This window comes from Carlito syrichta, unplaced genomic scaffold, assembly GCF_000164805.1.
Source record: "Carlito syrichta isolate Samal-C Ts95f unplaced genomic scaffold, Tarsius_syrichta-2.0.1 Scaffold239047, whole genome shotgun sequence".
In the NCBI taxonomy this organism is placed as follows: Eukaryota; Metazoa; Chordata; class Mammalia; order Primates; family Tarsiidae; genus Carlito; species Carlito syrichta.
In genome coordinates, this window is record NW_007183143.1 from 534607 (window position 1) to 597336 (window position 62730).

General features: G+C 50.4%; 1 protein-coding gene across 1 annotated transcript; it reads right to left on the reverse strand.

The window, feature by feature from the left end:
- Positions 1–39659: 39659 nt before the first annotated feature.
- Positions 39660–58426, reverse strand: SIRPA (signal regulatory protein alpha; the record flags this gene model as incomplete). The annotated part of the gene is made up of 6 exons (XM_008051860.1): positions 39660–42179; positions 44528–44567; positions 52078–52102; positions 55295–55405; positions 57227–57559; positions 58109–58426. Coding segments are annotated over 6 exons (1082 nt in total), but the record flags the coding sequence as incomplete, so codon positions are not given.
- Positions 58427–62730: the final 4304 nt, after the last annotated feature.

Here is a 62730-nt window from a genome sequence, read left to right on the forward strand (position 1 = left end):
GACCCTGGTACACAGTAAGTTGCTCAGTAAAGGAAGGTTTCCTTTCCAACATTGTTTGAAGGGATAGTGGCAAAGTCCCAGCAGTCAGCAACACAGTGGGACTAGGGGGAAGGTTGCAGGGGGAGTCTGCATCCCACGTAACCTCCAGGAGCTGTTTCCTCTGCTGGATGGCCAGGACAAGATGGACAGGGATGATCCTAGCTGTGGGTGTTAGGGTGGCAGGATGCTCTGGCCATGGCATAGTGTCCTTTACTAAAAGACGTTCTTCACCAAAGGGTGCAGAGGAGGCATCTATACAGGATGAATGTGAAAGAGTGTCGGTGGCTCTAATCCATGCATCCCACTGGGACACTGGCTTTCTGAGTGACGTCATAGTAAACACAGGGATGGGGGGGTCTCTTTCACTCAACAAATTATTACCTGAAGGTTAAGTGTGTGCAACATGCCTTTTTCTAGGTGCCGGAAGTACAGAAACATAAAATGGTCAAGTGTCTGCTCTTACAGAATGTACAATCTTATGGGGGAAACAAACAAGTCAACAGAAGTATAAACAAATCTAAAATGAAAACTAGTGGAGGCCGAGCTTGGAGACTCAGCCTGTAATCCCAGCACTTTGGGAAGCCAAGGCAAGTGGATCGCCTGAGCCTCTGGGTTCAAGACTCGCCCGGGCAACTTGGCGAGACCTTGTTCCCACCATATATAAAAAATTAGCTGGGTGTGGTAGCACGCACGTGTAATTCCAGCTACTTGGTGGCAGAGGTGGAGGGATCGCTGGAGCCCAGCAGGTCAACACTGGGGTGGCTTGTGAGTTTGCCACTGAACTCCATTCTGGGCAACAGAGTAAGACTCCAACTCAAAAAAAAAAGAAAAGAAAGAAAGAAAACTAGTGATAACTGTTGTGAAGGAAATAGCTGGGACATAGAGATGGGGAGAAATCTCCCTCAGGTATTTAGAAAATCCTTCTCTGAAGACTATATCTTTCTTGATATTCATAGGATCATCACATTGGAAAGAACCTGAGGTTTGGGTTCATCTTATCCAACTATCTACCTGGGCCAAGATTGACACATTGATAATAAACTTTAATCTGTTTGAATACTTGTACTGACTTGGATTTCACAATACATTTCTCCTCCTTAGCGATCTGATGTTGGAAAGTTCCATCTTTATATTAGGTTTAAATTTAGGTTTCTGCTATTTTCATCCATTGCATCTTGATCCTGTTGTTGTTAGTCTGGGAGCTTCTCTAGGGAAGACTTTTCTGTCACTTGAGAACAATGGCTCCTGACTATCTCAAATGAGTTAAACAAACAAACAAACAAACAAACAAACCCAGGAAATCTGTTGGCTCTCATACGTGAAAAATCCAGGGATATTTAGTTTCAGATATAGCTTGATCAAGGGACTCAATAAGAACATCAGGGCCTCCCCATCACTAGGCTCTTTTCTCCCCTGTGTTGGGTTCATCCTAAGACTCTATGTGGCTTTTAGGATGGCTGAGGGACCCTCCAGGCCATACCATGTGGGTTCAAGTTCTGAATGATATTTTCACAGCAACCCCAGTCAAAGTTTCGTGACATCTCATTGGTTCTGATTGGGTCACATGTCCCATCCTGAGCTCATGCTAACTAATGTGAATAGATCAATGCTATGCTCCATTTGTCAGTACTGGACCACATGGACACCACTGAGCCACGTGCTTTTAAGGGATGGGTTCAACCCCACTAGAAGTGGAGAAGGAAGGGGCTGGTTCTTGGGAGAAAGATCAAAGCATGGTTCCCAGTGGGAGGGTGAATGAATGCCAGACCACCCTGAAGTCAACAGTCGGTCACGCCCTTAGTGAGTAAAGAGAGTGGTTGGGGACTGAGGTGACCTGGGGAGCACATGCGGTTGAGACAGTGCCCCAGCAGGGTGATACCTTCTGATGTTCCAGAGACTTCAGACATCTGGGTCTGTGTATGGCATCTCAGTTTTTCTATGTAGGCAAGCAAGTTTTGGGAAGTGTGAAGTAAGACAAACGATAACATGCTTGGAATAAGACCCACCACTCTCTCACCACGACTCTGTGGGTTCTTTCTCAATTTTTTTTTTTTTACGAGAAACACTCCTTCTTTCTTTTTAAAACTTTCCCCGTGTGCCATAGATTACAGAATGAGGCTGCCCTGGCCCCCTTTTCTGGACCTATGTCATTTGGTCAAGGAGGCATGTTCACCCAGGGAGGAAGGAGCCTGGTAAACGTCCCTGGATTCAGTGATGCAAAGTGAACCCGATAACTGAGAGGTGGATGACACACATTGCTGCCCCTCTTGAAGGGTGGTGCCTCTGATTATGGTCTTCCCGACGTCACTTGGTGAGGCACACACCTGCTGAAGGGACAAAATGATGCTGATGGTAAGAAAAGATAAAATAAAAGGGATTTTTGAATCGAGCCGTAGCATCCATGCTGTAAAGTGTACTCAAGTGTGTCACTCAATGGACCCTTCCGAATGCATACACCTGTGTGACCCCCGCATTCTAGGATGTCTTCAGCAGCCGGGGGGCTCAAGGAGATGGTTTTGGTTTTTTTTGAGTTGGAGTCTCACTCTGTCACCCAAACTGGAGTGCAGTGGCTACTCCCGGCCACTGCAACTTCAACCTGCTGGGTTCTGGCAATCCCTCCGCCTCGGCCTTCCAAGTAGCTGGAACTACAGGCGCGCGCTACCACGCCCGGCTAATTTTTGACTTATTGTAGAGGTGAGGTCTCACCAAGTTGCCCAGGAGGGTCTCGAACCCTTGGGCTCAGGCAATCCACTCACCTCAGTCTCCCAAAGTGCTGGGGTTACAGGCTGAGCCACTGAGCCTGGCTAAGGAGATGGTTTTAATGAGCTGTTTGTGAGACTGTGGAGTGAGTTGGAATTAGACTTGGAATCAAAACATCGCCGGCCTCACAGAGTCCTGGTCCTTTGTCTATGCCACAAAGGCCATGGCGCAGCGACCACAGACCAGGCACCGGTTAAAGATGCCAACATCCTGGTAACCTTAAAAGAGCATGTTACTAATAAGCGCACAGTTTCCACGACAACATCGTATGCCACCACCAGCGAGGAAAGTCTTGTCATAATGATCACGACAATCATTATGATCCCTGGGATTTGGATTGCCTCCCCTGCCCCATGCTCCAAGCCCTTCACACAATTGAGCCCAGCCACTGGGCTTGTCTGTTAATTAAAGGCCTGGAAGTGAAGACAACAAAAATCCCCATGCCAGCTTCAGGGACAATGGTTCCCTGATAGATGTCATCTCGGCATTCTTGACTCACGTGCTGAGTCCATGTCACCTCCCATTAGATGTGGAGATTTATCATGGAGATTTATAATTACTCCTCTATATGTAAATCCACACAGTGCTGCACTCCCCTGCTGTTTGTCATGTCTCTGTCTCATTTAGGGCAAGCCCCATTATTCCATGTTCCCAAGGCTCCCCTCACCCTTTACCACCTGTGACATGAAGTTCTGAAAATGCGCACCTGTCTCACACCTAAATCCCTTGTGAGGACTGCTGAGCTCCTCAGGGTGGGAAATCCCAGAGGGCTTTCTGATAAGGTCTGTGCATTGTTTGGGTTTGAAGAAGCAGCCTTGGGCTGAGTGTCTGGGGCCTGGGAGCCTGTGGAGGGTCCTGGCTCTGCTGACCAGCTGTGGGAGGTGGCTGCACCTCCCCAGGACAATCTTCTCTTCTGTAAAATATGCTGATGATATCAGAACGTCCTGGCAGAAGTGGTCACACACCTGCTCTATCTCCATCAGTAAACACTGAACAAATCAACCGCATCTCACTTTCCACAGCCTGAAATGGGGATGATTGTTTCTACACTGGTGGGTAGAGAGAGGTCACAGGGGAAGACACGAGGACAACACCTGCCCCTAAGTTGTTGGGTAATCAGTGTTAATGCCCTCTGCCTCAGAACTCATCCAATCTTGGATGAACACTTATTGAGCATTTATTGTATACCTTGCACCAGGTGAGGGGCAGGGGATTCAGTGGTGATTAAGCAGAGTCCCTGCTTCCTGGGACTCACATTCCAGCGGGGAGACCGGTGGCCTCTCAGGGAACAAAGAGCTCCGTGTTTCAGGTGGTTTCGAGCGCTGTGAAGGAAAACACTGTGATATGAGTGGGGGGGTGGGCACTTGTGACTCAGAGAGGTCACAAAGGGCACTCTGAGGGATGATAACTGACCAGAGGTGTGTGGAAGGTGAGGGTGGGGCTGTGGGTGTCTGGGCAAGGGGGTGGGGGGAAGAGCCTTCCAGACAGAGGGAAGAACAAGTTCAAGAGCCCCGAGGAGGGATTGTGGCTGTTGGTGTACAGAAGAGTGAGGAAACTGAGGGAACCAGGAAAGCCGACGTGGATGGGGCTGGGCTCCTGAATCTCGCCTCGTCCCTGCGACTCTGTCACATGTGACTCTGAAGCCCCTCTTACTCCCTAAGCATCCTGGTTTGGATGAGTTATAACACTGTATTGTTGCCCAACTTATACGCCACAGAAAGGACCTTGGCTTTGGGCCCACAGAGACATGGGTCCACTGGAGGGTTTTAAGTACAGGAAGGCTGCTATCCCTTCTGGGTTTAAAGGGATGATGCTGGACATTGTGTTAAGAGCAGGCTGCACCATAAAGAAAGACGAAATTATGAACTTCGGCCAGGCTCAGTGGCTGAGCCTGTAATCCCAGCACTTTGGGAGGCTGAGGTGAGAGAACTGTCTGAACCCACGGGTTCGAGACCCACCTGGGCAACTTGGTGAGACTTCGTCTCTACAATAAAATAAAATTAAAAAAAAAATTAGCCAGATGTGGTAGCATACGCCTGTAGTTCCAGCTACTTGGAAGGCTGAGGTGGAAGGATCGCTGGAGCCAGTAGGTCGAGGCTGCGGTGGCTGGGAGCATGCCACTGCCCTCCAGCCCGGGTGACAGAGTGAGACTCCAACTCAAAAAAAAAAAAATTTATGAACTTCACAGCAACTTGGATGGACTCAGAATCTACATACTCAATGATCTATCACAGAAATAAAGAATTGAGTACCACATGTTCTCACCCATAAGCAGACCCTGAACACTTATCATAATACTATAAGAAAGGGATTGTCAGTAGTGGGAAACTGCCAGGGGAGGGGGGAGCATACCTCATCAGTAAGGGTGCCTGATCCCAACCCTGGCGAAGTACGGCCCAGACTTTACCTGTACAATGACCATTTGTATATCTCATCCTGATTTGTAACCCACATCTTTAAAATAAAAATTTAAAAAGCAACAAAAAGGACAGGCTGTGGGAGCATGAGGGAACATTCCATGGTCTTGCCTGCAAAGAATACCCTCCAGAGTGAAAGATGAAAGATGGGTATTGGGAATGACACGGGACTTGACTTTTCTTGAGTTGGAGTCTCACTCCATCGCCCAGACTGGAGTGTCGTGGCCGCTCCCGGTCACCGCAGCCTCGACCTGCTGGGCTCCGGTGATCCTTCCGTCTCAGCCCTCCAAGTAGCCGGAATTACAGGCATGCGCTACCACGCCCGGCTGATTTTTTGATTGATTGTAGAGATGAGTTCTCGCTGCCCAGGTGGGTCTCGAACCCGCAGGCTCAGGCAATCCACTCACCTCAGCCTCCCAAAGGCGCGGGATTACAGGCTGAGCCACCGAGCCCCACTGGACTTGACTTTCTTGAGATCAAAGCCCAGTCACAATGTTCTCTGCTTAATAGGCAGCCGTGGGCAACAGGACCGAGCCCCTGGCTAGGGCGAGCTCTCAGAACGCTACCAGTGTAGTGATGGGTTGCACTTAAGAAATGTGTGTACAGAGGCCAGCTCCAAGCCTTGCCTCCCACCCGGCTCAGCCTTGAGAAACAGCCTTGTGGTTTGAGCTTTAGGGGAGAAAGGTCTCCGAATTGGGACTTACTTTACATAAAAGATATAGCATTGGAAAGTGTATAAATCAAATTTTTGCAAATCAAATTATATTTCAATGTACTAGGGAGTATTGCTCTTCAGTGTCCTTGTTGATTTTACAGATTACAACAGTGTCTCTTGCTCATGTAGGAGTCATTTGAAAAACACAGAGAGCATCAAGAAGGCTCACATGGAATTAACCAACAGCCAGGGTTCAGATAACAAGCATTTCCTGAGCCCCTGCTTTGGGCCAAGGCCCAGTGAGGATGAATGCATTAAAGGGGATACCCTGGAAGTGCACGCGTGACCTCTGTGCTCAAGGAGTTTGCAGCTGGGTAGGAAAGATCCCAAAGAGCAAATAACTATGAAAAATAAACAAAGAATGACTTTGGGAAGAGTGACTAGTAAAGATCATTGCAGGTGTGGGGAGCAGAGTCCTGGCCTGTGGAAGGCTGAGGCTGGTGACTTCACGAGGAAGTGACTTTGGAGTTGAGACCTGAAGGGCAGCAAGAGAAAGCTAGCATGAATGGGAGTGAGTACAGGGAGGTTTGAGTGACTGTGCAAAGGCATAGAGAGGGAGCTTGATCATGCCAGACCTGTAAGCCATGTGGGCCTCATCTTAGGAACAAGAATTTCAAACAAAGATGTGACATAGCCATTGTGCTGAATCAGAGTTTTCTGGGCCAAGGTGAGACACAAATATTTAAACCTACACCTCTAACAAAGAAAAAAAAATCACCATTGATCTCACCTCTCAGAGATGACTATGATTAGTATTTTAACATATGTTCTCCCAAGGTGGTTCCTCTGCTTGTCTCTGAAGATTGGATAATATGCTTTTCTCATTTAATATTATAATGCTTATTTTCGTTTGTTTGTTTGAGTCAGGGTCTCACTCTGTCACCCAGGCTGGAGTGCAGTTACAGCCTCGACCTCCTGGGCTCAGGCTATCCTTCCACATCTGCCTTCCAAGTGGCTGGGACAACAGGTGCATGCCACCACACTTGGCTGATTTTTTACATTTTTTTTTTTTTGGTAGAGATGAGGTCTTGCTATGTTGGCAGGTCTTGAACTCCTGGGCTCAAGAGATCCTCCCACCTCGACCTCCTGAAGTATTGGGATTCAGGTGTGGGCCACCATGCCTGGCCAAATGTCTTAAGCATTTTTTACACATTCGTTATACGTGTCCATTATAAATCTACATAATCATAAGAGTTCACAAATTAAATATAACATCATTTACTGAAGGATTTCCTGTTGTACATTACAGTTTGTCTAGAATGTTCCCAGATGTCCTCTTTAAAGCACCTCTTTTACTTTTAGAAGAGTCCTAGATGAAAAATGAGATGGTCACTCTTCCTATGGGATAAACATTTGAGTTGCTTTCATTGTTGTTATTGCTGTTGTAAATAACCCTGCAACAAATGTATTTCAACCAATCAGCTTCAACACCACATAGTCACAGCTGGTTGGCTATAAAGGTCCTTAAAATTCACGTCGTGTTTCTTAAACTTCAGACATCCACATGTGATCTGCCACAGCCAAGCACTGCCGACACTATCTTTCAACATTCTTCTTTAATTCGACGTCCTTTAAAAAAAACCGTGAATGAGCTGATTTAAGTAGGAAGCTTAATGTTATTACCATGAATGGAAAGCCAGCATTATATTCCATTAATAGAAGTGGTATCACAATGGATTCACACAACGATTCAGGGAACAAAGCCACGAGGGAGCTGCTCCGAGCCACGCCTGATGGGGACCGGACAAAAGGAAGCTTTGCCGGCATGGGCACGGGAGGGGTGTTAAGACCCACCAGCCTCAGACAGAGCCTTTCTCTTCAGCAGAATGGGAATGTTTCAAGAGCATTAAAAACATCCTCCCTCTGGGTCTGCAGGTGGCAAAGCTGGGCCTCGCGATAGCCTCGGCTCACATGGGCTTCATGCTCCGTGGGCATGAACATGGCATGCTGAGCGTAAGAGCGGCATGGTTATGCCCCGTTACCATGTAATGAACACTGCTCTTTGTCAAGCCCTGTGCTCGCCACTGATTCATTGAGTCACTCATTCATTCATCTTAAAGACTCCTCAGTCAGCTGCCCGAGCTCCTGGAGTTTACTCTCTAGAGGATAAGTTGAGAAAAAACAAATAAAACTCCATCATCGCTACATATTTATTTATTTACTGAACCAAACTCTCACTTTGCCATCCAGGCTGGAGTGCAGTCAGCAATCACAGCTCAACTGCAGCCTCGATCTCCCAGGTTCAGGTGATCCTTCTGCCTCAGCCTCCCAAGTAGCTGGGACTACAGGCACACACCTCCATGCCTGGATAATTGTTTTGTTTTGTAGAGATGAGGTCTTGCTGTATTGCCCAGGCTGGTCTCAAACTCCTGGGCTCAATTAATTCGCCCACCTTGGCCTCCCAAAGTGCTAGGATTACAGGTGTGCCACTACACCGGGCTCCATTGTAACTTCATGTAAGTTAAGTGATATAGAAGCTTTAATTAAAAAAAAAATAGACTTTAATTTTTAGTCTTAGGTTTACAGAAAAACAGAGTGAAAGCACAGAATCCCCACATATCCCTTCACCTCCCCAGACCCAACCAGTTTCTGCTGTGAGGACGTCATGCATTGTGTGGAATGCTCGTCCCAGGGGATTAAACAGTACTGAGACATCACTAGGGGTCACTCAGTGCTGTACATTCTATGGGCCTTGACAAACGTAGAATGGCATGCATAGCACCACATGGAAATCAGAGTTCCCCTTCCCTGCATATCCTGTGTTCAGCATATTCTTTTTTTTAATTAAAAAATTTTTTTTTTATTTTAAAGATGCAGTACAATTCAGGGTTAGGTATACAAATGTTCATTATGCAGGTACCTTTGTTGATGAGGTGTGTTGCTCCCTCCCCTGGCAATTTCCCTCAGCTGCCAATCCCACCCTCCCTTCTCTAGCAATTTCCAACTACTGCCAATTCCTTTCTTTTTTTTTTTTTTTTGAGTTGGAGTCTCACTCTGTCACCCAGACTGGAGTGCAGTGGACGCTCCTGGCCACCACAGCCTCGACCTGCTGGGCTCCGGCGATCCTTTCACCTCAGCCTTCCAAGTAGCTGGAACCACAGGCGCGCGCTACCATGCCCGGCTAATTTTTGACTTATTGTAGAGATGAGGTCCCGCCAAGTTGCCCAGGGGATCTTGAACCCGCGGGCTGAGGCAATCCACTCACCTCAGCCTCCCAAGGCATGGGATTACAGGCTGAGCCACCCAGCCCGGCTGCCAATTCCTTTCTTGTAGTATTACGATAATTGTTCAAGGCTTATAAGTGAGAACATATGGTACTCTGTTCTTTGTTCCTGTGATAGATCGACTTCAAATTCATTCAAGTTGCTGTGAAGTCCATGTATTTGTCCTTCTTTATGGCTGCATAATATTCTATTGTGTATATTTACCACATTTTTAAAATCCAGTCTAGCTTCCATGGGCAGCATGGTTGATTCCATGTTTTTTGCTATTCTGAATAGAGCTGCAACAAACACACGTGTACAGATATCTTTTTTGTGGAATGATTTGAGTTCCTCCGGGTATATTCCCAGTAGGGGAATTGCTTGGTTATATAGAAGGTCAATTTCTAGTACTTTCAGAAATTGCCACACTGTCTTCCGACGAGGTTGCACTAGTTTGCATTCCCACCAGCAGTGTAGAAGTGTTCCTTTTTCTCCGCATCCTTGCCAGCATCTGTTGTTTGTTTTATTAATGATGGCCATTCTTACTGGGTTTAGGTGGTATCTCAATGTGGCTTTGATTTGCATTTCTCTGATGATAAGTGAGACTGAGTATCTTTTCACTTCTGTTGGCTGCCTGTATCTCTTCTTTTGAGAAGTGTCTATTCATGTCTTTTGCCCACTGTTTAATGGAGTTGTTTTTTTCCTTTTGGCATCTTTGAGTTCCTTGTAGATCCTAGATGTTAGGCCTTTGTCAGATATACAGTTGGCAAATGTTTTTTCTCAGTCTGTGGGCTGTCTCCCTGTTTTCTTGATGGATTCTTTTGCTTTGCAGAAGCTCATCAGTTTGATGAGGTCCCACTTGTCCATCTTATTTTTTACGGTATAGGCACTTAGGGTTCTGGTCAGGAATTGGTTGCCAGTTCCAATTTTCATAGGAATTTCCAATTTCTGGCATTTTCTAAGATTCTTACAGTTTGAAGTTTTATGTTTAGGTCTTTGATTCATTTCGAGTTAATTTTTGTGTGTGGTGATAGGTAGGGGTTTCAAACTTCTGCATGTGATCTATGCTCAGTGTATTCATCCTTCCTCTGGAAACCACTGGAAACCACTGATCTTTTGCTGACCCCATGGTTGTGCCTTTTCAAAATGGCATATAGGTGGAACCAAACAGTGTTGCCTTTTCAGACTGGCTTCTTTCACTTAGCAATATGCATTGACGTTTCTACCATGTCTTTTTTGCAGTTTGATAGTTCGTTTCTTTTTACTGCTGAATAATATTCCACTGGATGCATGTTGCTCAGCTTATCCATTCCCCTCCTGAAAGATGTCTTGGTTGCTTCCAAGTACTGGCAACTACAAATATAGCTGCTAAAAGCATCCATGTGCAGGTCTGTGTGGACGTAAGTTTTCAACTAAAAGCTTCCATTTTTATAAAAGTTAGAATGTAATTGCAGTGTTTTTATGTCCTTTGAAGGGATGGACTGGGTCTTTTGACAATATATGGTCAGGGAAGACTTCTCTGGGAAGATGACATTTAAAAGAAGACTTGAGGGGTGGGAAGGAGTCAGCTATGAACTAGCTGAGGAGAGGGCACCCTGGGCGGAGGGAACACGGCTGGCAAAGGCCCAGAGGCGGAAGCCCAAGGAGGGCTTGAGAAGCGTGAGAAGGCCTGGAAGGCTGGTGGGGACCAGAGGAAGTGAGAGCCAGGCAGGCCCTAAGGCCACAGCAAACATCTGAGACTTGAATTGCTGAACCTCTGGGAAGTCATGTGGGGCCTCCACAGGGACTGAAGGGACTGAGCACTGCAGGGTGTTTGTTGACAGAATCTCAGAGATCTCCCAACCACCCCACGAGGTCAGGATACAGTCTCCATCTAGCAGGTCTGGAAACTGAGGCTCAGAGCAGGAGAAGACTTGCATTCCCTGTATAACTTGACTTGAGGGACGCTATAGCTCAGAGCCTGGAAAGAGAGAGCGGTAGAATCCACAAGGAAGACTCTAGTATCTATCTGAGCTACGGCCTGAGCAGACAGCAAGGGCAAGAAACGGCTTCAGAATTCAATTAGGCAATAAGGAGATTAGCAAAGGAAGCCGGCTTTGACCTCCTGGCTTTGGGGGAGGGCAAGGCAAGGAGTAGCAGGGAGGGGGCTCTCATCTCAGATCAGACAGAGGAACTAGGTAATGGCATGGCCAGAATCTAATTGCCCACAAGACCAACCTCTTTAGAGGAAATGGAGTCCCTTGTTGTCATGGCAACCAATTAAAAAGGGCTCAGCATGTCCATCAGCAGCAAGAGAGAATCACCCTGGACACCGAGGCATCACATAAAAGCAAAAATCTCTGGACCAGAGGCACACAGGTGCACCAGGATTCAGTTCACTCAAGACCCCAAACCATCATGCCTTGTTTCTCTCATAAAAAAGTCAGAGGTGGGCAGCCTAGGGTCGTGTTTTATTTAGCTTTCACTAAACTAAGCGAAAATTCTCAAGCTTGGCAGCTGAAGACAACCATGCATCTCCTACTTCATGATCTGGTGAGGCACCCGCTACCCCGTGGTTCCACCCAGACTCCTACCTGTGCTGTGCCAGCTGAGGGTGACCAGGACTAGAAGGTTCCATAAGGCTCACCAGAGTGCTGGCAGCGGGAGCTCCTGGCTGGAGATTCTCATCCTCCAGGAGGCTTCACTGGCTTCCTCACATGGGCATCTTAAGCCTCGGAAGTCACCCCCTGCCCATTGTGCCGTGTGTTACAGGCAGAGTCACAGGACACATCCAGACTTGGGGGCAGATGGGCTTCCTCTCTGAGTGGGAATAAGGAAAAGTCACATTGCCAAGAAGCACCAGGAAGGGAAGATCTTTCCAGACAGCCTCTCACGGGCTGAAGTCGACATTCTGCTCCAGCCCTAGAGGGGCGCCTGGACATCCAGGTCCAAGATGGCACCTAGAGTCCAACCACTGTGCCTGCAGTCCAGGAGGCAAGATGGAGAAACAAAAAGAGGGGAAAGGATACACACACCAACTCTCTTTTCTGAGAGGTTTCTGGAAGTTGCCACATAACATTTCTGCTTATATCTCACTGGCCAGAACTGAGCCACGTGGCCATGCTTAGCTGCAAGGGAGGCTGGGACATCCTGTCTTTATTCTAAGGGCCCAAATTCCCACTTAGAATCTGAGGTTCTATTTCTAAAGAGGAAAGAGTATGGGTTTTGGGGACCCAGCAGATTCTCCACAGTTTGGAACTTTTGCCCCGAGATAGTACAATGTACTGAACAAGGTCATTCCAATTCCCTTGCAATGAGAACTTTGCCTCAATGGACAGATGGCGTTTAACCCTGCAAAGGTTTAGAAGTCAAACCCGTATTATTGTGTACTTGGTATTTAAAGTATTCATAACATTGAAGAGGTTTTTTTTTGCACATTAGAGTATGAACAAATTAGCCTTGTGACTCCAATTTAAAATATGTAATTGAGTTTAGACTTACGATTCTTCCATCAAGAAGCATACGAGACTTCTTAAACTAAATTTATAAATGACTCCAGAATGTATTAGAGATCTTATGATTCACTGTTGTATACGTTTTTAAATTAGATTTTCCAAAGTAGTTTAAGTACTTGGAAAGTTTTGCTTGTCAGGTCAGGCAATGGAAGTGTTTAAAAAAGAAAATTGAATATGTTAAATTAGTAAGTCCTGTGTAAAATGTTGAAGATAATTTAATTAACCAAGTTTGCAAATGGGACGGATCGTATAACTGACTGTGAGCCGATTGACCATTAATCAAAAGCCCCTTGAAACTGACTGCCTAGAAAGAGAATAATAAGTTTTGTAAATTGAACTTAAAGACTTAAGAATGACTAGAGGTTTTTAAAAGCCACTGTAATGCATTGAATATTAATTAAGTAGCCTGTTCTTGCAAGAAACCTTTGCTGCACCCCAAAAATCTCTTCCACTGACCTTCCTGCATTCATTTGGGAAATAAGTTGGAGCTTGGAGGTAACCCCAAAGTCCTTAGCTTGCTGGTTACACAAAGCATTCTGGGCAGGGAACATTAAGGAGATGAAATGGCACCTGACTGGGATGGAAACAGCGAGAGAAAAGGCATGGAGGAAGAGCTCCGTGCAGGTCGGGCACACATGTGCATGTCCCCAGAGCACATACAGGCCCGGAGCCCCTGGGAGGACCCTATCACCTCAGCCCATCCTCCTAAGTTACGCATCAATCTCCGCTCATGAAAGGGTTGGGGCTGACCCTGAGGAGCCCTGGGGACTCTCGGGAGAGAGGGAGTCTCTGAGAGCCGTGTCCACCTCTCTGCCCGGGGAGGGACAGATCCTAGACGTTAACACTTGGAGGAGTGTCATGACTGGCCTCTGGGGCGGATGCTGCCGGAGCCACACCCAGATGGCTGGTGTGCGCTCCCCACCCCAGGCGCGGGGGGGGCAAAAGGCCAGTCCCACACCTCGTGGTCGTGCCAGACCCTCTCTAGAGCTCAGCTGGGAGAGGCTTGCAGCTGGTCCGTGGCTGAGACCCCTTGGAATGCCCCGCCGGCTGCCAAGGAAACTAGTGGGAGGGCCAGGCTCCTTCCTTAACCCTCAGCTTCGTCCCCTTCCAGGACCGCGCCTCTGCAGGTCCTCAGTGTCTGGGGAGCGAACGACGCGAGTTACAGAAAGTCCGGCACACAGTGGGCCTCGACTTAGTCCCACTCTCTCCCCAAGAGGCCCAGTGTGCTTCGGTAGTGATTCTGGGAAGTCTCAAGGAACGTCTCCGTTCTCTGCAGGGACCTCGCTCCAGCCTTCAGGGCTGCATCTGGACTTCATGGAGATCTCAGGGGGCGGGAGATCCCTGCCCCCGTCCCCCTCTGGGCAGGTGCACAGAGGAGACGCATCCACAAGAGGTGGCAGCAGCGGGCGGGTGGGCAGCGGCCGCCTGAACCTGATCTGAGCGCGCCCCCTCGTGGCGAGACAGAGCAATACACGGGGAGGGAGGCGTTCCCACCATCCAGGTGGTCTTGAGCTCAAAGAGACAAAAAGAAAATGAGGATTTAAGGAGGGAGCTCAGGGGTCATTTAATATAAATGGGCAGTCGTTAGCATTGAGGCTAGAAATCTTGGTACTGCCTATTAAAATGCACCGTCCTTCAGTGCGGATCTTTTCTCTTTGGCTGCAAATGATCAGGCAATTCCTCACTGCAAAGAAAGGGAAGACCGGCCTGGGCTCTCAGGGAATCGGCGGACAGGTGGCTCCGGAAATGCAGGCTTCACTCCGAGTAGAAAGCACTTTGTTTTTCTCCACCCCTCCTATCTTTTCTCCATTTAAATTTAAAAATGAAGATAAAAACAGGCCCAGAGTATTGTGACTATCTGGCTCTGCCTGAAGCTCTGGGGGGAATTTTAAATAAAAACGATGATGATAAAAGCAAAAATAATAAACTATAAATGCGGAGGGCTCTCAGCTAAGATTGAGACGCCTGAGTAGAAGAGCATTTCGCGAATACAAGTCTGTTAAGGGAAAAAAAAATCATTCATGACACTCGTCATGGTGAGGTAGACTTGAATCAAGGGGGTGGTAGCAGAGGGTTCAGGGTCCACCGCAGCCGGGCCTTGCCGTTGGGGGGGGGGGAAAGAGATTGACTCAACTGGGATTCCAAGGACAGTGGGCAACATGAGCCAGGAGAGGGGTGGAGTCAGCGGATGGAAATGACTAAGAGGAACCTTCTGAGTGAGAGATTTCTGGCTAAATCAACTTGATTATTGCTGAAGGCAGGCCCTGTCCAGGTTGGTCAGAGGCTAATGGTGAGAATTCAGCAGCATTCTTGCTCAAACTGGAGTCTACAGGGATGGAGAGACTTGGTCAAGCAGAGAACTCAGGAGACGACTGGTTTTGATGAGAAGAGAATCTTTACGTTCAATTCAGCTGCCTAGCTGTGCAAATGGGAACGCAAGCTTGTGCAACAGAGGAGGCTTACTAGGGGGCTTTGTAATGTTTTTAAAAATCTAGAGGCCGGGCTCAGTGGTTCTGCCAGTAACCCCAGCACTTTGAAAGGCCAAGGTGAATGGATTGCCTGAGCCCGTGGGTTCAAGACCAGCCAGGGGAACTTGGCAAGGCGTCGTCTCTACAATAAATCAAAACTTAGCCAGGCGTGGTAGTGCGGTGCCTGTAGTTCCAGCTACTTAGAAGGCTGAGGCGGAAGGATCGCCGGAGCCCAGCAGGTGGAGGCTGCAGTGACCGAAAGGCGTGCCACTGCCCTCCAGCCTGGGTGACAGAGTGAGACTCCAACTCAAAAAAAAAATCTAGAAAGGATTTCAAGCAGAACAAAAGAGTGGGGAGACTGCAGTGGACGGACTTTTGTTGAGCCCCTCTTGTTGCCATGTGGCTCCTGTTATTGCCTGTTTGTGACAACCTTGACATTATTCCATTTTACAGATGGAGAAACTGAGGCTCGGAGGAGATAGTGGCTGAGCTCAGCAGGACATAATTGAAAAGTGAAGGGCTAGGATTAGAATCTAGTCTCTGAACATCAGCCCTGGTGTTTGCCACAACACAGGGTCAACTGGTCTACCAACATTCACGTATCCATTCATTCAAATGTGGATTGAGGACTTGCAATGCACCAGATAGTTCTAAGCACTGGGTATCACAGCAGTATCCAGCTGAAGAAATTGGGACCACAGTCGTTGCTTGGGGGGCTCTGGCTTGCCATTCGTATTTCCCCACTCACCACTTTTGTTTATCTGTTCATTCATTCATCCACTTTTGTTTATTTTTGCAAAGAGTTTGCTGAATTGGTAATTCATTCATTCTCTCAATTCCTTATTTTCTCATTTACTTTTTCATTCATTCACCCAATCAGCTCACTTGCTCATTCATTCTTATGTTCATTCACTTATTTGTTCATCTACTCATTACTCACTCGTTCTCCGGCTCCATCAATCACCCACTCATTTCCTCATCCGTTCACCAATTCATACACTCATGTGTTGTACATCTATCCATCCATCCCTACACCTATCCCTCCATCAGTCCCTCATATATCCATCCATTCTTCCCTCCCTCCCATTGGTTCCCCCGTCCACTCCTCCACCCCTCCCTTCCTCCTCCCCTCCACCATTCCATCCACCTATCCATTCTGTCCATCTTCATGCTGATCCTGAAAAATAAGAAAGGAATAAAACCCAGTTCCAACCTCCAAGGCACTCACCATCTTGTTGTGGTGAGTAATGGCGAAGAAAGGCCTCCGTGACTCTGTGATTAGAACTGTGATGGAGACTGGGGGGGAAAGGGCACAGAGGGATCCTAAGTCACCTGGGGGGGTGGGAAATCCCAGAGGAAATCCAGGCCAAGTCCTATAGGAAAAGGTGCTCCAGTCGGCAGGATGGAGGCTGTAGAGATTTCAGGCAGCAGGAGGAACAAATACACATACAGAGTGACTGAGGATGGACAGGTGTGACTGGAGCTTTGGAACGGGCAGGATGGCAGTGGAGGGTGGGTCTGGCTGCCTGGATTGATACTCATTTCTCTCCCTGGGTGGGCCCCTAAGACTCTCATGAGGATGGCCATGCTTGGTGCTCTCTGTCTACCCCATTCCCCCTGTGACCTCTGTCAGCACTGAGAGAACAGCCCTATCAGGCTACAAGAAATCCTGCCCCCCCCATGTGTCCTTGGCAACAGAGCCTGCCTCTCCCAATCACTGTAATGAAGAATCCCCAGTCCTCCTCTCTGTGGCAACACTCTGGGCTCTGGCCTCCACAGAAATCTCCTCTAGATCAGTGACCACACAACCTCTGCAGTGTCCACTCCCTCCCCCATGTCTGATAGGTCTCCAACCTGGCCCTTCCCACCTTTCCACTCTGTCACCCCGTCCTTGTCAGCCAGACTGACATTTACCTAATCAGACCGCAGTTTTCTCTTGCAGGCCTCTCCCTCCCAGCCCCCGTCTCTCACCTCTCTGCCTCCAATGGCTTCCCCTCCTCCCACAGGACCATGTTTCTGCCTTCAAAGTACCTTCCAAAGCTCCAGTTCCTTCATGTCATCATCCACCTGCATGAAACCCTTCGAGGGTACCTTGTTCTAAGGCAAAGGGTCAAGCGCAGACCCCCTGGCCAGGCATCCAAGTCCTTGATTGTCTGACACATTCCGTTTCGGTGGACTGGCCGGGTTCCCCCTCCTCACATGCACCCTCCATACTTACCACAGTCCCAGATGTTTCCCAACAACACACCTGATCCCTACTCACCTGTGCCTCTTTGCAACTGCCAGCTCTCTGCCTGCGCTAGCCTTCCCTGTCTTGTCTCCTCAGAAGACTCCTGCTCATCCTTCTTTTTCTTTTCTTTTTTTTGAGTTGGTGTCTCACGCTTGTTGCCCAGGCTAGAGTGCAGTGGCACAATCACAGCCACCACAGCCTCTACCTGCTGGGGTCAGAAGATCCTTCCACCTCAGCCTTCCAAATCTCTGGAACTACAGGTGTGTGCCATCATGCCCGGCTAATTTTTTTATTTATTGAAGAGACACGATCTCTCCAAATTGCCCAGTTTTGTCTTGAACCTCTGGACTCAGGCAATCTTCTTGCCTCTGCCTCTCAAAGTGCTGGGATTATAGGCGTGAGCCAGTACGTCCAGTTCTGCTCATCCTTCAAAATGTGGCTGGTGGCCGGGCTTGGTGCCTCAGCCTGCAATCCCGGCACTTTGGCAGGTTCGAGACAGCCCGGGCAACTTGGCAAGACCTTGTCTCTACAGTAAATCAAAAAAATTAGCTGGGTGTGATAGCATGTGCCTGCAGTTCTGGCTACTTGGAAGGCTGAGGAGGAAGGATCACTGGAGCCCAGCAGGTTGACGCTGGGGAGGCCATGAGCAGGCCACTGCACTCCAGCCTGGGTGACAGAGTGAGACTCCAACTCAAAAAAAAAAATTGGTTGGGTACATCCATTAGACTTGGTCAGGATGCTGTTTCACCAGTCATCACACTTTCTTGTCTGTCTGTCTGTCTCTCTCCCCTAGACTGTGAGTCTCTGAGAGGCAAAAGCCTTTTCACAGTCTTCACTGTGTTCTTGGTGTCAAGAACAGTGCCTGGCACACAGACAATGCTCAACAAACAGTCCATCGACCGATAAATGAATGAATGAACTAGTTCTGTGGATGCCTGGGTTTGGATGACACCGATAACTGTTCCTCAGTCCTCGGAGTTTGTGTGTCCATCCTGGCCATTCATCCTGCCATGGGAGCAACTCTTGCCAGTGCTTGACCAAGGCCCACATCACATCAGGTGGGGAAGATGAGCTGGTGTCTTGGTATTTAGGGCTGGTTTCCAAAGTCCTGTCTTCAAAGGGAGGTCCTGTCTTCAAAGGGAGGTCCTGTCTCTAATGCCGCTTGGCAGAACCCTGTCCTGAGGGTGGGATGGGCCACCCAGAAGCTACTCAGCTGTTGGAATAACAGTAAATACATGAACTCAGGAATGAAAACCAAGGTGAATGAAGATTGCTCCAGAGGTGCTTGCGGCTGCTTTCTGAATCCAGCTTGCTACTGCTCTATGCTGACACTCCTGCACGCATGCTGGGAAGTCTCCATTCTCAGTCCCTGGCACAGAGGGTCCTGCCTTCTGCTTTGGACTCACAGGGAAGGGACCCTATGTCCAGGAAGCAGCACAGTGAAATGTGAGAGCACAGATGCTGGGGCTGCCCCACTCCACCCCTGTCTGGGAGGTAGCCTTGACAAGTTTCATCGCTTCTTTGGGCCTCAGTTTAACCTCAGTCATAAAGATGGGATGATATTAGTCCCAACCTGATGGGATTGTTGAAAGGATTAGATGAGAGAATACTTATCAAGCTCTTGATATATCACAAGCATACAGGAAATGTTCAAGGAGAGTCTGTTGGTATCATTTCTTGAGTCTTGATTTAGTCCAGGGGCCACAAACTCAGGTGCCTAAAGGAGCCAAGCTGGCAACCCAAAGTGGGGCAGATAGAGATGTCGTTATTAGCTAGAAGCTCCTAGGGCCTTTTGGAAGACACCAATGTACAGGTCTGAGCTGAGCCTAGACCAATTAAGTCAGAATCTCTAAGGGATGAGACCACAGCATCCATATCTTGATGAACTGACACCTCTATCATTATAAAATGACTTCCATTATCCCTGACTATATTCTTTACTCTAAAATATATCTTATCTGATATTAATATGGCAACACAAGCTTTCTTTTCATTAGTCTTAGCATGGCATATCTTTTCCTATCATTTTACATTCAACCTATTTGCATTTAAAGTGGGTTTCCTGTAGAAAGCATATTATGGGGTCTTGATTTCTTAATCCAACCAATATTTTCTACTCCTTTAATTGAATGTTTAGGCCATTTACATTTAGTGTAATAATTGATACTGCTGAGTGGAAATCCATCATATTACTGTTTGTTAACTCTTTGTTCCATTTGTTGTTTTTTCCCTTTTTCCTTTTGTTCTGTTTTTTTGGGAGTTAACAGGTTTTTTTTTTGAGTCGGAGTCCCACTCCGTCGTCCAGACTGGAGTGCAGTGGCACACTTCTGGCCACTGCAGCCTTGACCTGCTGGGCTCCGGTGATCCTTCAGCCTCAGCCTTCCAAGTAGCTGGAACTATAGGCGTGCACTACCACACCCGGCTAATTTTTTTATTTATTGTAGAGATGAGGTCTCGCCAAGTTGCCCAGGCAGGTCTCGAACCTGTGGGCTCAGGCAATCCACTCACCTCGGCCTCCCAAAGTGCTGGGATTACAGGTTGAGCCACCGAGCCCAGTCAGAATTTTTTTTTTTTTTTTTAGTTGGAGTCTCACTCTGTCACCCAGGCTGGAGTCCCATGGCACACTCACAGTCACCCCAGTGTTGACCTGCTGGGCTCTGGTGATCCTCCCGCCTAATGCCTTCCAAGTAGTCAGAACTACAGGCACATGCTACCACACCCGGCTAGTTTTTGATTTATTGTAGAGATGAGGTCTCGCCAAGTTGCCTGGGCAGGTCTTGAACCCGCAGGATCAGACTTTCCTTCAAGTGATATTATGTCACTTCACATCTAGAACCAGAAACTTACAACATTATACTCCCATTTCTCCTCTCCTGGCATTTGTGCAATTATTGTCATTATATGTAGTATTGCTCTATATATTATAAACTTTGCAGCACATTGTTGTTATTTTGCTTTAAATAGTTGCATTTATTTTTTAAAAATATTTTTAAAGTAAGAGAAAAAGAATTTTTATTTACCCAAGTAGTTACCCTTTCCAGCACTCTTTATTCCTTTGTGCTGATCCAGACTTCCATCTGGTATCATTTTCTCCTTGCCTAAAGGATTTCATTAACATTTCTTGTATAGAGGTGTGTTTGTGATGGATTCTTTCTGCTTTCCTGTATCTGAAAACATCTTTATTTCCTCTTTATTATTTAAAAGACATTTTTGCTGAATGTAGAATTCTAGGTTGACTTTTTCTTTCTCTCGGCATTTTAAAGATGCTTCTCCACTGTCTTCTCTCTTGCATTGTTTCTTTTGAGAAATCTGATGCCAGCCTCACATTTGTTGCTTCATATTTAACATGGTGTTTTAAAAACTTGTTTGTTCTCTGTATGATTTTAAGATTTTTACTTTATATCTCATTTTGAGTAATTTGAATTCAATGAGCCTTTATGTCATTTAAAAAAAAATTTCTTTAAAGCCAAGAGGAAGGAAGTGGGAGTCTAATGTGAGATTCTCAAGTATAATGCTGTAAGGTGGAGTGGTATAATATCACTTAGAGGTTGCAAGCCCTCATTCTATTTTGTAGAACAAGGTGGTGTTACCCAATACAATTTTTAAAAATATCTCTTGGAAGTGGAAGGTAGACTGACAAGTTATTATGCTTGGGGTTCACTGAGCTTCTTAGTTCTGTGGGTTTTTTGTTCTTATCAAATCTGGAAATTTTTCAACCATTATTTCCCCTTCAAGTTCTCTCTCTCTCTCTCTCTCTCTCTCTTCCCCCCTTCTCTCTCTCTCTTACAGATATGTCTTATAAATACATCTGCCTATCTACATATATGTATGAGTAGGTACACACACACACACACACACACACACACACACACGAATTTGTCCAACAGCTCACTGACACTCTGTTCATTTCTTTTTTCAGTCTTTTTTCCTCTGTGTTTCATTTTCAATAGTTTCTACTGCTCTATCTTTAAGCTCACTAGTCTTTCTGATTTGAGTCCTTCTGCTATCTTCCATGTCACAATTTAATATACTCAATCTTTCCTCTAGGTTTCTGAACATATGAAATATAGCTATAATCGCAGTTTTAATGTCTTTATTTATCAATTCTATCATCTGTGTCATTTCTGGGTCAGTTTCCAATGATTGAATTTTTTCCTCATTAATGGGGTGGATTTCCTTGCTTCTTTGCATGCCTGGCAAGTTTTTAATGGATAGAAGTCACTGTGAATTTTACCTCATTGGGTGCTAGATTTTTTGTATGTGTACTTCCATCAATATTTTTGAGCTTTTTTTCTGGGACACAGTTAAGTTACTTGGAATTAAGCTTTGCTTTTAAGCATATTTAGATGGGACCAGATCAATATTTAGCCAAGAGTTCATTTTGTCCCGCTACTCAGGGAAAACCATGTGAATACTCTGCCAATTTCCGTGAGGGGTTTTTCACTCTGGCTCCTGAGAACAAGGACCATTCTCAGCCCTGTAAGGGCTCCCAGGATTGTTTCCTCAAATCTTCTCAAGTGATTCTTGGGGGCCTCAGGTAGCTTCCACACATGCATGTGTTCCTCAGTACTTGGAAGACCCCAGGGGTCCTCTGCTCACCTCCAGGGCCCACTTGTGCTCTGGCACAGGCCTTTCCCCTCCCAGCTTTCTTCTCCATGATATTCTGCCCTGTGAACTGTAGGCACCTTGGCCTCCGTATTAGTGCATTTGCGCTGCTACAACAAAATACCCGAGACTGGGTGGTTTATAAAGAACATTTCTTTTTCAAGGTTTTGGATGTGAAGTGCAAGATCAAGATGCCAGCACTGGTGTCTGGTGAGGGCTGCTCTCTGCTTCTAAGATGGCAGCTTACATGCTATGTCCTCTGGAGACCAGGAAGACAACAGAAGGCAGAAGGGTAGGAGGAGGAACTCCCTTCATCAAGCCCTCATAAAATAACATTATTCCACTCCATAAGGAATAAGGCCACTCCTTCCATCACTGTTGCATTGGGGATTGAGTTGCAACATAAGCTTTCACAGGGGACAAAAACACTTAAACCAGAGCAGCCTCCCAGCCCCATCTCCCGAACTCAGGGAGACCACGTATCTCTGTCAGGTCCCCTCTCCTGGGTTCTGGCCTGCACACCCTCTCTAGAGAGTAAGCTGGGGTAATTGCTGGGTGCTCCTTCTTTGCTTTCTATCTCTCTGTTTTTGTTGCCTTATGTCCAATGTCTTGAAAACCACTGCTTTATATATTTTTCCCAGTTTGTTGGTTTCAGGTAAGGGGAACAACTCATTTTCTTTTACTCCATCTTGGCCATAAGGATGAGTCAATACATGAGTCCAGATCTCTTCTCAAGGAACCAATATATTTCCAGGTGTATCTATTGGGCAACCAGAGTGGAACACTATCAACCTAAGCCTTCCTAAATTCCTCTTTTAACATTTTTCCAAAAAACACTGGATGGACCAAACTAGACCTTCTTTATGCCCTTGGGCTGCCATTTTGAGATTCATAACTTACCTGTTTCCAGATTTTTTATTTTCTTATTCTTTGGACTAGCTTAAACCAAAAAAAAAAAAAAAAAAAAGGATAGTTTTTACATTTTACTGCCCAAAGGAAGAAGCTGGAAGGGACAGGACTTGAACCTAGGTCGTTTCTGACTTCAAAGCCACTATCATTTCTTTCATGAAATTCCTGCCCCTTTGTCCTCACCTGCACGATTACTCGTCATGTTATTTTGTGTGCATGCTCCCCCAGCCCCCACCTTGGACTTTGAGACTTCCTTGTCTTTCAAGTTTAGCAGAGGGTCTGACTTGTGGGAGATGCTGAGGGGATCTTTGTTGACAAATGACTTCTTTCCTTCTGTTTTCTCTCTTAATGTTTCGTGCCTCTACTAATCCACACCCGTCTATTAAGTGGGAGGTATGTTACCAGCAGCACAGGTGGGATTTAAATCAGGCAGCTGCTACCTGTGAGATGACGCCTCTGCTCCTCCAGCGGTGAGGAGAGTGGAGAGATGCCAAGACAGAGAGCTGGTTCATTAGAAAAGAGCTGGTTAACATTCTGTAAACACAACCTTTGAGGGTTTAAAAAAATTAGAGACCTAAATTATTGAAGGGGAGACATCCAATTTCAGTAGTCATCAAAGAAATCCAAATTAGCAACAAAATATTCGCATAATTTTTTTAAAAAACCAATAACATGCGATATTAATGAGAATATAAGAAAAAGCCCTCATAGCTTCTGGTGGCATTATAAATCAGTATGGTTTTTCTGGAAGGCCATTTAGCAAAACTTATCAAAAGTCTCAAATATGTTCATGTAATTTTCTTTAGCAATTTGCATTTAGCACATTCTATCCTAAAGAAATGAGTGTACAGGTGCACCGTGATGTATCCCTGAGAATTCTCATTGTGGCACAGTTTAGTCAAAGACTGGGGACGAGACAAATGCATCAAAATGAAGGACAACCCCTCAGCCTTTTAAAACAAATACACAGAAGAATAATGACATGAAAAATGTTTATGAACAATTGTTAAGAAATCTTGATTATGTAATTATATGCATATTCATCATAATTAATACTTCTTTGTGCTTTGCTAATTTAATCAACTCGTGAAATCCTTACAATAATCTTATGAGACAGATATTGTCCTTGTGGACTTAGAAGCTGCAGGGGGAAAGACGGAAGAACTTCCCTGTGGACATGTACCAGCTGGCAGAGCTGGACTCCAACCCCTGATGCTTACCAGCAGTTCCCAGAGTGTGTTCCCTGGGCCAGTAGCTCCACATCATTTTGGGGCCTGTTAGAAGTGCAAATTGTCAGGCTAGTCCCAGGCCTTCTGGTCAAAAGCGCTGGGGTGGGGTCCAGCGACATGTGTTTAAGCAAGCCTTCTGGGTGGACGAATGCTTGCTTTTGAGAACCATTGTGCAACCCTAGGGGGCCAAAGGAAAGTTTTCCCTTCACCTTCTAAAGATTTGCTGAAAACGAAGTGAGAATAGTCAGATTAATAGGAAAAAAAGGCACACGAAGTTTATTTAACATGAATAACGCGGAATTGCGAGAGAATGGTTACCCAATAACCCAATGAGGTCCGGGTGCTCATACACCCTTCTTCATAGGGGAAGGGGAGCTGGAAGTTGTCAGAATAAGTGATTTTTAGGGGGAATGAATTATTCCAAAGAACAGTGGCCTGAGACAAAATTCTTCTGAACTCTAGGGGAGGTGGCAGGAAGGTAAGGGCCAGAACCTCACTGTGAGCAAAGGTTGTCTTACTATGCAGACAAAATCTCCCGGGTAATCGCTCATAGCTGCCCTCAGAAGAATAGACGACAAGTCTCTCTGGGCATGATGATGACTTCTGGTCTCTTCCAGCGGTTAATGTTTCCTGGCTATTTGATGAGATTCCTAGGGAGAGGGGCTCTAAAGACATGGCATTTCTTTTGCAAAGAAGCTTTCTTAGTTAGATGAGGAAATTCCAGAGAGAGTGCCTACTGGGGCTTTGGAGAAGTGAGAGGATCAGAGAGGGAGGCTAGTGAAAGTCAAAGAGCCGAACTCTGGCTCAGCCTGTAAACCCAGCACTTTGGGAGGCCGAGGCGAGAGGATTGCCTGAGCCCACAGGTTTGTGACCCGCCCGGGCAACTTGGCAAGACCTCGTCTCTAGCGTGCGCCTGTAGTTCCTGCTACCTGGAAGACTGAGGCGGAAGGATCGCCGGAACCCAGCAGGTCAAGGCTGTGGTGGCTGGAAATGTGTCACTGCACTCCAGTCTGAGCGACAGAGTGAGACTCCAACTCAAAAAAAAAAAAAGAGAAAGTCAAAGAGAGACTTTCTCGAAGCTGTGTCTTTACTTTTGCATGTCAAAGTGCCATATTTGGGGGATATTGTTTTCTAAGCCCCAGTACAACACTATTCTATCTTTTCTCGAAATTTTGAATATAAAAAAGTGTGTATGTATAAAAAAAGTCTGATCAATTAATCATTAAAATATGAACAGTATCACTTCTGAATGATGGGATTCTGAGTGATTTTGATTTTCTTCTTTTTTGTTTTCTTTTTTTGTAATTTTCAAAAACGGTACGCAATGAACTTTGTGACTCAGGTAAGAACATATATTCTCTTTTTTATTTTAAAGAAGGAACTCTGCTTCAAAACTCAGTGAGAGGGTATATATTTTGGGTGGTAGGGAAGAATAGAAAATATGGTTTCCTTAAATCATATAGAAACTTAAGTGGTGCTTCTCAATGGCCCATGAATCCCTGGGGTTCTTGTTGAAATGCAGGTCCTGATTCCACAGGTCAAGGTGGCTGTGATTGCACATTTCTAATCAGTGCCCAGATGCTGCCGGTGATGCTGGCCTGGGGATCACACTTGGAGAAACAAGGGACCAGTGAGTTGTGAGCACTCAGCTCCCACAGTGCAAGCTCCATGAGGGTGAGAACTTTTTCTGGTCCAGTGACACGTCCCCAGTGCCAAGACCAGAACAGAGAATAATCATCAAATATGTGAATAGAGCTGCTGCAGGTCAGGGGACCCTGCGGGGGCCCTGGGAAGCGGGGGTCTGGTCACAGTTCTGTACCTGCTGCTGTTCACACCTTGGGCCAGTCGTGGCCTCCCTGTGATGGCAACCGTCACTGGGCAAGGTGGCAATTCTGAGCCCTCCTTTTCTATGACCCAATATGGAAGACCCGCTCAGCCGGAGCCAGGGATGCCTGGCATTTCAGCCTTGCTCAAAACAGAAAGTACCTGGGACTTGGCAACACTGGTGTTCTGAGAAGCCCAAGGAAAAGCATTGGAAATGAAGAAATATCTAAGTTGGGGTTTCCGTAGAAACCTTAACTCATCCACATAGGCTGCGGTGCTGCATTTGGATTACAGGTTAGACTCCTAAGCCTGAAATAAATTATATACTCTTCATATTATTCAGCACGGTACTGTATAATAATAAATTATACAGTTATAGGCCTCAGCCCAAGTTATAACAAATTATACCACAGCGTATAATTACCCTGCACTGCACCATATAATAATAAATTAGACAGCTACAAACCTAAGTGTGATTCCAGAAAGAGATAGGAGAATGAATGGGGGCTAGTGATCTGTTCCTCTGATCAGACCCTCATCGTCAGACAAGCCTGGGGCAGGAGGAGAAAGGGTTAACTGGTCTCTCCCTCTCTTCTCTCCTTCCTTCCTTCCTTCATCTTCCTCTCTCCCTCCTTCCCTCTCTCTCCCTCCCACTTTCTCCCCTTCCTTCCTTCCTTCCTTCCTGCCTTGCTGCCTCCCTCCCCGCCCCCCATGCCCCCTTTCTCCTTCCCTCTTTCCTTCCCCCTTCCCCCTCTCCCTTCCTCTTTTTCTCTTTCCTCCCTCCCTCTCTTGCTTCTTTTCCTCCCTCCTTTCTTCCCCTCCTCTCTCCTTCCTCCTTCCCTCCTTCCTTCTTCTGCACACTCGGATGCCTCCTTGGTTTTAGTACAGGTGTGACCTTGGGAACCTGGGCGACTTGGAACTAATCCCCAACGCTAGGGCTCCCAGGCTGTGGGGGAGGAACACACATGAACTGAAAACGAAGCACAAGGTAATACCCTCTGTGAAGAGCACAGTCATGACCGCAGCCTGGTACCAGGTGTCTCCCAGGTAGCATGTGTCAGCACAGGTGCTAACTCCTCATGCGCTGGGGGTGGGTTTCATCATCCTCACTTGACAGGTGAGATGAGCAAAGCTGAAGGGACTGCTCAAGGTCACACAACCAGAAGTGGCAAAAGGAGGATTTTAACCCAGGACTATCTGATAGCTGTATTTCTCTGAGGGCACTATTCATTGGAGTCAACTTGGAGAGCAAAAATCAAGTATACTCAAAAGTCCCCTTGAGAAATCCTCAGAGACTCCAGGCTGGAGGCTTCTTGAGAATTTCCAAGTTCCATATTGTAGCCCAAGAGAAACTGAGGCCCTGCCAGTTTCACCTTCAGCCTGCCTTACTCCTCCCTTGGAGCATAAGGGAGGCTCTTACACACCAACTGAATGCTTACTCGAATGCTCTTCTTGTTATGTCTGGCTGATGGAAGAGGCTCAGTCTGGGAGGTCTCCCTGGAAGGGCACTGGGAGAGAGAGATCAGGTTTTCAGATCAAGTACAGGATAATCATGCCCAGTTACATTGGAATTTCAGGTAAACAAATACTTTTTAGCATAAGTATATCCCCAATTTTTTTTTTTTTGAGTTGGAGTCTCACTCCATTGCCCAGACTGGAGGGCAGTGGCACACTCCCGGCCACCGCAACCTCGACCTACCGGGCTCCAGCGATCCTTCCAACTCAGCCTTCCAAGTAGCCGGGGTGAACTACAGGTGCGCACTACCATGCCCGGCTAATTTTTTATTTATTGTAAAGACGAGGTCTTGCCAAGTTGCCCAGGCGGGTCTCGAACCAGCAGGCTCAGGCAATCCACTCACCTCGGCCTCCCAAAGTGCTGGGATTACAGGTTGAGCCACCGAGTCCAGCCTGTATATCCCAAATAATATGTGAGATATGCTAAAATGTGTTTTTTGGTGAAATTCAAATTTATTGGAATGTCCTGTGTTTGTTAAATCTGTCAAATCTAGGTGGAAGGGAACAGGCTGCTTCCCAAGGAAAACTCAACCCCATGTGTGAGTCAGGATCCCATTAGAGAAGAGAAGCCTTGTGAGTAATCTGAGGGACTCTGTGTCTAGTGCGGACCTGGAAGATCCATGGACCAGCCAGACCTGCATTCGGAAAGGAGAGCTGCCATGGGCCACAGTAAAGACAACAGACAGGCTGTGTCTCTCTGTCACCCCCTCCCGTGTCACTGCTGCTGACCTTCAGGAGAACCTGCCAGCTTCCCCAGGACTCAGAGAGGCTTTGTTACCGTGGTTACAAAGGAATGGACCTGGAGAGAATGGGTCTGCTCCCCAGTTCTGTCCTTTCCCAGCTCTGGAACCTTGGTAAGTTACTGGCCGTAGTCAACTTGTTGGTGTTTTCGGTTTCCTTGCCTGTAAAATGTACACAGAACTCACATCCCCCACTTATGCCTTTGCTGAAAAGATAAAATGGAACAAGAAACCCAGCCCGGCAGGGGACGCCTTCTAGACAGTCAATTAATAATAACTTCTATTGGTGTCTAAGAGTTTCCATCCGTCTGTTTTGCTATGGAAAAAAGTCACTTGCTTTAAGAGATAAGACATTAAGAAGCAGTGTGTTGCAAAATCCTCTCCCGATTAGGTAACTCGCCAGGTGAGTCTTGGAAAGATAACATAAACCATCTTCAAAAGCATCTCCAAATGCCAGCGTTCAAATCAGATACTGCACGCACACTGGTTGGGAATCTCTGAAATCTGACCTCCCCTTCCCCCTTGCCCTTCCCCAAAATAATCGGAACAAGTAAGCCTTGAGTGATGGGAAAATAATAAAATTATGCTTCAACTCTGTGGCAGATGCATTGGCTACTGATGAAAAGAAAACACTTTCTTGAAAGGCCACTTAGGAGAGGAAGGCTCTGGCAGCAGAGCTGGTGTGAAATGGAAGCTGGGGGTCAGGTGGCAGGTGGTAGCCACAGCTAGGGGACGCTGACAAGATGTGAGACAGGAATGCCAGAGGGGGACCCCAAGGGTGGAGGACAGAGGCTCTGAGGACAGCTTTTGCTCTGTTCCCGGTGCTCTGAGAGTGGTGGTGAGAAGGGTTTCCTGTCACCTCAAGGCCTGTTTTCACTGCCTGTTTTCATGGACATCTCAGTGCCATGCCTTGTTTCAGGGCTGAACAGGGAAAAAAAGCCATTCCCTGTATGTGGACGAATAGGGGTAAATTGGCCCTTTTCAGGGTGTCAGAAGCTACTTGCTGCCTCCCACTGGAAAAGGAGGCCCCTGGGTAGCCTTTTTAACCACTTAGTCTGGTTCTGAGGTTTTCTTCAGAACAACCTGTAATTCCAGATCGCAACGACAAATACAAATGCATCAGAGACGAGGCCTGGGCCAGAGCAGGGCTGGGCAGAATGTTCCCAGGAGCACGGCAGGAGGCGAAAGTTCCAACTGGACACTGGGACTCCTGCGCGCTGGACACAGGTGGGATGAAGTGGCAATCTGAATACGGTAAAACACGTTCATGTCTTTGGCCCAACCATCTCACTTCTGGGAATTTCTGTGCAATGATGTTTATGACAAGATTGTTTGCAAGCAGGGAAAAAATAGAAACACCCAAATCTCCATCAACAGGGGATTCCTTAAGTAAATGGTTATGGTGACGCCTGTCAGCGGCGACTTGCCTTGCCTTTTCCTCAACTCTGTCTCCCATCAGTCGGTCCTGTGGGCTCCATCACCCAGCCGTCACGGAGGCGTGTCCCTGGGGCCATTGCCTCTCGCAGGTCGGTGCCTCTGGACTCCTGTAGCTTGAAGACCCTCTTCATTCCTCCCCCACCTCCAGCCCCGACAATCCATTCCTGTGCAGCAACAGAGCCCCTGCACCAGGGTCTTCACATTCCCATCAGGACAGGATCCCATGAACCCGGCCTCAGGACGCTGGCCTGCCTCTCAACCTGCTCTCAACGGTGCTCATTCACGACCTCCTGTCAAATCACAGTCAGCTCTGTCCAGCCTCCTGGCCTTCACCTTGGCTGGGTCCTCTGCCTGGACTGTCCCACCCTGTGTTCTTCCTCTTCCTCGGGTTGGCGGTATAAATGACAGTCTTCGAGGAGTTAGAACCATCTCTAAATCATCTTCCCTTTCCCAATCAGCATCCCCCCTTCACTTGGGCCATCTTATTTCCTTCATGGCACGGAGAGTAGGGCGGAAAGTTCTCGATTACTTACTCTTGTACTTGTTTTTTTTTTTTTTTTTTGAGTTGGAGTCTCACTCTGTCGCCCAGACTGGAGTGCAGTGGCCGCTTCCGGTCACCGCAGCCTCGACCTGCTGGGCTCTGGCGATCCTTCCGCCTCAGCCTTCCAAGTAGCTGGAACTACAGGTGCGCGCTACCAGGCCTGGCTTATTTATTTATTTATGTATTGTAGAGATGAGGGCTCACCAAGTCGCCCGGGTGGATCTCAAACCCATAGGCTCAGGCAATCTACTCACCTTGGCCTCCCAAAGTGTTGGGATTACAGGCTGAGACACCGAGCCCTGCCATGTACTCGTTAATTATCTCTTCCACTAGAACTGAGAGCAACGGCTGAGCGTGTCGTACGTCCTTGCCAGGAGAACAGGAGCTGCACATATTTGGTGGATGGATGAATGAATGAATGAACGAACAAACGAACGTAAGAGTGCTATGAAGCTGTTGAAAAGAAGGTAGACCTCTATGTCTTACTTGGAAAGGTGCCCCAAATGTATCAAGTAGACATGAGCCCATTTGTAGAAAAACATAAACAAGTCTATACAACTAGAACAGCAACCAGGTTCTGAGAGCTCACTATGGTCTAGGCCCAGCTCTAAGTGCTTTTGCATTTCTTGTCTTGTCTCATTTCTTCACAACAACCCTCTGGGATAGGTACAGTTTTGGGCACCATTCTACAGAGGAGGAAACTGACACAGAGAGGTTGGGATACTTGCTTAAGGTCATACAACTGGTAGGTGGGAGAGCCTGGAAATGGATCTGGAGAGTCTGGTCCCCAAAAGGACACTCAGGAGACAGTGTAGAGTGGTTAACTCAGGGGGAGGAAGGGGCTGAGGTGAGATTTGGGAGGGATCCAGGTGCCACTTCAATCCCTACAGCACTGCGTGACCTTGGGCGCATCTGCCTTCTCTGTGCTCACCCGGGAACCAGAGGTGGTGGGCCCCCGCTAGTGAGAATAAATTGGCAAGGCACCCAAAGTGCCTGACTCGGGGCGCTCAGGTTGTGGTCGCTCTCTGCAAAGGGTGGGCACGCTGGTGGGGCAGGCCTGCCCACCACCTGAGAGTCTCATCCCAGTTGCTCCAGCCAGGGCCACACGAGGGCTCCAGCGGGCCTGGTGGCTTGGCTCAAGGCGAGGCCACCCCCCTCTCCCCTGCCCCAGGGCTCCCAGCTGTCCCGCCTGCCGCTCCCACTGCCCGAGGCGAGCCCCCACTCCGGGCCAGGGGAATGCGCAGGGGTCATGTTTGGAACAGCTGAGCGTCAGGCGCAAGGTGCCCAGGGCGGGGCGGGCCACTTCAAAGGACGTGTCGGGCATCCCGGGAAAGACGGGCCCTGCCAGCTTGCGCCCTGCGGGCAGAACTCGCAAGCGTGGAAGGAACAACCAGTTAGGAGCCCGTGGCTAGGTAATGTGGCACGTGCGGGAGCGAACACGTGAGGAGGGCGTGGTCTCGGCACACCCCGGGTTTGGGCTGCGCCTTGGGGTGCCCTGGAACCCTCCCTCTGAGCGATTATCACCGACTGCCTCTCACGTTTATTTTTCTGAGGATTCCGTGATCCTGTTCCTCTCCCACAAGGACCTGGGTGTGTCTGTCTCTCTCCATGGGTCTTCAGCTTGACCGAAGGTAGATGGCAGTCAGTATTTCTCTAATGAATGAATGAATTTCCCCCTTCTGCCAGTTTCATCATGTTGGAAAGGCCCCAGGATTGAATCCTGCCTCTAGGACTAATCAGCTGGGTAAACTTGACTTTGCTTTTAAGGCTGTAGGCTCAAATCCTGCCAGGATTTGAACCCAGGCTCTGCTTCTTACCAGCCAAGTCACTAGGGGAAAATGTCTGACCTTCTCTGGGCCTCATCTGGGAAATGGGCACTCACAGTGTCTATGTCACAGCGTCACAGACTGGTGTGAGGGATAAAAGGCTTAGCACATGGAAAGCAATTGCAAGGATGGCACACAGGAAGGTCTAGGTAAAAATGAGCATGTGCTATTTTATTATTTATCTTAAAATCAAGTTTCCTGGGGTATAACTTATGAACAGTACAAGGTACTCATTTTAAGTTTCCAAGTTGATGAGTCTTGACATACATACACCCCCAGGCAAGCACCACCCCAGTCAGGATAAAGGACATTTACAGCGCCCCAAGAGTTCCCTCTGCCCCTTCAGTCAGTCCCTCCGCCTTCCCCTGCACCCGAGGGGTGCATTTTGCCGGTTCCAGAACGTCCCCTGAGTGAAATCCCACAATGCGTGCCCCACAGGACAGGCTCTATCTGCTCACGTCATGTTTTCTGAGCTTCACCCATGTTATTGTGCGTTATCGGTAGTTTGTTCTTTTTAATTGCCATAGCCCATGTTACTACCAATTATTTTCTTAGTCTCAGTTTCCTCATCTGTAAAACAAGGTTAATAATTTCCACCTCACAGAATATGGTGAAGAACAAACAAGACCATGAGTCATGGATGCACTGCTCCGACACTTGCCCCACACTCAAGAAACCTCTCTTCCACCACCTCGAAGACGGCCCTCCCAACACCGCAGGGGGCCTGGGGCCCATGGGTCAAGGGCATGGTGGGACGGGGCAGAAACCCTCCCAGGATGCACAGCGTGTTTATAAAGCAGGTTGTTGTTTTTTCATTCTTTGCCTTGTGTCCTTCCCCCTACTTCCCTCTTTTGAGGATAATTAAAATGCAAGCTGGCACTCCCTTCGAGGAGACAGCTGAAGATTTAATTGCCCCAGGAAGAATTTTCTAGCGAAAGGTCCTGCGGTAATGGCAGCTCTCGGCCTGCCCGCCCGAGTGCCTTTGCAGCAGGCACATTAACATCAGCGATAATGCGTTAATCTGCATGTGTGCGGGGTCCATTGACTGGCACCGAGACAGCCGTGGCAGAACCAAGTGGGCAGCCCCTTTCAGGCTCCAGCCTCCTCGCCATTAAACTCTCACCCGGCCTCGCTCTGGCGAGAGGGCTGTGCCCAGATCCACGACACCGGCTGCTGCACCAGCTGACCCTGCCCAGAGCAGGCCTGCAGGGGCAGAAGGCCCGGGGGGGTGGGGATGGCACCTTCTACCAGGAGGGCTTGGCCTGTTGTCATTGACCCGGAGCCAGGAGGACTCGTCTGCTGAGAGGCCGAGCCCCGCCAGCTCTGGAAGCTGAGTTGTTCACCAGCTGCGCTGGGGCTGTGCAATTTCAGGGTAGAGAAAGATCTTTGCAACCTTTCATCCCGTTTTCTAAGTATAGTCCCGTTTCTCTGGAAGAGGCACCAAAGGCCCAGAGGAGGGTCACTGGCTCCTAGCCTGTTGGGGAGAAGGCATCATTTTTTAAAAAAGTGATTGCTCTGAACCCGAGATCATGATGAAAGGCGGAGTATCCCAGTGGGAAAAGTCAGATGCACTGAGGTTTGCATCTCGTTCCAAACCTGCCAGCCAAGGGCTCTCAGATCTCTTAAAATGCCGCACAGTCTCTAACGTTTATGCTCTTCTCCCTTTCCCTTTGCTCTCTTCCCTTTCTCCCTCCCTTCCTTCCTTCCGGACCATCCATCCATGAGCTCATGCATCCATCCATCACCCTCCCTCCTTCCCATCGCTTCATGCATTCTCCCATCCGTCCATCCATCCTTCCGTCTTCCATCCATCCATCCATCCATCCATCATCCATTCTCCTCCCTCTGTGCCATCCTCCCATTCTCCAACCTCCTGACCCTCCATCCGTCTAGCCAGTATTTACTGATTGCCTCTCGTGGGCTAAGCATAGGAATTACCTTGGTGAGGGACTCCAACACCCTACTTGCCCCGAGGCAGCAACCAGGACAGTAGAGGAGAGGGATGTTGATCCAGTCATCACAAAGTCAATGTATAGCTACAAATTGGGAGGGAAGCTACAAAGTGTGCCGGGCATGGTCACTAGGGTGGTGTTTCACAGAGGAAATTGACCCAGCCTCTGAACTGAAGGACAAGCAGGAAAGGCCCTGCGAGCGATCCAGGCAGAGGAAGTAGCCCAGGCAAAGAGGCCCTGTGGTTCATTTTAGAAGCTGTCAGGAGGCTGGTGTTGCCAATGCAGGGAGTGATTGGTGTTGCCAATGCAGTGAAAGTCAGGCTGCAGAGTCTGGGAAGGGCTCACACATACGGGGAAGCCTGCCCCTGCCTGGCACTGGCCCCTTCCGCCCTCTTTATCTGTCTCCCTCCTGTTCATTTTAAAGATTTCAGTTCAGAGATTTCCTCTACAGAAAGTCTATTCTGCCCTGTGCAGAAAAAGCTGAGGTGGCCTGTGTACTTTCCCCTAAGAAGAAAACTGTCTCTAACTTGGACATAGGGTGAAAACAGGTGGGGTATTTCCTTTTGTTGCCGTAGTGAGCCGTGGTTTAAGTGACCCACCACAGGGTGAGTTAATTCCGTGGAGAGCATACCTGCATTTGTCTTCTCTCTTTGATTTGGGCCCAGATTAGGGCTCATGTGAGGCTTTTTATCTGGCGGTGGTGGGAATGCCTTCTGTCTGGCAGCAAAGATAACTCCAAAGGTGTGGTTTTCCTGCTTTGCAGAATACTAAGCGGATTTCTATCTAACCTGAGAAGTTATGCTCACATTCCCTTCCCGAAGCCCGAAATACCCATGGCTCTTGGAGCCCACTTCCCCCTCTGCCCCTGCTGGCTCACTCCCCATGTGCTCGCTTGGCACCTGCTCCCACCCCAGCCTGGCTGCGCTTGGCATATTGGGATTGCCAGTGCTCTGGCTGCCTCTTACCCATGAGCTTGGGTGGGGGTGGGGTGGGGGGGGTGGAGGTGGGAGTGGGAGCCATATGAGGCTCATCTTTCATCAACGTTGTGTCCTCGGATTGTGCACAGGGCCGGGTTCCCAGGAGGAGCTTGAGAACAATTATCGGCTGAGTGAATGATCTTGAGCTTATTCCTCACCTTCTCCTCAATTTTTTTTTTGAGTTTATGTTGTCCAGGCTGGAGTGCAGTGGCATGCTCCCAGCCACCGCAGCCTCGACCTTCTGGGCTCCCGCGATCCTTCTGCCTCAGCCTTCCAAGTAGCCGGAACTACAGGCGTGTGCTACCATGCCTGGTTAATTTTTTAAAATTTATTGTAGAGACGAGGTCTTACCAAGTTGCCCGGGTGGGTCTCAAACTCATGGGCTCAGGCAATCTACTTGCCTCAGCCTCCCAAAGTACTGGCTGGGATTACAGACTGAGCCACCGAGCCTGGCTGCAATTTTTTTTTTTTTTTTTTGAGTCAGAGTCTCACTCTGTCACCCAGGCTGGAGTGCAATGGCACACTCATGGCCACCCCAGCATCAACCTGCTGGGCTCTGGCAATCCTCCCGCCTCAGCCTTCCAAGTAGCAGGAGCTACAAACACATGCCACCAGGGCCGGCTAGTTTCTGTTATTTATTATAGAGACGAGGTCTCACCAAGTTGCCCAGACTGGTCTCGAACCTGTGGGCTCAGGTGATCCTCTCACTTCGGCCTCCCAAAGTGCTGGGATTACAGGCTGAGCCACCACACCCAGCCTTCTCCTTGATTGTCTTACCTGTAAAATGGACATCCTGGTATCCCTCTGCAAAAGATATAAAGGTTTCATGAAATAAAGAATTCAAGCACTCGGGATCCTGTCTGGTCCCTGGTGGGCTTTGGTCTTCCATATCCTGGGGGCTAGATCCCAAAGCTAGGACGTGAGGTTCTGACTGGAAGGACACCAGGCCATGGGGGGGAGGTGGCTCATGGTGGGGCCAAGGCAAAGAGGCAAAGAGTTATTTGGTGGGACAGGCAGGGCAGCCTGGACAGAGAGTCCAGTTGGGGCCAGAAAGGACAGGAAATGCCCTTAAATAGGTCAGGCAGGTGTCTAAGGGGAGGATCTGAAGATCAAGCTGACATGTTGGACTGTCCCAGTTGCTTAGCGGGAGCTATCGGAGGCTGATGAGGAAGCGAGGAATTTGATACAATTATTTCAGTCAGAAGACCCACCACGGGAGTGCTCCTCTGATAACCTGGCCTTGATGTGTGGAGTGTGAATGTGTGTGTGTGAAGGCATGTGAATGTGATGGTGCATGTGTGCTTGTGAGTGTATGTGCTGACTGCTGTCTGCACCACCCTGCTGCAAGGGGTCTGTGACCTCTCCTCTCATCTGACCTTCACCAGAACCCCAGGAGGTGAAGACTGCTCCAATCCCCATTTCACAGGTGTGAAAACGGAGGCTCAGAGGTTAATCCGTTTGCCCAAGGTCGCTGGGCCAGGACTCTCAGTGCAGCTGTATTTGATACCCATGAGGAGGAGTCTCAGAAGACGAAGTGATGATAGACAGTGGCTTATCCTTGTAGTGTCCTTGGTCTTCGTGACGTGGGGCATCTTTCACCGTTTCGTGTGCTATTTTGGTCATCGGGATGCTCTCTTTCAAGTGAACTCAACAGCACTCCTTGGGCCCCTCACCTGGGCCAGGCCCTGAGTGGGGCTCAGGGACCCAAGACCATCTTTGAAAACTGTCAGAGTGGGGCAGACATCAAAGGCTGTGAGGCAGGACCCCCATGCTTTAAAAACTTGAGGTGTTGGCCGGGGTTGGTGGCTCAGCCTGGAATCCCAGAGCTTTGGGAGGCCAAGGTGAGTGAATTGCCTGAGCCCACGGGTTCGAGGCCCGCCTGGCCAACTTGGCGAGACTTCATCTCTACAATAAATCAAAAAAATTAGCTGAGCGTGGTAGCGCGGCCTGTAGTTCCAGCTACTTGGAAGGCTGAGGCGGAAGGATCGCCGGAGCCCAGCAGGTCGAGGCTGCGGTGGCCGGGAGTGGCCACTGCACTCCAGTCTGGGCGACAGAGTGAGACTCCAACTCAAAAAAAAAATAAAAATAAAAAAAAATAAAAAATGAAAACTTGAGGTGTGACACAGACAGGAAAATGTGCACATTAAATATCTGCTTGAGAAGTTTTACACATGTAATCCCCCACAAAACCCCTCCGGGGAGATACAATATTCATTTTCCCAGCCCTCCTTGTCCTCCCCCACCGAGCGCGGCCTTCTTCTGACCTCTGTTGCCAAGGTTTTGCCTGTTTGCAAACGTCTGGGGCACGCGTCTTCTTAAAAAGCATCTTCAGTGTCAAAATCCTGTATTCAGAGAACAAACCAAGGCCCTGGTCAGACACAGTGCTGGGGTGAAGGGTGGGTACAGTGGCAGGCCGAGCCCCAGGGAGGCCCTGGGTGCCTGGGCTGGCTGGTGATAGGGCAGGCGACCAGGCAGGCAACTGCACCACCCTGACGCTCCTGTGCTTTGGTGGTGAGGACGTGTGGTGTTCCCTGGCTTTCGACAGCGTTCAGTGCACCCCACACCCGATCTACGGCCCCTGCCGTCTCTCCAGCGGCCCCCGGCCCCCCACCACGCCTGTCCAGTTCCTGGCTGGGCCACACCCACAGCAGCAGCGCTTCTTGGATGACGGTCTTGGAGCAAGAGACTAAATTTCTGTTTCCATTTCTTTATCAAATGTGGGATAATCACAGTACCTACCTTGTAGGTTTGCTAAGAGTACGAAGTGAATCGATATTAGATACGTGAATATTTGTCCAGAGCTTAGGAGAGTATCTGATATGTAGTATGTGCTTATGTAAAAATTAAATAGAATAAATAAACCTTGATCAAATCTTAGATGTTGGAAATACACAGAAGACACAGAGGCTCTTACAATTGGGCACTCAGCTCTTGGTGGGGGGGCTTGGAGATTTTCCTGATTATCATATAAAATGGGTGAGGGCTTCAGGTGGAAGCAAGAGCCTCCGGGCTAGTCCTCATGGAGGAAGGGAGCCCTTGTCTTCTCCTTCGCACAAGGAGGAAGCCCAAGGAGGTGCCCAACAAATGCCACATGCTTGACTGATTTCCCGGTGAACAGGAAACAAGCCACTTAGCGCCCATCATCTTTCGTTTTGCCTGTTAACCTCCAGCCCCAGAGAAGCGAGGCCCAGGTGCCGTGTAAAATGGATTCCCAAGTCTCTCTGGCTGGACACACAGTCCATCATCCCCCGCCTTCCCAGGGAATGGAAGGCATTTCTTCACCCACTCAGCCCCGATTCAGGCCTGGAACAGCCCATTCCTGCAAGCAATGCACATATTTCACGGGTTGGGCCCTGGGGGAGGTGGAGAGCTGAACTCAGGCCGAGGGCCAGGAGCTTCCTGAGTTCTGGGTTACAGCCAAGGCCCTGGCCCAGGAGGCAGGTGACCTTTCTGAGCCCTACAGGAGGCTCGCTGGCTCAGGTGGTCCTGGAGCACATGGACCAGGGCAGGGAGCGTAGATGCTCGCGGGGGGACGCGTGGATCTGAGTTCAAGTCTCAACTTAACTGAAGATTCCGTATGAGACTGGCCATGTCACCCCCTTCCAGAGCCTCCTCTTTCCTTCTCTGCAAGATGGGCATAGCCACAGCTAGCTGATAGTTATGAGAATTAAGACGAGGCAGTAAGTACAGTGTAGGGGAAGAGTCAGACTCTCAGGTTTCAAGCCTTGGCTCTGCCATGGGCCACTGAGAAGATGACATCTCTGTGCCTTGGTTTCCTCATCTGTAAAACAGGAAGAATGCAAGTTCCTCCTGTTTCGCGTGGTGGTTGGGAGGATGACATGAGTTAAGAATTAACATAAGTTAATTGCATGAAGCCTTTGGCATGCTACTTCCTCTCATTAGCAATTTCTGTCATTTTGTAGCCAGTGTTCAATGCACGATGTGCCGATTACTGACTCAGTTGTTAGGTCAGACAGCCGAAGCCTGTCAGTAACACCATCCATTAGCTGTGCGACCCCGTAGATGTTACGCCACCTCTCTGAGCCTTGTCTATAAAATGGAGTCAATAACCTTATTGGACTCATGGAGTTATAAAGTTAAAGAAGAATTAATTGATGTAAAATGCTGGCACATCATCACCACGAAATATTATATGAATGCATTAACCTTATGACATAATTATCAAACGGTGGGAGGGTAAGGAAACTAACATTTATCGAGCATCTACTATAAAAACCAGCACTTGACATAAGTCATCAGCAAGGATACCATAGGATGAGTGTCAGACCTCTGCATTTGGGAGAGGAAGGAAATGAGACTCTGGGAAGGTGAGCGGTTGTCCAAGGGCCCACGAGCGGTAGGAGCCAACAAGTTCAGCCGTGCAGGGTTAGGGCTGGATGGAGGGTCCCAACACTTGGCAAGGGCTGCCATGTGCCGAGCATGGGCTCCTCCAACCCCCACGGTAACCCCAGAGGGGGTGCCATTGCCCCTTTTGTGCAGATGAGAAGTCCAACTCCCAGACTTCCTGCAGCTACAGTGTGGCAGGGCCAGAATTCAAACTAGGCTGTCCTCCTGGATTTTGGTCACCACCTTCCACTGGCACCGGATGAGCCAGGGGAAACAGAAGCTATATCTCTAAAACCTGAGCAAGAGGATCACACATCACAGATTGTTCCTGAGCCCAGGGGCCTGATCCCTCCTCTTGCAGGCTCCTGGGGACAGGTTGATAACACGAGGCCTCTGGGGCGCTCACAGAGATGACACCAACACCGGAAGAGGTCATTATTACCCAGAAATCTTTATTACAAAAATATTTTGCAAGCCAAAAAGTTTAAGTTGCAACTATATACAAAACGGGGCCTGTTTTCTTCCCAGCAGTCTTAAAATAAACAACTAAAACCACGCTCTTTCCGCAGAGTTGGCTCGACCTCTTCCTTTTCCTGGGGTTCGATACACAAGGTATGCAGAAGCTCCAGGGTGCCAGGCTGAAGCTAAAGCTATGCATCTTCCTTGGCCTCATTCCCTTATTCCCCCTCCAAGGCTTAAAGTAAAATAAAATCAAAATGGCACCAAGAAAACATTCTTTTAAAACTCTGCATGTGTGTCCGTATGTGAGCATGCCCCGTGTGTGTTTCTGTGTGTGTGTGTACACGTGTGTGCTGTCTCTGGGTGGAAGAGCGGAAGATGAAGGTTCACAAGCCAACCTTTTGGAATTTGGAACGAGCCCACACCAGGTGGCCGGGCCGCTATGGCCTTCAGATGCCACGCGGGAGCGCTGGCGCGTGGGGCTACAGCTGTCCATTGGAGCTGCTGGCTCAGCTCATTCCTACATGTCATCATGTAAAACACCAAGTCCCCGCCTCCCAGGATTTCCAGGAATGGGCAGGATGGTTCAGCCTCTCACTAGCACAGCCTGAGTCAGGCATCCCATGGGCACTGTGGCCAGGGGTCATGGATATCAGCATCTCAGCTCTCAAAGATCAAATCAACTGGGCTTGCCACACCAGCCTTGCGCCTGACTGGAAGGGTGGGGGGAGTCAAAGAGTGGCTGGGTCACAGCATCTGCCCACCCTCCTGGGACAGAGGGACAGACAGTTGGTCAGCCCTGGCTTCATAGCTGTGCCACCATCCTGTTGGCAGTCTTCGACTTATTCTAGTTTTATCCCAATAGGGTCTGAGAGCAGAAATGGAAGAGTCCTCCTTCAAGGATCAGCTCAGGAAGCTGGGACAGGGGCAGCTGCTAAAGGAGTGGGCGGACGGCCAGGCTCAGAGGCCCTACACTTGAGAGTCCCTAAAGTGCTTGTGAGACGTGGCAGGGAGGGGTGTCATTTTCACTCTCCCCGTTTTATGGGAAAGCAGACTGAGGCATTAGGTCTCGACAAGGCTGCACCGCCAGGAGGCAGCCCCGAGAAGCCCCGGGCAGGTGGGACTTACCACAGTGGGGTCACGGAGGCAGCAGTACCAGACATACGGCCTGGCTGAGACGCGGCCACATCAGTCCCTGCGAGAAGGCTAAGTGTCTCCGGGGGGCAGCCGGGCTGATCCTTCTTGCCCATCCTCAGGGCTCTGGGACGTGCAGGAATCAGTCTCTGCTGTAAGAAAATCCCTCCAGGACAACAAACCGTTAAACCTCAGACTTCACAAGACCCAACTAGTACTTCAACACGTGACAGAGAGCCAAGATAACGCTGCTGTTGTTTAAAGAAAAAAAAAACTGAACAAAACACCACAGATCAAGTTTTCTAACACCTCAGTTTCAAGATTGCACGTTTCACATTTCTCAATAATTTACAGGCGTCCACGGCGAGATGGTGCTTAGTGCTAGCTGGAGGGGCAAGCTTGGGTCTAAGCGGGAGAGGTGGGTCCGGGTGGGGCGTCACAGTCAGGCTCCAGGGAGTGGCGGAGGGACCTGAGGAAGTGGAGGGCTTTGTCTCCAGGTCCTTTGGGGGTGTTCCTCGGAGGGTCCCCTCCTCCTCCAGGGCTTCGAGGCTCTTCCGCCCAGGCTGGGGGAGGCCAGGACCGTCGGCCCCCACCTCGCCAAGTCTGGATGCGGGTTCCAGAGTGGTTTTCCAGCTTCTCCATAGATGGGGCAGTTCGAGCTACAGGGAGCATTCCCCCCAAAGCCCCGGTTGGGTGGTGATGGTGGCGGGAGGGGGCGGGACTTGTTCCGCCTCACCCCGGAAGATCAGGCTTCGGAGCACTGGGGAGGCAGCCAAGGGTCTCCACGACCCAGGCGGTGACAGACAGAGGCACAAGAGTTCTTGGACCCCAGGTGGCTCCGGCCAGGTCCCAGGTGGCTTCCCTGGCTGGTCTGGCAACATTAGCCTCTGGAAGCGTGGCAACGTGGGGAGCCGTGGCAGCCCTGGGAGTGCTAGAGAGCCAAGGGGGGTGGGCAGACGAGAACCCCCCCACCGCTGGGTCCCAGAGCCTGTGACCCCCCACCCCTAGCCCTCCGGGAACGGGGCTGGCTGTCCACATCGCGGCTGCTCCCTGTGGGACAAGAAAGCGTGTGAGACGAGCCCTCGAGACCATCGCGGTATGGTTCACTTCCTCTGGACCTGGACGCTGGCATACTCAGAGAAGGACGGCTCGGGCTTGGGGGCCGGCTGCTTGGGGGTCCGGTTGAGGTGGACCATGTCTAGGTCGGCATAGGTGAGGGTGTCCTCCTGCGCGGGTGGGGGGCCGGTCTGGATGCTGGCGTATTCCGTGTGGCTGTTGGGCTCCGCGGCCCGGGGGGCGGGCTTCTTCCCCTTGGGCAAGTTCAGGTCTGCATACGTGATGTCGTTTGTGTCCTGGACCTGGAAGAGATGGAGAGGAGGCCATTCTAGAGCCCCCAGCCCATTCGCCCAAGTCCAGATGCTTGTCTCCTTGGGGCCGTGTGGGCTCGGCTCTGAGTCGGGCTCCCCTGCCTCTTGCCAGCGACCTGCCTCCCACCTCCTCTCTTCCCATCCCCTTCCTCCTCGCCTGGCTTGATGGGTCCTTCTCCTGCCCTGCTTCCACGTCGCTCCACTTTCCCACGTTCCTCCCTCTGCCTAGAGTGTCTGTCCCCCTCCTTGGGTGACAAACCCCAACCTACCCTATACATTTCAGCTCAAGAACCGTCTTATCCTAAGACCCTTCCCTGCCCTCTGCTCCCCAGGGGTTCCAGCTTCCTTCTCTTGCTTCCTCAGCCCAGGTTTCCCTGGCACAGCGCTCAGCACCTAGGACTGTGTCTGGGGGCCTGAGTAGGTGCTGATGTTGGGTGGGTGGGGACATTCACGGACTCGTGTCTGCCACAAATATTCACTAGGCATTTGTTATACAGAAACCAAGGCCAGTACAGGAGCTTGATCCATGTTGACTGACTGACTGACTGACTGAATGAATGAATGGATGAATGAATGGAGTAGATGGCAATGATTACAGCTTTACTCAGGATATAGCTGGGCACTGGGAAACAGAGAATAGGGGCTGTGTGAGAATGAGACCACCGGTTAGCAGGGTGGGAATGGTCCTGGCATTGGATGGCTTGGGTCTGAATCTTGTTTCTATCTGAAGGACTTTGGGTAAGTCACTTGGCCTCCCCGGACCTCACTTTCTCCACTGTAAAGTGGGAATGATAACTGTGTCTATTGCCAGCACTTGGAGCCTGGCGTATACCCAGCACTCGCATTTAATAAATGTCAGCGATCATCAACCGCTCGGCAAACCTGAGCTTCCCATGTGCAAATCTTACCACCTGCCCCCACCACCTCAAAATCGCTGGGCACTGAGGAGGCAGAAATGGCGTGGAACTGCCACCAATCATGACTCCTCATTGGCACCCAGTAACTGCTGACCTCGGGGCTCAGGGCTCACACACACTCCACACACACCACCTCACTTAAGCCTCCCTACAGCCCTGCCTGAGAAGGATTATTTATTGTATCTGACAGGTGAAGAAACGGAGGCCGAGGAAAGTTAAACCCTCTGGTCAAAGTCACCCAGCTGGCAAAGAATCAAAGTCTGCTGGACTCTGCAGCTGTGCTCTCATGACAGCTCCCCTGGCCTGAGCCCCGCACACTCCTGCTCACCGCTGCCTGGGAAGCACGTGTCGACAGTGTGCAACTCCCCGCTCCAGCACAGGCTGGAACCCGGCACTGGGGTCCCAGGCACTATGGCCAACAGGGCTGCGACTGTCTTGCTCCCTGGCTGGGACCTGGCACACGGTGAATGCTCAGTAAGTCTTTGCTAACTGAAATCCGTACAGATTTCCATGAGTAAGTCTTTTCCCCCAGAGACTCCAGATGGAAATCCAGAGGTAAAATGCCTGAGGGAAGGCCTCCCTCTCTGGTGACTGGAAATAGTTTTGTTTTCTCTAATTACAACCCAAGCTTGGGCCTGGGGTTGCTGGGGGCCTGGGGCTCAGAAGAGCAGGCGGAGGTGTTTTGGCTTACAAATGCCACGCCTTTCACCAGCCTGACTCCTTCAACAGAGGACATCTAAAACGATGACAACCGCCTTGGAAACTTCAAGGGCAGCCGGCGCTCCCCTGTTCTGGGTTCAGAGCAGGGCCTGTCTCATTACATGACGCTGAGGAGCCCACCGCCTCCAAGGTCCGACAGTGTCAGCTGGCAACAAGCAGGGCAAGGCTTCTCAGAAACCATGCTGCCTGCAAAATTGCCTCAGTGATGTTGACCAGAAACCGCCAGTTCGAGGGAGTGTGTCCTTGTGTGAGGACACAGGGTCCTTCCATCAGCCGCAGCGAGAGAGACCCTGGCAGGCTGTGCTGTATAAGAACCAGGCTGCAAGGTGGAGGTGAGAGTGAGTTGGGGACGGTGCTCCTGGGGAAGGGACCGGTCTGGGCGCACGCATGGAGGCAGGAAAGCTCAATCCACACCTAGAGAGGCTGCAGCCTGCCTCCAGGGCACCTGACATAAACGTGTTGTGAACGGAGGCCCCCAAAGCTGCGCTGTGGGTAGAAGACTCTCCAGGGCGGAGCAGACAGAGAACCAGGCAGAAGACACGGTGGTGGTGGTGGGGGGGATGGGGAAATTAGGAATGCAAGCTCCTCCACCCCTCCCCCCTCCCAAGGAATCTTCATTTAGAACCAGATCTGTCATTCCGGTGGATGCCAGGAAGTCACATTCTGGAGTTTCCCAGGAAGGGCGTCTCACCAAGGACCTACCTGGGCTACTTCTCTGGCGTTCTTCTCTGGCTCATGCAGCCTAAAAAGGAAAGAGACACACCGATAAAAATACCCTCACTATCTCAAGCGCTCATGCAAACGGGTAAGAATAACATTTAGGTTCCACTTCCTACGCGGGCTGTGGACGCGGATGAAGGATTCACAACAGAAACCCAACTGCTTATCAGAAGTGTGGACTCAGGAGCCAATCTCACTAAAAAGGAATTTTAAACAATGCACTTTTTTTTTCCGAGTAGGAGTCTCACTCTTTCACCCAGGCTGGAGTGCAGAGGCATGCTCACGGCCATCACAGCGTCCATCTGTTGGGCTCAGGCGATCCTTCTGCCTCAGCCTTCCAAGTAGATGGAAGCACAGGTACACCACCATGCCCAGCTACTTTTCTTTTTTTTTTTTTTTGAGTAGGAGTCTCACTGTCACCCAGGCCGGAGTGCAGTGGCACGTTCACAGCCACCCCAGCGTCGACCTGCTGGGCTCCAGCAATCCTTCCACCTCAGCCTTCCAAGTAGCTGGAACTACAGGTATGCACTACCACGCCTGGCTAATTTTTTATTTATTGTAGAGACAAGGTCTCGCCAAATTGCCCAGACTGGTCTCGAACCCGTGGGTCGGGCAATCCACTTTTCTCTGCCTCCCAAAGTGCTGGGATTACAGGCTGAGCCACTAAGCCTGGCCCCTTCTGCTTTTATGTATTATAGAGATGAGGGCTTGCCAAATTGCCCAGACTGGTCTCGAACCCTTGGACTTAGGCAATCCTCTCACCTCTGCCTTCCAAAGTGCTGGGATTATAGGTGTGAGTCACCACACCCGGCTTTTGGCTTTTTTTTCCCCTTTAACCTCCTCTGTTGGTAAGGAGCTTTAAAACATTCTCATACTCAGTGCTGGCGAAGGCGTGGCGGAACTAACAGGTGCATTCATGCACTGCTGTGGGGAGAGAGGGACCCACACAGCCCTTCTGGGGACCAGCTGGCAAAGGCAAGAGCAGGGAAGGTGTCCTCATCTTTTGACTCATAATTGCACTTTTTTGAGAGAAATTCAAAATATAGAAAGAGCTTTAAACATGAAGGCATTTGTCAAGGGCGGGATGGGGGAGGGAGGTTTCCATCTTAAGGGTTCTGCCAGTTGGGACTGGGTAAGGAAATTAGGATAAATCCACAGATAAAGATTTAAAAGGTTTATGAGGAGAGTTATTTTTTTTTAAATTACAAATGCTTACATTAAAGTGATAAGTGAAAAAAGCAAAATTCTCTGTGGGATTATCTCAATTATGAAAAACGCGTGGATAACATGCTGGAAGGAAACACAGCAAAATGCTAACTGCGTTGGTCTTTGCGTGGGATTTTTCTCTCCATTTCAGTTTCCCACATCCTCCAAATGTTCAATATTAAAAACATCTAAGTATTATCATTAAAAAAAGAAAGGGGCTAGGCCAAGATGTCCCAGTTAATCAAAGAAGTTGTTCATGCACTTGATTCGGTAATTGGAGGCCAGGGTTTGGCTGGCTAGAGGATCAAGGTCAAGGTGATGAGTGCATGGGAGCCCTGGGTTCAGTGGGAACTGTGTAAATCCTCAGGCCGGCAGCTCTGGGGATGTTAGCCGGGCTCATGTCAGAATGAGCAGTGGGGCATGGCAGCAGGGTTATTCATGGGCTTGGCATGAGTGGTTGGCTCCAAAAGCGCTTCTGGGGCATGACAAGCCCCACGTGGCCACAGAAACAGCCCTCCAGGAGTGGGGACGTGTCTGAGGGAAGCCCTGGCAGGTCTGTCCCACTCCATGGGCGTTCAGCCATCCTGGGGCTCCCCACTGGCTGTCTGGTTCGAGTCCAACTCCTCCCCCTGCTCAGAGGCCCATGTGGTCTAGCGTGCTGAAGCCCCCAGGCTCATTCGTATCCATCCACTAAATATTTCAGCAGGCCACCTGGTGCTACATAACTTTATGTTTCAACTACAGCCTTGATGACCCCCCTCGACCACTTTTCTCTTGGTTAACTCTTGCATGTCTCTCCCTCAAGCCCCAACTGTGGTGTCACCTCCTTGGGAAGGCTACTCTCTGACAGTGCTGGAATGGCTGGGCGGCCCTTCCCTGACAATCACACACCTCCTTTCACAGCTGCCTATCTGGGTTCCACCACTGTCTGTCTCTCTGTATGCCATGCTTCCTCATCACATGGGTACAGGTGCTCAAAAAGTGACTTGGCACACCACCAGGCAGACTGCTCCAGGGCCTTTGCACACTCAGTCCTTCCTGCTTTTTCATCGTGCTTCGCCCCTTCTCTTCCCTCAGATGCTAAACAGCCCTTTCTCGGGGAAACCTTCACTGAACCCCCAAACTCCAGTATTAAAACATCGGGCTCCTCTCTGTCTTTTTTTTTTTTTTTTTGACTCGAGTCTCACTGGCACACAGGCTGGAGTGCAGTGGCATACTCACAACAACCGAGGCCTCCATCTGCTGGTCTCAGGCGATCCTTCCGCCTCAGCTTTCCAAGTAGCTGGAACCACAGGTGCTCCCCACCATGCCCAGCTCATTTTTAAAATTTATTGTAGAGATGAGGTCTTGCCAAGTTGCCCAGGCTGGTCTCGAACCCCTGGGCTCAGGCAATCCTCTCGCCTCTGCCTCCCAAAGTGCTGGGATGGCAGGCATGAGCCACTGCACCCGGTTGGGCTCCTCTCTTTCAAAGCAATTTCAAGTGGAGCCACTACCTGACTTTCTGTGCCCGTCTCTCCCTGGTCTTTCCTGCCGTGCTCATCATGCCCTCGGTCTAGAGGCGTGGGAGTCACCCTGACTCTTCTCTCTCCTCCTCTACAACCTTCATTTCTGCTCCAAGGCTCGCCTGCTCCATCTCCAAAATATCCAGCACACCCAGCCCCTCTGTCAGTCATCTCCAGCTCCCCAGACTCCTGGAGAGCCTCCTGTCCCATCTCCTTGCCTCTCTTCCTGCCCCTCTGCATGCCATTCTTCACATTTAAAACACAGACAATGTCACCTGCTTTTCTGCTCAACCTCACCGCCTGGTGACATCCACCTTCTGACATCCATCTTCGGATATCACCTGGTGAGGCCCCACCCTCTCCCAGCCCCTCCAGCACTCTTCCCCCCTCTCTGCCCCAGCTACCCTGGCCTCCTCCACGTTCCACGAATAAGTCCAACTGTCTTGCCTCAGGGTCCCTCTCTTTGGTATCCGCTGGCTCCAGATAGCCCGCGGCTGGAGCCTTCTCATCCTTGCCTATCTGCTAAATGGCACCTCCTCAGAAAGCCCCCCTTCTAGCCCTACCGTCCACCTCCCTGCTCTGCTCCCTCCAATACGTGGCTTTATTTTATCCAGTCAGCCCCTGCAGCACATTGCTTATTAACCTTCCGGTTTGTCTGGTGACCTGTCTCCCCAGAGGACCATGAGCACTTCGTGGGGAGGGACCAGGCTGGTCTCATTCACCGCCAAAGTCCCAACATCCAGTCCTGGGCCTGCATATTGTCAGCGGTCCATAGATATTTGCTGAATGAATGAATGAATCTTTCTCATTGGCTCACAAGGGCCACGAGACCAGGGCTGTGTCTCTTCTGTCCCCCTTCAGAACCCCCGGCTCAAGGCCTGACACTGAGCTGCGCTCAGTCCAGATGAATAAATGAAAAAGTCAGGGAAGCCCTGAATATTCCAAGAATAAACGCAGTGAATGTCTGACAAGCACACAAACGGCCGATCGAATGAACCCCAGTGCCCAATTAAGGGAGCAGAGACGCATTTCTCTTCTCGTCTGAGCCGGGAAGATTATAGACGATGTTCCGTCTGCACATTCCTAACCCCAGGAGTTAGAAAGAGCCAATCCCTCTGCTGGTCCTGCAGACCCAAGAGCCCTTTGAGCTCAAAGCGGCACCTCCCCCTCGCTGCCTCCCCGAGGTGCTGCCCGCACCAGCGTCCTCTGGAAAGCGTCTGATCCCAGCAAGCCAGAGCCGAAGCTGGCCACAGCACGGGGAACCACCAGCACCACTCACCAGCTATTGCTTTGGTTTAGAGAGATGAAAGCGAGGAAGTGATCTCATGGCTCCCTTGGTAGACACAGGAAAAATTAAAAAAACAAGCAGAAAATGGTTGGCTTCTCTGGGGAAGTGACTGGCGGCAGGGAGCACGAGATCGGGACAAGGAGAGCCAGCTTTAGTGCCAGGGAAACCAAGGCTGGGGTCATGGTTCCAAGCACCAGCTTTAGTGCTGGGGACACCGAGGCCAGGGTCATAGTTCCCATCCTCACTAGCTGCAGGAGCCTGGGAATGTCATGTGAATTCTCTGAGCCTCAATTTCCTCAACTGTAAGACAGGGACAATAATAACCTTCCAGAACAGGGGTTCTCAGAATGTGACTTGGGAGTAAGAGCCTCAGCACCACCTGAGAACTTGCTAGAAAGACAAATGTGAATCGGGGCTTCAGGGGCGAGGCCTGGCAGTCTGATTTGACAAGCCCTCTAGGGCCTGCTGCACACCCAACTTCAAGAACCACCATTCTGTAACACAGGGCTAGTGATAAATCATAGGGTTTTTGCAAAAATTAAAATCACAAATGAGCTAGTATATGTAAAGGCACAGACAGGCCAGGAGCTTAGTAAGTGCTCAATAAATGGTAGCTGCCACAAATGCTGTCATTATGATTATGGACAATGTTCTTTTCTTCCAGAAGCTCACTGTCTAATTGGGGAGGTAGGACAAATAAACAATAATAACAAGAACAAAACAAAACAGAAATTCTTCTAGATTTGGGGCTGCATCGTGGCTGAGAGGAAGCATTTTAGGGATTCAGAGAAGGAAGAGACTGGGAGTGCTGCAGGGGCTTGGGTGGCATTTGTTCATTTGTTCACTCACCAAACCTCTACCGAGCACCTGTCCCACTCCAGGCACGGTGCCAAGTGCCTGGCTCTCAGCAGCTACGAGCAGTGAACCTTAAGAATGTGGGTTCGAGATCCGCCTGGGCAACTTGGCGAGACCTCATCTCTACAATAAATCAAAATGAGCTGGGCATGGTAGTGCACGCCTGTAGTTCCAGCTACTCGGAAGGCTGAGGCGGAAGGATCGCCGGAGCCCAGCAGGTCGAGGCTGCGGTGGCTGGGAGCGGCCACTGCACTCCAGTCGAGGTGACAGAGTGAGACTCCAACTTAAAAAAAAAGAACGTGGGTTCTGCCCTCAGGAGGCTGGGTTTTAGAGTGGCGGCAAGTGCAGAGATGCCTTGGGGAATCAATGAGGGGCACCAGGAGGGCTCACAGGAAGCCCCTGGCCCTGGAGGAAGCAATGCCCTTGCTGAGCTTAGGAGGAAGAGCAGAAGGTGACCAGATGAAAGAAAGGGGCCCCTCCAGCTACTGTGATGCACAACTCCAGGGGGTGCTGTTTGCAGAGCCCAATGTGCTGGCTGTTCCTGGGGCTGTGGGACCTGAGGGTGCATGAGCAGGGGCGGGGAAGCACATCCTGGGAGAGGCCAGAGTGCAGGGGTGAGGAGGAGGGCAAGGGTCCAGGGTTGGAGGTTGGGGAGAAGAGGACACAGTGTAGCTGAGCCACCAAATGTGAGGACAGGGGTGGCTCAAAGTGACACTGTTCAAACCACCGGGGCTGGACTACAAGGGGCACTGAGAGCTTCAGGAGGGCACCTGGACTTTATCTGAGGGCCACACGAGCCCCCAAAGGTCTTTTGGCAAAATTGGAAATGAGTCTTGCCCTGGGGAAAGCACACACTCGGCATGGGGGTGTGACAGGCACAGGCATGGCAACAGGAAAGCATGTGACCCTGGGGGACAGCAAAGAGCCTGGCTCTGCTGGAGATGGGGCTCTGCTGGTTCTGGGCAGGAGGAGGCTGGGAGGACAGGCAGGACCGAGAGGAGGCCGGAAGGCTGGGCAGGGCTGAGGGGAAGCTGCCTGTGTAGGGCACAGGAGAAAACAAGGCTTTCTGCCAGTAGCACCTCACTCACGCTGCTGGGCAGAAGAGGAGCCCGAAGCCTCCCAGAGCCCCCTGCAGCAGGAGAGACGCTCCTGCCATGAGTATTTGGCCCTCATCCCATCTCTTGTGCCCCCCTACTCATGACAGCACCCCTGCCTGCCTTGAGGCAGTCCTCGACCCTACAGCGGATTCGTCAGCAAGTCCTCTTGGCTCTACCTTCAAGATACACCCAGAATCTGACCTCTTCTTGGCCCACTCGCCCTTTGGCCCAGGCCACCCATCCCCTCCTGCCTGAATGGCTACAGCAGCCCCCGCGCCATTCTCTCTGCCTCCACCCTTACCTCCTACAGCCCGGGCTCCACACACAGTCAGGGTAACACTTCTCAGACAAAAGTCAGATCATGTCCTTCCTATGCACTTCACCCCACTGGGAGTAAAACCCTGAGTCCACCCAACAGCCACAGGCCTAGGCCCACTGGCCCTACCCCAGACCCTCATTCCTGCTCTGTGATTCTAAAATCATGAAAGCTCTAAAAAAAAAAATCGAAAGATTGGTTCAATGCATTTAGTCACAAAACCAGACCGGAACCAACATGAGGCTATGTGTTTATCACCTGAGCATGGATGTCCACACATAGCCTTGGCAGATCACGAAGTGCCGCCCCCTCTCTGCTGGGGTGAGATCAGAGACCTTCCTAGAAGCTGAAGAGGTCTTTTTGCTGGAAGGTTCCTGACACATCCGGCTGCAGGGCTTCTGTGAAGGTCCCAGGACCTCATCACCCTGAGCACGTCCCCTGCCCTCCCTCTGGCCCAGCACATGGGCCTCCTCCATTCATCCCACGTGGCCCAGCTCAGGGCCTGTGCCCTGCCTCTCTCTGGCCCGGAAGCTCCTCCGTCACAGCTCCCTAGCTTTGGGGCTCTGCTCACATCCCATCTCTGGAGGCGGCCCTTCCTCTGCCCAAGACAGCCCCCCCCAACTCATCTCCATCCCCTTCCTGGGCAAGCATCACCGCCACCTGGCATGACGTTATGGGTCATTTCACTTTCATACTGTTGCCTGCGTCCCTCACTGGCGTCTGGACCCCACGAAGGCCTGAGTCACCAGCTGACCTCACCAGCTGGCCTAGAATGGGGCTGGCACACAGTAGGGACTCCGGGCCCCACAAACGTGGATCAGCAACCTGACATACCATCTGGGATGTAACGTCACTGCCTGAGCCTCTGACCAGGCCACGAGCCTCAGGAGGGCACAGATTCCATCCTGCTCACCTCGGCGCCCCCAGGGCTGCGGCATGCCAAGGAACTCAGTAAATATTTACTAGACTAAAGGAACAGCTCGGACCTGGGAAGGATGCAGCGGGGCAGCGTGCAGGATGTCCCTGAGGACAGAAGGCTCAGAAGGGCCCTTCTATAGTCCAGGTGGGACTGGTTAAGGGCCTCGCTGTCTGGGAGCCCCATCTGGGAGAATAATTAAAAGCAACATGTCCCGGCATGAGGAGGTTACAATGCAAAGAAACAGCATGAGAGTGAGGGTCAGTGGGCATGGATTACACACTGCATTTTCGGGGCTGTCAAACAACCAGACACCAACTGCAAGAGCTTCCTGGACCAACGATGCACTCACCTTGTAGAAGAAGTGGAACCCTTGGCTGAAAGAGACAGAAACAAAAGCCAGTTATTTAACTAGAACAATTTTCTTATGAAACATTTTAAGGGAGCAAAGGCTTGCCTCCAGACAATGGGAGACATTACTGAGAACATATCCTCCAGGCCCACCCAGTGGGTAGCGCATGCCCTCCCATCGGGATGCCACGAGGGAGTGAGCCAGGCCTACCCGCTTTCCCACATCCCTGCGTTGCCAGGGTTTCAAAGCAGCCTTCGGCCTGGGAGGAGCCGACTGCCTGACCTCCGTCGGGTCTCACCTACATTCACCCACCAACCCCAGTGGAGCCCTTCGCTGCTGGAGAGCAGGGTCCGGTAGGGCTGTGAGCTGGGGCTCAGATGTGAAGCCCAGGTCTGTTACCCACTCGCTCGCTGTGTGCCCCCGGATGGGTCACACCCCTTCTCTGAGCTTCAGTAACTTGCAGGGTTGGGCTGGGCATCCATTTATTTACAAGTCACCACTTTCCAAGAAAAAAATATCTTGGCAGGAAACAAATTGTCCATCTGGGTCAGGCCCAGAGGTTAAAATCTGTGATACGGGGCAACCGCAGAGCAGCCTCAGGGGTTCAGCAGCCGTCAGATTCCCCTTTTGCTGGGAAATCACAATTAAGAAGCACCATGCGCGCCCAAATGCCACACAACAAGTCAGAGGTTGTCATGATGCAAGAATCCTCACTGCCAGGTTAGCGTTTGGTGCCCAGGCAGGGGTTGGATATTTAGGAGCGCCAGTGTCCGTGGGAGCTGCCTCTCAGCTCAGCTCTCAGCGTGGAGGCTGAATCAGGTTGCAAAGAGCTAGATATACCAAGAATCCAGTTGACAGGACACCAAGTGCTCTCATCTCACACCAAAACTCTGGGTGATCCACAGTTCACACAGCTGTGAAGTGGCTGGGTTGAAATCGGGACATCTCACCGTGAGAGCTGTGAGGTGGAGGACGGGCAGGCCCCGAGGGCCTGATGAGGACTAAGGGGTGTCCCACTAGGCTGGAGGGAGGTGATGTGCAGGGTGGTCCCTGGGTCTGAATCCTGACCCCACCACCCACCAGCTGTGGGGCAAGTTCTTTTTGTTTTTGTTTTTGTTTTGAGTTGGAGTCTCACTCCGTCACCCAGACTGGAGGGCAGTGGCATGCTCCCGGCCACTGCAGCCTCGACCTGCTGGGCTCTGGCGATCCTTCCGCCTCAGCCTTCCAAGTAGCTGGAACTACAGGCACATGCTACCATGCCCAGCTAATTTTTTTATTTATTGTAGAGACGAGGTCTTGCCAAGTTGCCCAGGTGGGTCTCAAACATGCAGGCTCAGGTAATCCACTCACCTCGGCCTCCCAAAGTGCTGGGATTACAGGCTGAGCCACCGAGCCTGGCCAAGGGGCAAGTTTTATAACATCTTCATGTCTCAGTCTCCTCATCTGTAAAATGGGGTGATACCACCCCCGAGGTCTGTGGTGAGGACTGACTGTGCCCTGTGGGCACTGCCTGGCTTATTGCCAAGTGGGCGCCTGTTGTCCCTGCCACTGCAGCCGATGTCGGAGCTGGGCTCTGCACACAGCCCCACACTCAGGTTGTGGGAGGCTGGGCAGCTTTCACGAGCACCCGCAGCTCTCCATGCCTCACCCAACCCCACAGTAATGAGCTCACATTTGCCAGGAGCCCGGCATGGTGTCTGGGGCTGAGACTCAGGAAGGAGGGCTGGGATTTCACTAATGGTCACTGTGAATGCTCCATCCACGGGGTGGCTTGCCACCCTTGGGGGGGCATGTCCTTCCTGGGTGGGGTCTCCAAGAACTTCAGGGGACCCATCGGGCAGGGTTCCCGGTGGGACACCTTGTAGGCTCTGGAGAGGCAGAGTGGACTCCACCTTCTTGGATGGGAGCTTGAGGCTCAGCCAGCATCAAAGAGCACAGAATCCTTCCACCAGCCCGGGAGGGAGGGACACTTGGTGGGCAAAAGTGGAGGAGGTACAGAGGGAATGTGTGACTGACGCACAAAACAGCCATTGAGCTCTGCTGGGCATGCGGCCACAGAAGGGCAGCACTTGGCACTTCACAGGCGGTGGCTCGTGGTGGGTCACAACAGCATTTTTAACAGGAAACAGAACAGAATATGACAAAAAGGACACATCAGAGTTTTAACTTCAAATATAAAGGGGTGTGCTTCTCTGTGTTGGGTTCAGACGTGAAATGAAATACATTTGTATTTCTATTGCTTTGTAGTAAGAATACGTTTCAGAAATACCAGCTTCAAGTCACCAAACAGCAAACATGCATTCATTGAGCCCCTAGAACCTGTCGAACTTGTTATGTCACATGAGCTCATTTGGTTCTTGTAAATATGCTCCAAGATAAGTGTTGTTGGAGCCATTTTACAGATGAGGAAGCTGAGGCCCACGGAGGCCAAGCTGATTGTTTAGAGTATACAACAAGGGTCTGGAACCCTGCTTTGCTTGATTTCAAAGTAAGAGTCCTTGCCACCACAACGACAGATACTCCCCGGGCATGCACAGCCATACACGATGCATCACACAGTCACGGGGAAGATGTGTCCTTGAACCTGTGTCCTCCTGCTGTGCGGTCAAAGTTATGCTACCTTCCCCCGTGAGGGGGCTTTCAGGGAGGTGGTTCGTGTTTCTGGCTCACATTCAATACTGATCGCAAGAGCCGACACTGATTAAGCATTTGCTGTGTGCCCGGCACTTTCCCAGTCTGAGGCCCTCAATCCCCTATCCTTGCAGGAGGTGGTGTTTTAACCCCATTCCCTGTGGCTGCTCATCCAGGGTTGGACACTGAGCCTGGACATGGAAGAGGAAAGCAGAAGTTTGCCAGGCGGCTCCTGGAGAGTACAGTTTCTTCCCCGAGACATGAACGAAGAATCCCCACAGTCCCTTTCGCCACCCTGGCAGCCCCCTGCTTCCTCGTCAGTCATGGCTCCATAAAGACACGGGACCTGGGGCAGTGGTGACCATCTTGTAACCAAGAGGGAAAGACCGTGGAGTGACCTGCCCAGATTCCAACATGGTGAAGCTGCAGCTGCAGTCCCCAAACTCCACCCTGATCGGGATTTCTTTCTCCTGGAAATCCCAGATGTCCTTAGGGTTTAAGTTACTTAACCCTAAGTACCTAGTGGCTGTGCCCCTGAGGACAGTCCAGAGAACAGTCTTAGGGAGGGAGACAAGAATGCACCTACCTTTCTTCTGTCTGACACGGAGGAGGTAGAGGACTGCCATCAGCAGGGCCACCAGCAAGGCGCATACCACGCCCACCACAACATAGATGCTCCAAGTGTTTCCATTGTTGCCTACGGACCACACGGGACAGAGACTCACAGATGCTGGTTAAAATCAGACAAGACCCAGCCCACGGCCGCCCTCCATCACTAAGCTGGCATTGCTGACTGAGAACGTCTGATCCTAGGCCACACAGGCACATGCACAGATCTGCACACACCTGCCCACGAGGTTCGGCCATGAAAACCATGCAGAAGTACTAGGAAAACAGTGGCTACTGACAGCCTTGGAGGAACCCCAGCTGCAGCATGTGGGCAGAAATCTCACTCCTAAGGAACAGAAACATGCTCCTTCTCATGGGAGGGAATCACAGCGCAGCCACAAGGGTGGCCCAGATCCACCTGAAACTCTGAATCAGCAACTGGGAGATGGGGCTGTGGGAAATGGCAGACATGCCGGCCAGTTCTCGGCTCTGCAGAGCTCAGGGGCTGACCTCGGATCTGTGCTTGGGACCTGGGCCATGCACACGGGCTCAGGTGTTGGCATAGGAACTCCGAGCCAGGACACTTGTGATGGAGACAAGGCCTGGCTGGCCCAGGACACAGGCAGGGGCCCTACACTAGGGCAGGTAGTCAGGAACAGGGCTCTGAGCCACAGAAACACAGGTTCAGTGAGCACCCCGACTGGTCGTGTGGCCTTAAGCAAGCGATTTAAACCTCCGTCTACACCGTGGCTTCCTCTTCCATTACTGGGGCCAGTAGTGACCTCATTGGACAGCTCCGAGGATGACCTAATGAACCAACCAATCAACAGATTCTTTCAACTGCTCTACAAATATCTGCTGAGTGCCAAGTCCCGAAGCCACTATGCTGAACAACACAGTCAGTCATGGCCCCGACCAGCTGAGATTCTGCGCTGAGGGGTCACAAAACTCACCTCCTTCAATACTGCGGTGAGACAGTACAGGCCCAGAGAGAGGCACTGACTGAAGGCCACACAGTGAGCCCGTGTCAGAGCTAGAGTGGAAAGCCACACACCCTGGCTCCCAACACATCCTATGAAAATCTGGCACCTGTGAAACCAAAGGGCCACTTGGACATGGCCCCCCAAGGCTTCCACAGAGCTTTCCTGAAGGGATATGAAGGAAAGCAATGGCCTCTATACTCAGCCATCCAAGGGTTTCTACTACGTACAAAGCATCAGCCATGTAGATGGCAGGTGACAGGACATCCCACAGTGGCCCTAAAATGCCAGCTAGGTGCTGTCACTTGAAGATAGAAGAGAGCTACACCAGCAGCACGTTGGAGGGGCTGAGAAAGATGTTGTACTCTTGACACTCTCGTATTCTCAGGAGAGTGGCAGTGCTGTCTCCCCTCACGTGAGAACGCCCTTTGTCACACGTGGGCCAGAACATGCACAAGGATGTTCACTGCGGCACTGCCTGTCTCAAGACAAGCTGCCAACATCCTGAATGTCCCACACCCGCTCTCAGCAGGGAGACTTGCGAAAGCAGCCAGGGAGACCAGGCAGAGGCCAGAAAGAGCTGGGGGGCAAGGGGTGCTGACAAGGAAACAGGAACACACAACAGTCCAAGTGTCCTGCCTTGGGAAAGGCCCAAGGCAGGACACTGTGAACCGATGATGGTTCCTGCTCTCTTCCTCCTTTCATATATATTTATGCCAAAAGATCTATCATGATATGAACCAGACTCTACCAGTGGTGACTCTTGGAGTACGGGATTTGGGGGAATGGAGCTGACTTAAAAATTCTACTTTATATATATATTTCCAGATTAGTTTATAATAAGCATAAATTACTACTTTTATCATTTAAAAAGGATAACATAGTGATAAACCGGTACAAGAGCTGGGCCAGCTTGAATGGGGCCTCACCAGGGGTAGCCTCTGTGCCCGGCTCCCTCTGGTGGGCTGAGACCTCCAGGGCATGGCTGCTGCTGATCGCTGGCTGCCCGTCATGCTCCACCTGGCAGGTGAGCACCACATCATCCCTGTGGGTGGATGAGTTGACCAGGAGCCAGCTGGTCCAGTTGTAGGTGCCATCCTTGTTCTCTGCGAGGGTTGAGGCTGTTTCTGTCCGGGACACGTTTCCATTCTCCAACCATGTCAGTTGGAGGCTGCGAGGGTAGAACTTCTTCACCAGGCAGGTGACGTTCACCTGGTTCCCGGCTCTCACGGGCTGCTGGGTAACCTCCACGGTGGGCGGAACTGAAACAGCACAGGGCAGAAACTCTGACCTGACGGCACAGACAGACCACAGAGGAGGGCTCTGTAGTGTGGCTCCCACCACCATGGCAAGGGCATCACTACCGGACAGTGCTAGGCATGCAGCAGGCATTCAGACATTGAGGGAACTCTGCACACAGCAGGTGCTCAAGGACTGGCAGCTCCTGTCAGGACAATAATGACTGAAATCAACGAGTACAACCCACGGCATGCAGTTGAAATGTCATAAATTTAGCAAAATAAGTGAAATTGCCAAGCACACGGGTCTTGGCTTATTGAGGTGCTCACTAACTATAATCGCTCCAGGTAAAATAAATGAAACTACTAGCACAGTGCTTGGCACGTGGTGGGTGGTCACCTGGCAGCTGCCATTAAAATGATCGTAGGTGATGGGCACATCTAGGGGCATGGAAGGTGGGCAGAACAGTTAGAAATTAGATTCCAGTCAATTCAACCGCTGGAGAAAAAGATAGGGGAGGTGGGCGGGGGGGGAGCTTGGCACAGGGTGGACCAGGTGTCAGTGTCCTCTACCTCGGATGGCCTCAGACAAGTTGGCAGTCCCACGAAGCCGGCTCCCCTGCAAGGTGACGTGAGCCACCTCGCAGATGACCTGAGAGTGGACGTCCCCGGGGGCCAGCACCACCCTGGCTGTGCTGTTGATGCTGTAGGAGACACTTTTTTCTGCGGGCTTCACGCTGGTCTTGACGTCGGAGAGTGCATTCCCATTTTTGAACCATTTCAGGGTGATGTTCCGGGGGGAGAAGCCGTGAGACTCGCAGGTGAAGGTCACCGTGTGATGAGGTGTGGCCCTCACTGCAGGGCCCGATACCACGGGGGCAGAGGGCTTGGCTACAAAAGGAGCGTTGACAGAAAGGAGACATGACTGCCATGACCACCGCTAACAAGAAGCGTGTGACACTGTCAGGAACCTTCATGATTAGTTTAAACCCTTTCTGATAACACCGGCGGGGGGAGTCCTTATCCTCACTTTACAGAGCAGGACACAAAGGCTCTCAGTGGTGATAGACCAGCCCAAGGTCAGATATTGAGTGGGACAAGGCCTGAGGGAACTCCAGGTCTGAGTTCAAAGTCCTCTGTGCACAGGGTGATTCCACCAGTGTGGGCCAGGATCAGAATTACTGATTGGTGTCACCCTTGGTATTGATTATTCTTAGCTGACCTCCCCTGGGTACCCTGCCATCCTCAGAGAGGGCGTGGATAGAAGTCAGTGCAGGGACAAGAGGCAAAGTGACACCACCATGACCGCTGGACCAGGCTGGCACTTCCCCTGGGGGGGGGAAGGTGGCCTGGCACTTCCAGCTCCTCATCTGTAAATGGGACAGTGGTATTCCTCCTTCCCGGGGGCAGCAAGAAATAAATGAGGCGATGGAAGCAGTTGTGCTTTGGATCAAGCACAGACGATGCTTCAGAAAACTAAGCGAACACAGATCTGTCTCCCAGACTATGTTCACGCCCAGAGCTCTCCCTCAGGTACTTATGAGTTTCCTCCATGTTTCTCATTCTTTCCACAAATGTTTCAGAAGGGTCTAATATGTGTCAAGTGCTAAATTTGAAAAGAAGGGAAGTTTTTCTCTATCGAGGGTCTTCTTTTGGAGTGAAAACAGAGATTCCCAAGTGCTGAGAAAGCCACAGTGGTCGATTTCTTAATTGTTAATTAATTGTAAGAGCCACAGATGCAGGCCATCTAAGCAGGCAGAAGCACTTCCTGGGTCCAGAGAGCCCCCAGATGGGAGTGTCAGAGCAACGGGGCCGTTTCTCCCAGTAGATGAGACCCAGAGGGTCTCCAAACTGCTCATGATTACCCTGCACCTTCTATGGCAGTCACGCATCACATATACTTGAATTGTTGATATTAACTTGCTCCCTAACATCTGGATAACATTTTGAGGGCACAGTCAGGAGGGTGGCAACTGAAGAAGTCAAGTCATCATGACACTAGCCACAAGAAAGTCTCTAGCGGGGCAAATTTTCATTGAGGGCTTCTTGGGAACCTGTGCTGGCTGCTCCCTCTGTGCCCCTCAGCTACGGATGTCCAGTCCAGCCCCATGAGGGGGTCCCCATACGAGCTCCTTAATACAACGAGGCTCAGAGAGGAGCCTGGCTGGCCAAAGGACTTAAGTGGATAAACACCCCACCCTGGTAAGAAGAGGGAGGAGAAATACAAACACAGAGCCTGGCACATAGTCGGTCTTGATAAATAACCCACGACTGTCATCAGGGGATTTGGTCATTACTGGTCTTGCTACTGCACATTTATTCTCTGGGCTGTAAGAAGGCAGAGCAAAGCACAGGGAAACTCCAGGAAAAGTCTAAAGCCCCGCCGCCGCAGCTGCCTCGACAAACCCAAATGATAAAAGGAGCAGAAACCACCAAATGCTGACCCTCTCCCCTTTTCTCAACAATCCCCTAGAAAACCAGTGTGGGGAACCGGCTCTCAAAATACAGATAAGATCACAGTGGTTCCCTCAAGGGACCTATTACAGAAACTGGAAGCTTTTGGAAGGTGGATGGAACAAAGTCCTCAGGGACATCTAGGTATGTCGAGGCAGAGAGGGTTCTGGGGTAAAGGAATGAGGATTTGCTGGTATTCCAGCGACTGTTTAGAATCAAACAGCGACTGTTTAGAATCAAACACGTTTTAAGATGTGAAGGTTCCCCAGCACAGAGGATCTGAGCAGGGCTCTGTATGGGCCGCCCACCTCGGGCCCTGAGCCTGCTCCGTGGGAGGGTCCTGGCCAGGCCACTGGGCCTCCTGAGATGTCCCCAGCACATGCTGTTCTGAAGCACCCACACCCAGAAGGGCTGTTCTCAAAGCCTGACACCACGGGCACCAGTTTTCCTACAGGGAAAAAAAGCAACTTATCCTCTGTAGCCTTACAGCATCTGTGTTGGGAGTTCTCAGCCCCGGCTGTCTGTCAAGATCTTCTGGAGGCATTAGAAACCTCAGATGCCCAGGCCCATGCCAGAACAATCAAAACCGCGCTTCTAGGGTGGAGCCTGGGTCTGGGATTTATTTCAAAGTCTACCATGCTCTTCTCATGAGCAGCCAAGGTTGAAGTTCACCCAATCCACCCTCAATCCCATTTATACCTGAGGCCTGCAGGAGAACTGACCGAGGTCATGTGCGCTCGTCACAGCCCAGTTCCCACGGAATGACCATCTACCGAAAGCCAAGTGCTACTCTAAAGCTTTAGTGATTTCACTCATTCAGTCCCTACCTCTGCTCTGTGTGGTTGGGTTATCCGCAACAGGTGAGGACGCCGAGGCCCACTGTGGTAGAGTGTCTTATCTGATGTCACAGAGCTGGGAGGTGGCAGAGTGGGGAAGTGGCCTGGGCAGTAGGACTCTGACCCGTGCTCTCCTAATCACTGGGCCACTGACACCAGTAAAAACCCTAACACTACTATCCAGGCTCTGTGCTCATCCGCCCTCCTGGGTGCCTAGGCCTGGCTACCCCATAGCCGTAAATGGAAGACAGGGCTCCTGGCAGCCCAAGGGCAGAGTGTAAACTCTTGCTCACATGAGCCCCAAGCCCCCTCTAGGAAACAACTCGTCTCTCCACCCTCCTCCTGGCATCATGATGTTGGGCACAGGGTCTGCTGGGCTGCAGGAGGCCTGATTTGCTCCGTCCTTGTAGACAGTGAGGAGGACCAACACAACACGGGGGAGGCCCAAGTGCTCTGTGTGTGCTGAGACACGCACATCAAGGGCAGGCCACACATCCTAGGTCTGCAGGATCTCTCTGAAGGAGGGTGAAGCCAGCCCTTCCTGCCCACAGGACTCTTCTGCTTCTTTTCAGTACTTAGTGTAGAACTGAAAATTCAAGAGTTTAGAATGAGCAGGTTGGAGCATTTCTCACAGTGACATGCACAGCTGGGGGTTGCAGGGACAGGAGCTGTGAGTGAGGCTGGTGAGGTTCACATCCAGGCTCTGTGCTCATCCTCTCCAGGTCCCCCAGAACCTCAAAGGTTAGCCGTGACCATCACCATTCACAGATGGGGAGGCCTTGAGAAAGACAAGACTTGCCCAGGATCACACAGGTTTGGGAAAACAACCCCATCACTTTTCTCCCTAGGCTCACTGTGTCCTCATAATGTCCTGGAGAGGTTGGTACAAGCAATCAAGTTCTACAAATGGGGAAACTGAGGCTCAGCAAAGGGAACTGGGTCACCCAAGATCACACAACCTTGAAATAACACCTCAATTTAGGGGTCGCCACTCTGTACTAGGTGATTTACAGAGTGAACCTCAAATCCTTCCCACTCTCCTACAGGAGTCCACGATTACCATTTTACAGATGAGAGGCTGAGGGAAGTGAAGGCACTGTCTCCTCATCCCCATGCGTTCTGTGGGCATTTCCTGTGTCCCCCAAGCTTTCATGTCCACCAACAGAGCAAGGGCCCCAAGCTTCATAATCCCTGACAGTGACCCACCTCCCCTTCCCTGGACAGTCTTGCAGTTCCAGAAGAAGCTGCCCTCCTGGGTGCCTAGGCCTGGCTACCCCATAGCCATAAATGGAAGACAGGGCTCCTGGCAGCCCAAGGGCAGAGTGTAAACTCTTGCTCACATGAGCCCCAAGCCCCCTCTAGGAAACAACTCGTCTCTCCACCCTCCTCCTGGCATCATGATGTTGGGCACAGGGTCTGCTGGGCTGCAGGAGGCCTGATTTGCTCCGTCCTTGTAGACAGTGAGGAGGACCAACACAACACGGGGGAGGCCCAAGTGCTCTGTGTGTGCTGAGACACGCACATCAAGGGCAGGCCACACATCCTAGGTCTGCAGGATCTCTCTGAAGGAGGGTGAAGCCAGCCCTTCCTGCCCACAGGACTCTTCTGCTTCTTTTCAGTACTTAGTGTAGAACTGAAAATTCAAGAGTTTAGAATGAGCAGGTTGGAGCATTTCTCACAGTGACATGCACAGCTGGGGGTTGCAGGGACAGGAGCTGTGAGTGAGGCTGGTGAGGTTCAAACCTTAGCTCCCCGACCGCCCTCAAAGCAAGTTCCCTCTCTGAGCTTCAGTGTCTTCATCTGTAAGAGGGGCGGCGGATGGTCCCTCTCCTACAGCACTGGTTATAAGGAGAATTCGGCCCAGTTGCCACCCCTGGCTCCCTCCCTGTCTTGCTCCTTCTCATC